Raw genomic sequence first — 72,089 nt, 5'->3', positions numbered from 1 at the left:
ATGTGTTCATGAGACATGCTAAATTATATACAAAGAGGATAAAAGTAAAGGATATTGAATTAGCTCAAATATACCTACAAATGAGGCATAATTGTCACGGCCATGGCGCAGAATGCGCCCTCATCTTTGCGCTCTGCTTGCCGCGCCTCGGGACGCGCCGCGTCACGCCCACATGCCGGCAAGGCTGTGGGCGATCAGCAATCAGCGCACCTGGACCTGATGAGAGGGAGCTGTATAAAGGACCAGTGGACCCAAGGATCCAGCCGGGAACTTAGTTTCTGAATGGTGTACTGTAAGCCGAAGCCTTATGCTCTCTCTTTCTGTTTCTCTTTGTGTTTTCCCTCCGTGTCTGACGTCCTTGTTTGTTCTCCCGCAGTGCCTGGCCGATTCTCCCCGTTGTGATCTCTTGTCGTTCCGAGTTTGTGATTTGGACTGCCTTCCTCGATCCTCGACCCCTACTCGGACACGGACTACACTGCCTTGCTCCTACCCTCGACCCCCTTGCCTGTTCACGGACTGTCCTACTGCTTTTTCCCTCCTCTCGCTCTCCTCAACATCACGGTAATACACGACAATCAATTGCACACATAGCCTTACACCACGCACTCTTGTATTTTGGTCACACACTCCATTCTATTGTTTAGTAGTATTGTTTGTTATTATTATATATATTTATTAACTATATATATATACAGTATATAAAATAAATCATTGAGCATACTGCCCCCTGGTGTCTTTGCCGTCATCTCCACTCTGTAAACCATAACAATAATGATGCAATATGTGCATACAGCTAGCCTAAATATCATGTTAGCATTGATTAGCTTGCAGTAATGCAGTGACCAAATATGCCCGATTAGCACTACAACAAGTCAACAACATCAACAAAGTTCACCTTTGTGCATTCACGCACAGCATAAAAAGTTTGGTGGACAAAATGAGACAAAGGAGTGGAAGATTTTAGATGTAAACAAACTGTTGCGTTTGTTTGTATTTTTCATCCATCTTTTTCCATTTTCAATCCTTTTTAAAAAATGCTACTGGGAGCCACTCGGGCGGCACTAAAGAGCCGCATGCGACTCGAGAGCCGCGGGTTGCTGACCACCGACTTAACCCATACCTGTCCATATTTGCATATTACGATATGGGAAATTTCCTGGGAAAATTATCAAAAAGAAGAGATTTTCATTTCCATCACAACTCACCGTTAAATAAATAAAAAAATATAACATTAAAAAACACCACATGTGTTACACTGGATTTTAAACTTTGCCCCTTGCCCACAAGACATTGTCTTTAACCATATGTGGCATCGGCTCTGACGGTCAACTCCTCTAATTATCTAGTTTAATATAAGGTTTAAATTATTTAAAAAAAAACGATTATGGGCTCCTTTACAGCGCTTATACAGTAGAACCTCAATTTATGAATTCCTCTATTTGCGAGCTTTTCAATTTACAAACTTTTAGATTGAGGTAAATATGCCTCCGTGTGCCAACCATGTCTCTGTGTACCAACGCTTCATTCATTCATTCATGTTGTGTACCGCCTGCAGGCAAAAAGCAGGGCACAGTATTGTTTGGGAGGCGTAGCACTCTACGCCACTTGCTGCGGAGTACACTGTTAGTCACAATTCCCGCTCCAGCGTGTGTGCCTTTTCTGGGTTTTTTCACCTTTTGACAAGTTATGTCCATTTTGTAAACTCAATTTGAGTCCTAAAAAGACAACAGACCAGTGTGAAAAAACAGAGGCAATCACTGTGGAATTAAACAACAACAACAAAAAAAGACTATTTGAGAGGAGTATATAAATGGCACTTACAAGTATGGAAAAAAACAACAAATGGCGCTCACAGGTATGGAAGAATGGATAAAGCAGGCTTCGTACCAAAGCAAGTTTTATGATAAGACCGGAAAAACTGTCACGGCACAAGTGCGTGCCGCTGCGGATTCCTCAGTGCGCTCCGCTGAGCGCATCTCTGAGCACGCCTCTCCTGCGGCCGTCTACAATCTACAATCAACACACCTGACGCTGATGAGAGCTCCCCTGCCTTCTTAAGCCAGCGTGTCCTGCGTTCCAGTGCCAGAACGTATAGCTACTTGTCTCCGTACAGTAAGCCCTACACATCTCTAGCTCTCCTTGCCTATGTACTTCCTTGCTCTCTGTGTTTCCCCTCCTCTGTGCTCATTGTGTCCTGTCCTGTGTTGTCACTAGAGATGTCCGATAATGGCTTTTTTGCCGATATTCCTATATTGTCCAACTCTTAATTACTGATTCCGATATCAACCGATACCGATATATACAGTCGTGAAATTAACACATTATTATGCCTAATTTTGTTGTGATGCCCCGCTGGATGCATTAAACAATGTTTTTGAGGTGGGGGGGCTGGGTCGAGGTGGGCGGGGTTGAAGGGTCGGGGGGTGTATATCGTAGCGTCCCGGAAGAGTTAGTGCTGCAAGGGGTTATGGATATTTTTTCTGTTGTGTTTATGTTGTGTTACGGTGCGGATGTTCTCCCGAAATGTGTTTGTCATTCTTGTTTGGTGTGGGTTCACAGTGTGGCGCATATTTGTAACAGTGTTAAAGTTGTGTATACGGCCAACCTCAGACCTGTTGATCAAGTATGCTTTGCATTCACTTATGTGTGTGTAAAAGCCGCATATATTATGTGACTGGGCCGGCACGCTGTTTGTATGGAGAAAAAGCGGACGTGACGACAGGTTGCTCAAGACGCTATAGGCGGTGCCTTTAAGGCACGTCCCCAATAATGTTGTCTGGGTGGAAATCGGGAGAATGGTTGCCCCGGGAGATTTTTGGGAGGGGCACTGAAATTCGGGAGTCTCCCGGGAAAATCGGGAGGATGAAACCGATACAGATAATTTCCGATATTACATTTTAAAGCATTTATCGGCCAATAATATCGGCAGGCCGATATTATCGGACATTTCTAGTTGTCACCCTGCATTTCGTCTTCGTTCCCTGGATTCAAGCTGTGTGTCTCGTCTCCCCGGATTCCCTCTGGTCTTCTTGCTGCCTCCCTGGATCTCGACCTCTCGCCCGGACACGGACTCTGACGCCTCGCTCCTGCCCTTAACCTATTGCTTGCCCACGGACCTCCGAGCCTGCCTTGCCCCTTCTGGACTTCCGCACCTCTCACAACACGCACCTTCAACATTGTACGGTAAAACTCACCAGCTAGACGCACCACATAGTCAAACCATACACGTTTGGATTTATTACACACGTCATTTATTTATATTAATAAATACGCCTCAGGCTAAAGGACGTCCCTGCCTCAGTGCCGTCTTCTTCTCCACCGCACGTAACAAAAACATGCCAAAGCAGACTTATTTCACAGCGGAGGAGAAGAACTTCCTCTCATTTAGCAGCACTTCTTTCAAGCAATCTTTCAATCTGTTCCTTACTTGTCAGCTCCTACTTTTGCAAATGTTAATGTAAGTGGATTTTGCTTTTTTAAATGATTATTGTTGTCACAATATGGTTGTTAAAGTTAAGGATGAGTGTGGTTTCTGATCGTTTGTGAGGACACCAAAGGGACTTCTGTGTGTGTGTGCGCATGTTAGCAGAGCAGTGTATACAGAGGACAACAGCTTGCTGCTGTTGTTGTTCCGGCTTGTTGATAAAGAGAAATCTGATCTATCACCCCCTTGTTATGTTTATTTTATATACAGTACTGTAAAGCATGTTATGTTGTGTTCAAAATGTACAGGCCTTCACTTAAATATGGACTTTGGTTGAGGCTGAAACCCATTATTCATATTTACATTGTTCATTATGGAGACATTTGCTTCACAATACGAACTTTTCGATTTACGAACCCTGTCCTAAAACCAATCACGTTTGTAAATCAAGGTTTCACAATAGCTTTTTTTCAAGCTGGATCATATCATTTCTCCCTAGATGTTACAGAAAGTATGAGGAACTGTGAGCTTCTTATGGAAGTTTTATTGTAGCAAAATAAGTGTGTGTCTCAACATGTGCATCTGTATTCCAATTCACTTGTCTTTGTACTGTGTGTGTAATCAGAGTTGTGTTTGCATGTGTGTGTGTGTGTGTGTGTGTGTGTGTGTGTGTGTGTGTGTAATCAGAACTGTGTGTGCATGTTTTAAGTTGTCTGTCTGTATCCGGATTTGTGTGGAGCAGGAAACTTAGATTGGCTGTCTTTTTACGCGTGACTTGTTGCTATGTTTTTGCTGTGAGAGAGTTTTGTGTGCGTAATCCCATTTGTGTGTGCATGTAATGCAATCTGTGTGTGCGTACGAAGAGTTGTGTGTGGGTAAAAAAAAATATGTTGGTCTGTAATCAGATTTGTGTGAAGCAGGAACCCTCATTGGCAGTCTTTTTGTTTCCTTTTTTTTTGGTTTTTGTCCTGTCCAGCCACTCAGACAAATCATATTGTTGATGTAGATGCTTGTTGTCCCGAACCCAATAATGTGGTACTGGTATCAAAATGTATATCGATACTTTTCAAAACTATTCAAAATAAAGGGAACTCCAAAAAACATCAATATTGGACTTATTTTGACATACATTAAACATGTTTCTTATTGCACTTAAAGGCCTACTGAAACCCACTCGTACCGACCACACAGTCTGATAGTTTATACATCAATGATGAAATCTTAACATTGCAACACATGCCAATACGGCCGGGTTAGCTTACTAAAGTGCAATTTTAAATTTTGCGCGAAATATCCTGCTGAAAACGTCTCGGTATGATGACGTCAGCACCTGACGTCACGGATTGTAGAGGACATTTCGGGACAGCATGGTGGCCAGCTATTAAGTCGTCTGTTTTCATCGCAAAATTCCACAGTATTCTGGACATCTGTGTTGGTGAATCTTTTGCAATTTGTTCAATGAACAATGGAGACAGCAAAGAAGAAAGCTGCAATACACCGCTGTAAGCGGTGTATTGCGGCAGGTGTTGTGCCGGATAACGCACCCCCGCCGTAGAATGCACCCCCTGACTGTTGTGCCGGATAACACAGCCGGTGTTTCATTGTTTACATTCCCGAAAGATGACAGTCAAGCTTTACCATTGGCCTGTGGAGAACTGGGACAACAGAGACTCTTACCAGGAGGACTTTGAGTTGGATACGCAGACGCGGTACCATGAGTACGCATGCAGCTGCGGCTTCCAAACATTTGATCGCTTGCCCGTACGTGCGTGCCGCTATGTGCATGTCACGTACGTAACTTTGGGGACTTTGGGGAAATATATGTGCTGTATGAACTTTGGGGAGGTGAACGGTTCTTTGGGCTGTGGGATTGAGTGTGTTGTGCAGGTGTTGAGTTGTATTGGCGTGTTATATGGACGGGAGGAGGGAGGTGTTTGTTATGCGGGATTCATTTGTGGCATATTAAATATAAGCCTGGTTGTGTTTTGGATAATAGAGTATATATATGTCTTGTGTTTATTTACTGTTTTAGTCATTCCCAGCTGAATATCAGGTCCCACCCGCCTCTCACAGCATCTTCCCTATCTGAATCGCTCCCACTGCCCTCTAGTCCTTCACTCTCACTTTCCTCATCCACGAATATTTCATCCTCGCTCAAATTAATGGGGAAATCGTCGCTTTCTCTGTCCGAATCGCTCTCGCTGCTGGTGGCCATGATTGTAAACAATGTGCGGATGTGAGGAGCTCCACAACCTGTGACGTCACGCTACTCGTCTGCTACTTCCGGTACAGGCAAGACTTTTTTATCAGCGACCAAAAGTTGCAAACTTTATCGTCGATGTTCTCTACTAAATCCTTTCAGCAAAAATATGGCAATATCGCGAAATGATCAAGTGTGACACATAGAATGGACCTGCTATCCCCGTTTAAATAAGAAAATCGCATTTCAGTAGGCCTTCACAGAACAATTTTAGAAGGTTAAGGCATTAAACACAATGGCCTTTTCTTGTTGCAATCAAAAAACAAATTTACAATTTTCCATATTACGTATAGTCTGCCATAATCAAGGATTAGGTTAGAATACAGTCATGCAGTCATGCCCTTGTATGACTGCAAAGATTTATGATGGCGGCAGTGGAACAAATTAATTCATTTTACATGATCTCCTATGAGAACATTTGTTTTGAAATTAGCTTGGAAGTCAACCAAAATTACGGTATGGAATTGTACACACTTTATTTCTGAGTATGACACTGAGTAAAGAAACGTTCATATTCGTCATAATTATAAGATGATGATTTACAAAAGCACAAAGGAAGTACTTAAAGTGAGAAATGTACTGTAAATATCCCCAAGAATCTCAGATAAGTCAAAATACACAGTTTGATGACATGAAGGGTTATTTAAAAGCTGTTTAAGTAGAACTTAGACTTAGACTTCCTTTTATTGTCATTCAAATTTGAACTTTACAGTACAGATAAGAACGAAATGTTGTTGCATTAGCTCGTTGGAGTGCACAACGTAGAACAAGATGTGATAGCCAGTTCTTACCTGCAGAGTATGGCTCCTGCTTCCCCCCTGGCATGAACTCCTTCCTCTCGTATTTGGCGCGAATCCATTGCTCCCGCAGGAGCCTGCAGGACAGAGCCAATTAGCTTCTATAACGCTTTATCGTAGTACGTTTTTTTGACTTGGATGTCGGGACTGCCAGTGGAGCTGGCCAAACCCCCTCGGCGAGGCCGCCCTCCAGGCTCAGCCTCTGGCCCTGCCACTGAGATTGTTCCAGGACAAAAGATGCCCCTGCAGTGAAGCTCTGCGTTTCGGCCAACAGATCAATCCAATTGCGCATAGACTGTTACATTTATAGATTTATCTGGGGGTCTGTTTTGCTCTGTTAATTTTGGTGAAGCTCTGTTAATCTTGGTGAATTCTAGGGGGGGCTGTGTGGTGATCACAATAGGTATATAAATTTGAAAGCTATTAACCAAAAGGGTTTTTTTTCGGTTCCGGGTTAGAGTAGACATGGACGCCAATGGTTGGGTTGTTGATATGTTCCTGTTCCAACTGTCAAAGTGAAAAGTAAAGAATTGATGCACTTTATCTTCGACTCCTGCCTTATCAATCGTATAGCTCCATAACAGCACCATATTGAACAACTAGAAAATTCCCACGGAAATGTTGATGGGCCTGCTATCTGTGCCCTGGACCTCTGGCCGGGGGTCGCCGGAAGCCGCCGTACTTATAAGATGGTACCGAGTGTCTGAATGTGTGAGTTGTAGGTGTAACTGTACAAAATGAGCCACAGAGTTAGCCTAAAACAGTAGCATGTTTACATAAAAATGCTAACACGTAGCATGGGTGCTAACGATTGCATGATAATAGTCAGCATGTTTCATATAATAGTAATATGACTCTAAGGCAGTGGTTCTTAACCTTGTTGGAGGTACCGAACCCCACCAGTTTCATATGTGCATTCACCGAACCCTTCTTTAGTGAAGAATAAAAATGGTTTTTTTCAAATTCAAGACAAAGTTATATGTTTTTTTACTGGTGCACAAAATGAACCGTGCATGAGCATCACCTTGTTCAAAGAACAAAACCAACACATTGCCTGAACTCACAACAAACTACACACCTGCAAATCAGATGGAAATTAGAGGGAACATTGTTTGGGAGTATCCATAATATGCCGATAGGGAGAAGTTTTTATTTTCACGATGAGTTGGGTGTGTCTTGACCTCTGCGGCAGAGGCTCCACCGAAACCCCTGAGGCCGACTCACCGAACCCCTAGGGTTCGATCGAACCCAGGTTAAGAACCACTGCTCTAAGGTGTATGGCGGGGGGTATAGAAAAAAAAGTGTAAAATGAGATTAAAAAGTTAGCAAGTCGAATTTAGCTTGCTAGCATGATATTGTTTGCATGCTAACAGGTAACAAATGTCACATTCCAAAGTTATATGACTCTGGTGTAAACAATTGCAAAACTAGCTCAAAAACTTGACACGCTAATGTTAGCATTTTAGCAAGCTAATGTTAGCATTTTAACAGTTAGCTTGTCACGTACCAAGTTATATGACTCTAAGGAGTATGGCTGGGGAATTAGAGTACAAAGTGTAAAGTTAGCAAAAAAAAAGTTAGCACTTTAATGTTAGCATGCTAAAGTTATCACGCTAACAGTTAACAAGTGTCACATACCAAGTTATATGACTGTCGGGTAAACGGTAACAAAATTAGTTCAAAAAGCTAGCACGTTAATGTTAGCATGTTGGAGAAATGTGTTGGAACTATAATAAGATGAAGAATAAAGTTTGAAGTGTGAGAAATAATATGTGCTGCTTGCATTACAGCAGGCCCATAATTAAAATTAGGGATGTTACGCTGAGGGATTTATGCTTCCAATACCAATACTAATCATTCATGAATGAGATCGGCCGATACCAATATCGTTCACATGTTTCCACAGTAAATGTGTCTATTTATTTATGGTGAGTACTATTGACAGTTTAACAACATCATCATTCCACACCATTTTTAAACTACCATAGTGCCTAATTATCTTGTATTATATACAATTTCTTGACCAAAACAAACTAAATGGTACACAATAAACAAAAGTAAAACTGACTATATACTCATTTAAATAAGATAGATCTAGCTCTCAAAGTCCTTTAGTGTCCAGTATATGATTTTCTAAGTTTGAAAACATTACCAAAAACAACACAAAAAAGGTTTTGGAAAATAAAAATATCGACCTAATCACTCCAGTATCTTCCCTTGGTATCGACACCACCAGTTCATACATCGATCCGCCCTCCTCTTTTGTGATTTGTACCGACTGTGGTAATGCTGACACACCAACAGTTGTTATTATATTATCCTCCCTTTAGAATCTTATTAATCTACTTTCTGTCACGGCCCGGGCGCACCCCAGTGCGCATTCATCATCGCACCTCCAAGAGCGCGCCAGTCCAGCTGCAGCAAGCGGCTGCATTCAATCGCCAATCAGCAATCTACACACCTGTCGCTGATGAGCTCTCCTGCCTTCTTAAGCCAGTGCAACCTGCTATCTTGGGCCAGAACATAGCGACCTGTTCCTGTGCAATAAGCCAAAATTCTCCAAGCTATATGCAAAACAATAACAGTGCAATACTTTCTCATAACATGGTCACTACTGCCTAGTTTCTCTTGTTATATTCCTATTTTACTGTTATATTTGTATTCTCATTGTTGCTTTTTATTTTTATTCTTATTGTAATATTTTTCTATTTTGTTTCCATTTATACCCCCATTATTTACTTTTTACTTTTTAAATTCGATCTCAACTCTGTACACCGCTGCTGGAATTTTAATTTTCCTGAGGGAACTCTCCTGAAGGAATCAATAAAGTACTATCTATCTATCTATATGCATACTCTTTCTCTGTGTTTCTCCCCCTCCGTGTTGATTGATCTCGTGTCCCCCTTGTCGTCTTGCAGCAGCATTCCTTCGATCCCGCGTTACGAGATGTGTGTCTCTTCTCCCTGTGTTCCCCTCTGGTTCTCTGGCTGCCCATTTTGAATTTGAATTTTCCTGAGGGAACTCTCCTGAAGGAATCAATAAAGTACTATCTATCTATCTATATGCATACTCTCTCTCTGTGTTTCTCCCCCTCCATGTTGATTGGTCTCGTGTCCCCCTTGTCGTCTTGCAGCAGCATTACTCCGTTCCCGCGTTACGAGATGTGTGTCTCGTCTCCCTGTGTTCCCCTCTGGTTCTCTGGCTGCCCCTTTTGGATCTCGACCTCCCGCCTGGACACAAACTTTGACGCCTGTACTGCCTGCTCACGGACCTCCGATTGATTGATTGATTGAGACTTTTATTAGTAGGTTGCACAGTACAATACATATTCCGTACAATTGACCACTAAATGGTAACAATAAGTTTTTCAACTTGTTTAAGTCGGGGTCCACGTAAATCAATTCATGGTAACAATTCATGGAGCCTTGCCTCTCTTGGACTTCCGCCTCTCGCTCAACACTAGTGGCCACACACTACAATTAATGTCCACACATAGTCGCACACCACACATATTCTGGATTAGTCACACTCCATTCCCCTGTTTATATACAGCGTTTAATAATAAATATAGAGCTAAACGACATCCCTGCTGTCTGTGCCGTCCTCTTCTCCTGTACACGCGTAACACTTTCATGTTAATAACTGCAGCTGGGATAGGTTCCCACACCCCCCGCGACCTCGAGAGGGACAAGCGGTAGAAATGGATGGATGGATGAATGGAACTGCTATAATGTGGTTCCATTTACACTTCTTAAAGTTTACTAAGCGCCTATCTCTTGGTGTTGTTTCATGCTTGCTCCTGGCTCGCTCTCTGTGTGTAATATGTTTATCCTCACCCTCCAGTGATAATGTTACTAAAGATACTAAGAAATGCCGTTTATTTGCCTTAATGGAAGTGTATGGAGACACATACTTGGCTGCTAGCCGCTTGTCAACCGGGGAACTAAAACTAAATACAGAATCAGCCATAGGGGATGTTTTTGTGTTGTGATCCACAATAAAAGGCATTCATCAGCAATGCAGATTGTAGCAAGTTGCATTGCTAAGCCTCATGTTTATGATTTTATTATACTAATTACTGTATAAGCGATGGGTCACTTACGCACAATCTTTGTAAGTGGGCTGGTAGTAGAAAGCGGGCACTGTGTGCTCATATTTGGTCTTGGCGGCGTCGTTTCCCACAGAGTCCATGAACTGAAAAGGGAAGGAAGAGCTGCATGATGCTTGCAAGCGATACACTATCTTGGTATATTCTTGCTTGTGCATAAACACACACAATATGACACACACACACACGCATGCACGCAGAATGGTGTTTTTGCACACAATGTAACGAGCGAACCTCCAGTTGAGAGCTCGTCCATGGATCCAGCAGGAGAGATTTCACTTTACTCATCTGTGCAATGTTTCTATGAAGGCCTGAGCAGCTGTGGCACACAAACACACCCAAAGTATATGACGCCCACTCTGGATCTGCAACACACACACACACACACACACACACACACACACATGTTGTGACTTTTGAAAAAGGACAGTTCGTTTGTAAGCATGACTCAGTTTCTGAAGTATTGCATGAATGAGAGGAATATAATCATGTTTGAGTGATTTTTTTTTTCAGTTTAGATATGTTTTCAGCAACATTAAACTTGAAAACTTATTACAAAAAGAGTATCAGAATAAATCAAAGGTGAGCATTATTATATTTGTAAAAACAGACTTTTAGAATGTGTACAATGCAATTACATTGTTCTGGTGTACCTAATAAAGTGGCCTGTTTATGTACATATAATCATGTTTGAGTGTTTTGGTTTTTTTTACAGTTTAGTTATGTTTTCCAGCAACATTAAACTTGAAAAATCATTACAAAAAGAGTATCAGAGTAAATCAAAAGTGAGCATTATTATATTTGTGAAAACAGTCTTTTAGAATGGATGCAATGCAATTACATTGTTCAAGTGTACCTAATAAAGTGGACTGTTTATGTACATATAACCATGTTTGAGTGATTTTTTTGTTAAATTTAGTTATGTTTTCAGCAAAATTAAACTTGAAAACGTATTACAAAGAGAGTATCAAAGTAAATCAAAAGTGAGCATTATTATATTTGTAAAAACAGACTTTTAGAATGTGTGCAATGCAATTACATTGTTCAGGTGTACCTAATAAAGTGGCCTGTTTATGTACATATAATCATGTTTGAGGGATTTTTTGTTTAACAGTTTAGTTATGTTGTGCAGCAACATTAAACTTGAAAATTCATTACAAAAAGAGTATGAGAGTAAATCGAACCCTAGCATTATTATATTTGTAGAAACAGACTTTTAGAATGTGTGCAATGCAATTACATTGTTCAGGTGTACCTAATAAAGTGGCCTGTTTATGTACATATAATCATGTTTGAGTGATTTTTTTTTAACAGTTTAGTTATGTTGTGCAGCGACATTAAACTTGATAACTCATAACAAAAAGAGTATGAGAGTAAATCAAAAGTGAGCATTATTATATTTGTAAAAACAGACTTTTAGAATGTATGCAATGCAATTACATTGTTCAGGTGTACCTAATAAAGTGGCCTGTGTATCATGTTTGAGTGATTTTTTTGTTCAATTTAGGTATGTTTTCAGCAAAATTAAACTTGAAAACGTATTACTTAGAGTATCAGAGAAGTGAGATAGTATGCAATGCAATTACATTGTTCAGGTGTACCTAATAAAGCGGTCTGTTTATGTACATATAATCATGTTTGAGTGATTTTTTTTTACAGTTTAGTTATGTTTTACAGCAACATTAAACTTAAAAACTTTTTACAAAAAGAGTATGAGAGTAAATCAAAAGTGAGCATTATTATATTTGTAAAAACAGACTTTTAGAATGTATGCAATGCAATTACATTGTTCAGGTGTACCTAATAAAGTGGCCTGTTTATGTACATATAATCATGTTTGAGTGATTTTTTTTTAACAGTTTAGTTATGTTGTGCAGCAACATTAAACTTGATAACTCATAACAAAAAGAGTATGAGAGTAAATCAAAAGTGAGCATTATTATATTTGTAAAAACATACTTGTAGAATGTATGCAATGCAATTACATTGTTCAGGTGTACCTAATAAAGTGGTCTGTTTATGTACATAGAAGCATGTTTGAGTGATTTTTTTTTAACAGTTTAGTTATGTTTTCCAGCAACATTAAACTTCAAAATTCATTACAAAAAGAGTATGAGAGTAAATCAAAAGTGAACATTTTTATATCTGTAAAAACAGACTTTTAGAATGTTTGCAATGCAATTACATTGTTCAGGTGTACCTAATAAAATGGCCTGTTTATGTACATATAATCATGTTTGAGTGGGGGGTTACAGTTTAGTTATGTTTTCCAGCAACATAAAACTTGAAAACGTATTACAAAAAGAGTATCAGAGTAAATCAAAAGTGAGCATTATTATATTTCTAAAAACAGATTTTTAGAATGTGTGCAATGCAATTACATTGTTCAGGTGTACCTAATAAAGTGGCCTGTTTATGTACACACGTAGTAAATAACAATTTAAAAACCTAAACAATATTTATTCGTGAGTAGCAACAATGACACCCAAGGAATATAAAGAAGGGTGTATGACAAATATAATAAAATATTTAATAATGTCACAAATATCAACCTAATAGTCTACCTGGAGCCCCGCAGTCGGCGCACTTTCCATTTCCGGGTTTGTCCACCAGCGCTTTTACTCTTTTTCTGTTGTTTTCTGCTTCGGTAAACATCGTCAAGACGCTGGGGAAAAGAGTCTCAAACTCCCGTGCACCGAAAAATGTGTGGGCGAGGACACTGCATGGAGGGAAGGACATGCACAACAACTGTCTTGTCAGAAGTTGGTGGATGGAGGGATAAATAGATGGCGGGAGGAGAAAAGCGTTTGCAGCGGCTTTGGGGAGAGGGCGACCCCTAGTGGACAGAGTCATACATTGTCTCTACACTGGACAGTTTGAATGACTTTTTCCATACTGCATCAACTTTAGCACAGCAGATAACCAAACATATTGTGCATTTTTGATTAAAGCATGAAACTTCTAGCATAGCTAGTAAACAACTTAATGTTTAGTTTCGGATGTGGAGGGAAGTAAAATTTGATACCAATTTCCAATACCAAATTCAAATGGTAAATGGGTTAACTTTTTTTAGTGCTTTTCTACCTTCAAGGTACTCAAAGCGCTTTGACACTATTTCCACATTCACCCATTCACACACACATTCACACACTGATGGCTGGAGCTGCCATGCAAGGCCCTAACCACGACCCATCAGGAGCAAGGGTGAGGTGTCTTGCTCAAGGACACAACGGACGTGACGAGGTTAGTAGAAGGTGGGGATTGAACCAGGAACCCTCAGGTTGCTGGCATGGTCACTCTCCTAACTCCGCCACGCCGTCCCCAATTCCCCAAAATTCAAGCCCATCTGGTCTAATTTTCAAACATGTATAATTTTGGAACCAAATAGTGTAGAAACAACATTGTAAAAGGTGTTATTTCTAATTAGTTAGCAGATGCCCATTCATTTGGTGATACTTTTGGTATCGTTTATTGCCAGAACTCTCGATTATACAGCAATACAGCAAACAATGGTTGTATTCATCATAGGGTTCTTCTTGAGCCACTCTTTGTCTGGACCCTCACCGAGGACCTGTTTGCCTTGGGAGACCCTAGGGCAGGGGTCGGCAACCCGCGGCTCTAGCTCTTTAGCGCCGCCCTAGTGGCTCTCTGGAGCTTTTTAAAAAATGTATGAAAAATGGAAAAAGATGAGGGGAAAAAAATCTATTTTTTGTTTTAATATGGTTTCTGTAGGAGGACAAACATGACACAAGCCTCCCTAATTGTTACAAAGCACACTGTTTATATTAAACATGCTTCACTGATTCGAGTATTTGGCGAGCGCCGTTTTGTCCTACTAATTTTGGCGGTCCTTGAACTCACCGTAGTTTGTTTACATGTATAACTTTCTCCGACTTTATAGGACGTGTTTTATGCCACTTCTTTTTCTGTCTCATTTTGTCCACCAAACTTTCCACAGAGGTGAGTTTTGTTGATGTTATTGACTTGTGTGGAGTGCTAATCAGACATATTTGGTCACTGCATGACTGCAAGCTAATCGATGCTAACATGCTATTTAGGCTAGCTATATGTACATATTGCATCATTATGCCTCATTTGTAGCTATATTTGAGCTCATTTAGTTTCCTTTAAGTCCTCTTAATTCAATTTATATCTCATGACACACTATCTGTATGTAATATGGCTTTTAATTTTTTGCGGCTCCAGACAGATTTGTTTTTGTATTTTTGGTCCAATATGGCTCTTTCAACATTTTGGGTTGCCGACCCCTGCCCTAGGGCATAAAGCCCCTGACAACATAGCTCCTAGGATCATTGAGACACGCAAACTCCTCCACCACGATAAGGTGGTAGCTCAAGGAGGAGTTTTTATATACAAGTACATATACATACATACACTCATGCACGTAAACATGTTTCATCAAACAGAAATTAACGTTGTTACCCTAGGGCAGGGGTCTGCAACCCGCGGCTCCGGAGCCGCATGCGGCTCTTTGATCACTCTGATGCGGCTCAGCTGCATACTTGCCGACCCTCCCGATTTTTCCGGGAGACTTTCGGATTTCAGTGCCTCTCCCGGACGACAATTTTGAGGGCGTGCCCTGATGGCACGGCCTTTAGCATCCTCTACAACCTGTCGTCGCGTCTGCTTTTTCACCATACTATCTGCGTGCCGGCCCATTCACATAATATCTACGGCTTTTCACACACACAAGTGAATGCCATGCATACTTGGTCAACAGCCATACAGGTCACACTGAGGGTGGCCGTATAAACAACTTTAACACTGTTACAAATATGCGCCACACTGTGAACCCACACCAAACAAGAATGACAAACACATTTCGGGAGAACATCCGCACCGTAACACAACATAAACACAACAGAACAAATACCCAGAACCCCTTGCAGCACTAACTCTTCCGGGCTACATTATACACCCCCGCTACCACCAAATCTCACCCCCCTCCCCCTCCCCCAACCCCGCCCACCTCAACCGACACACGAAATGTGTTTGTCATTCTTGTTTGGTGTGGGTTCACAGTGTGGCGCATATTTGTAACAGTGTTAAAGTTGTTTATACGGCCACCCTCAGTGTGACCTGTATGGCTGTTGACCAAGTATGCATTGCAGTCACTCATGTGTGTTTGCAGAAGCCTCGTATGACATGTAACCGGGCTGGCACGCTGTTGGTACAAGTTGTAGAGGGCACTAAAGGCAGTGCCATTACGGCACGCCCTTATTATTGTTGTTTGGGTGAAAATCAGCAGGCATTCAAGAGAATAGTTGCCACGAAATTCGGGAGTCTCCCGGGCAAAATCGGGAGGGTTGGCAAGTATGACGCTGTCAAGCGCCATTCATATAAAACTTGCGGGCCGCACTAACATTACATTTTCATATTAAGGTGCGGGTGTGTGTGAGACCCCTGGTTTATACATAGCACAAAGCAAAAATAATGTTTGTATGCAGTGTTTATTCCATTTTAAATTTCAAAAGAGTTTTGTGGCTCCCATTGTTTTCTTTAATTTGTGAAACGGGTCAAAATGGCTCTTTGAGTGGTAAAGGTTGCCGACCCCTGCCCCAGGGTAAACTGGATAACACATGGCACACTGACAAAGCTTAACCTATTGTTACTATAACAATCTACAAGGTTAATATAGTGAAGTGAAGTGAATTACATTTATATAGCGCTTCTTCTCAAGTGACTCAAAGCGCTTTACATAGTGAAACCCAATATCTAAGTTATATTTAAACCAGTGTGGGTGGCACTGGGAGCAGGTGGGTAAAGTGTCTTGCCCAAGGACACAACGGCAGTGACTAGGATGGCGGAAGCGGGGATCGAACCTGCAACCCTCAAGTTGCTGGCACGGCCGCTCTACCAACCGAGCTATACCGTCCCCAATGTAGGTTGCTTCTCTTTCTTCCATTTTTCTGCTTTCTTTTGTATCTGCAGTTATCATTACGTTTATGTATTGTTGCATTTGAACAACTGTATTGTTGATAATAGAGGTAAATTATTGGTATTGTTCATTATCAATATTGCTATTTCTATTGGTATTTGTAATGCTACATTTGTAGTGTAATAATGCTCATTGTCATTTCTGTATTATTATTTATTTCGCTAACTGCTTCTTTGCTATCACTTTTACCATCATATTTGTACATATCCTATTTGCTGATGTTGTTCTATTGTTGTTATTGTTGTGTTTGCTGTTGTTGTTGTTGTCTCTCTGTCTTATCCCCTTCTTGTCTCCCAGGTTAGGTTAGGTTAGGTTAGACTAGGTTAGGTTAGGTTAGGTTAGGTTAGGTTAGGTTAGGTTAGGTTAGGTTGCTATCAGCATATTGCAGTCATCATTTCAAACATCAGTATTCAAGGACAACTTTAAAACAAATGTGTATATCAGTGGTGGGGGTTAAACTATGGAATTCTCTTTACAACATTGGCGTTGTTAGGCCTATTTTAGAGGGGCTCAAGCCCCCCTAAAATATTCTTAATCCCCCCTAAATAATTTGGTGTTTTTTTGTTGTTTTTTTTCAAAATAAATGCCGACATGTTCATTATAAAGTGGCCCAAATATGAGTTTAAATAAATAATCATATAACCTGTTATTATTCACTCAGTTTCCCCTCACTTCGTAGCGTAAGGTAGAGAGCCCCTTTCGTGCGTCGGTATCCAATCCATTCCACTTGTTCATATAGAAAATGCCCACATCACTCAAATTCCAGCCCGCATTTTCTCTGCGACCTTGCTTGCGGTCCTGCAGGTGTACGAAGCACATTATCTTCCTTTACAATGAGTGGAAGCTGCACAAAACCTTGTGTGTGCAATTGTAAATCATTTATTTTTTAAGTTTTGTGTTTCTTGTAGAATCTATATAAAGTAATATACATAAGCCTATACGTTAAAATGATGAAAAAAACATCATTAAATATATTTGTTTTATTGTATTGTTACATTAATAGCTGTTTTATTAATACAGGATGGCTTGTTAAACATTTAAAAGGATTTTCAGAGGGAGGAAAAACCAAGACATTTAATATAAAATGTAAAATTAATAAATACATAAAAAGAAAAAGAAAATATATGGTTAAAAGCCATCGTCCCGGTGAGCATTTCATTTCGTCCCGTGCATTTTTTAAAAATGATAATAATAACAATGAATAATGTCTAGGTCTTTGTTGGCCGTTTGTGAAGTTTTGTGCTCGTGCGTAACATTCGCTCGCATCCTGTGCATCTCCTGGGGGCAAAGCCCCCCCTGTCCTTAAAAGCTAGTGACGCCCCTGCTTTACAATGAGATAAAATATTGTAAAAATATATTCCAATTGAAAAAAATATATAAAGACAGAACAATAAGATCATATGGACAGCCATAAGTGTTTACATTTTGCTTTATTTTTACTTATTTTTTGCCTGGTTTTGTATTTGTTTTGTATCATCCCGTGAGGTGTATATTACTATTTTTTTGTTCGGTTTGTACTTCATGAAGTTTTGCACTTGTTGTGTTTTTTTGTATGTTTTTTTGTTTGTTTTCGTTATATTTGGATGTAATTGTTGGCTTATATGATATCATTAAGTAAGACTCCGTATTATGTTGAAGGGGGCAGGAAAATATACGAATTTTCTTCATCCTGCTCCTTCTCAGGTATTGGTGTGTATATGTATAATTGAATAATTGTGGTATAATTGTCTATCGATCAAAGATGCACATCAATGAAGGAGATAAATAAAAATGAATGAATGAATGAATGAATCATACAAGTTTATCATCTGAGAAATAGACATTGTAACAGTGTAGGTCTCACTTCATAGGATATGTACAGCGAGCAGTGAACATAGTGAGCTCAGAAAGCATAAGAACAAGTATATACATTTGGTTATTTACAATCCGGGGAGGTGGGATATGGTGGGGGCAGGGGGTTAGGCTAGGGTTGTAGTTGCCTGGAGGTGTTCTTCTAGTGCGGTTTTGAAGGAGGATAGAGATGCACTTTTTTTTTACACCTGTTTGGAGTGCATTCCATATTGATGTGGCATAGAAGGAGAATGAGTTAAGATAGACTTAGACTTAGACTTCCTTTTTATTGTCATTCAAATTTGAACTTTACAGCACAGATAAGAACGAAATTTTGTTACATAAGCTCATGGTAGTGCAGGATAAAAAAGCAATAAGGTGCATGTATAAATAAATAAATATATATAAATATTATATAAATATATATATAAAATAAATAAATATATATAAATATATATAAATAAATAAATAGATTAGTGTATAGATAAATATATTGCACTTTTTCACATGCGTCCACATTTATGGATGTATGTTATATTGTCTTTTTTATTCCAGCGAGTTAATCCATTTTGGGGGGAGTTGAGGGGATAATTTAATTATGATGCGTTCAAGAGTCTTACGGCCTGAGGGAAGAAGCTGTTACAGAACCTGGAGGTTCTGCTTCGGAGGCTGCGGAACCTCTTCCTAGAGTCCAGCAGCGAAAACAGTCCTTGGTGGGGGTGGGAGGAGTCTTTGCAGATTTTCTGAGCCCTGGTCAGGCAGCGGCTTTTTGCGATCTCCTGGATAGGAGGAAGAGGAGTCCTGATGATCTTTTCCGCCGTCCTCACCACTCTCTGGAGAGACTTCCAGTCTGAGGCATTGCAGATGATCTTTGTTAGATCGGAATCTGGGTTTGACGTGGTTTGTGGAGCTCCCCCTGGTGTTGTGGTTATGGCAGTCAGGAAGTAGTTTGACATGTACTTCGGTATCAGGGAGGCGTAGCGAATTTTATGGACTAGGCTCAGTGCAAGATGTTTTACTCGGTCCTCCACCCTGAGCCAGCCCACTTTGGAGAAGTGGGTAGGAGTGAGGTGGGATCTGGGTTGGAGGTCTAGAAGTAACCTGACTAGCTTGTTCTGGGATGTTTGGAGTCTTGATTTGAGGGTTTTAGAGGTGCTAGGGTACCAGGAGGTGCATGCGTAATCGGAAAAAAGGGTTGAATGAGAGTTCCCACTAGAATCTTCATGGTGCTTTTGTTGACCAGAAAGGAAATTCTGTAGGTTGACCTTTTTGATTACCTTGGTTGCCATTTTAGCACAGGAAAGGTTAGCCTCTAGTATGGAACCTAGGTAGGTGACCTCATCTTTCCTGGTGATAACAATGTCACCCACTTTAATAGTGAAGTCACTGACTTTCTTAAGGTTAATTTGTGACCCACAGCGACAGTGGATCAGTTCATGGCACGATTTGAATGCTTCAGGGAGAGTGGTCCAAAGCGGCTGCCACCCAGTTTTTTCCTTTGTCCAGCCCCAGTCAGATGGCTCAGGCATCTCTGGATCGAGAACCAATGCCAGGTTCCAGCAGATGGCCTGGTAGCAAGTCCGCTTGATGTGCCGCTTGAGTGCTGCCTGGGTTGGAGGAACGTTCTCTAGAGTTCTAGATTTCTGTGTGAAGAGATTTTGTCTGAGTTTAAGTTAAATTTAAGTAAAGCGGCTAAATAGTGGTTGCTAGGTAACGGTCGCTATGCTTTGTCAGTGGCTAGCATTGCAGTTTGATTTTAATGCTTGTATGGATAATTATGGGATATTTTCGTTTGTCATGCATAGTTTGCAACTCAGGTTATGTTGGTTGTTGTAATAATGCTTATAGCCAATACAACCTTACATTCATATGCATATTAAGCATATTTAGAAATTGTATTGCTTATTCCTCGAATATAGAATAAAATAGAATATAAATTCTATTCTATTCTATATAGAGATATTCTCGTTTTTCTTCTTTAATGAAGGTAATTGCATGACAACAGCTTTGAAAATGTCTATGTCTGTGTGTGAGTCTGTCTATATCTGTGTGTGTGGTCTGAAAATAAAGAAAGTAAATAAAATATTTGACAAACATAGGCTATGTATATATATTTTTTTCCGTTTGTCATGCATTGTTTGCAACTCAGGTTATGTTTGTTGTTGTAATAATGCTTATAGCCAATACAACCTTACATTCATATGCATATTAAAGGCTTACCGAAACCCACTACTACCGACCACCCAGTCTGATAGTTTATATATCAATGATGAAATCTTAACACTGCAACACATGCCAATACGGCCGGGTTAACTTACTAAAGTGCAATTTTAAATTTTGCGCGAAATATCCTGCTGAAAACGTCTCGGTATGATGACGTCAGCGCGTGACGTCACGGATTGTAGAGGACATTTTGGGACAGCATGGTGGCCAGCTATTAAGTCGTCTGTTTTCATCGCAAAATTCCACAGTATTCTGGACATCTGTGTTGGTGAATCTTTTGCAATTTGTTCAATGAACAATGGAGACAGCAAAGAAGAAAGCTGTAGGTGGGAAGCGGTGTATTGCGGCCAACTGCAGCAACACAAACACAGCCGGTGTTTCATTGTTTACATTCTCGAAAGATGACAGTCAAGCTTTACCATTGGCCTGTGGAGAACTGGGACAACAGAGACTCTTACCAGGAGGACTTTGAGTTGGATACGCAGACACGGTACCGTGAGTACGCATGCAGCTGCGGCTTCCAAACATTTGATCGCTTGCCCGTACGTGCGTGCCGCTATGTGCATGTCACATACGTAACTTTGGGGACTTTGGGGAAATATATGTGCTGTACGAACTTTGGGGAGATGAACGGTACTTTGGGCTGTGAGATTGAGTGTGTTGTGCAGGTGTTTGAGTTGTATTGGCGGGTTATATGGACAGGAGGGGGGAGGTGTTTGTTATGCGGGATTCATTTGTGGCATATTAAATATAAGCCTGGTTGTGTTGTGGATAATAGAGTATATGTCTTGTGTTTATTTACTGTTTTAGTCATTCCCAGCTGAATATCAGGTCCCACCCGCCTCTCACAGCATCTTCCGTATCTGAATCGCTCCCACTGCCCTCTAGTCCTTCACTCTCACTTTCGCTTTCTCGGTCCGAATCGCTCTCGCTGCTGGTGGCCATGATTATAAACAATGTGCAGATGTGAGGAGCTCCACAACCTGTGACGTCACGCTACTCGTCTGCTACTTCCGGTACAGGCAAGGCTTTTTTATCAGCGACCAAAAGTTTCGAACTTTATCGTCGATGTTCTCTACTAAATCCTTTCAGCAAAAATATGGCAATATCGCGAAATGATCCAGTATGACACATAGAATGGACCTGCTATCTCCGTTTAAATAAGAAAATCGCATTTCAGTAGGCCTTTAAGCATATTTATAAATCGTATTGCCTAATCCTCTAATATAGAATAGAATAGAATGAATATTCTATTCTATTCTTTGTTGTTGTAATAATGCTTATAGCCAATACAACCTTACATTCATATGCATATTAATCATATTTAGAAATTGTATTGCTTATTCCTCTAGTATAAAATAGAATATATTTTATATTATATTCTATTTTATTCTATTCAAACTATGCATGACAAACGAAAATATAAATATATAGCCTATTTTTGTAATGTATTTTATTTACTTTCTGTATTTTCAGACCACACACACAGATATAGACAGACTCACACACAGGCATAGACATTTTCAAAGCTGTTGTCATGCAATGACATTCATTAAAGAAGAACAAACGAGAATATCTCTATATAGAATAGAATATAATTGATATTCTATTCTATTCTATTCTATATTAGAGGAATAAGCAATCCGATTTCTAAATATGCTTAATATGCAATGCAATATAGAATAGAATAGAATTTATATTCTATTCTATATTAGAGGAATAAGCAATACGATTTCTAAATATGCTTAATATGCATATGAATGTAAGGTTGTATTGGCTATATGCATTATTACAACAACAAACATAACCTGAGTTGCAAACTATGCATGACAAACGAAAAAAAAAATATATAGCCTATGTTTGTAACATATGGGGGTTGGGGGCGGGGGCGTGGTTAAGAGGGGAGGAGTATAGTTACAGCTAGAATTCACCAAGTCAGTTATTTCATATATATATATATATATATATATATATATATGAAATACTTGACTTTCAGTGAATTCTAGCTATATATATATTTATTTTATTTTATTATATATATATATATATATAGTATAGCAGTTGTGCACTGCACTCTCTAAAAGCCGTAGATGTTATTGTCACATATGCATGTACAGTAGATAGCAGTATTGTCCTGTTTAAGAGTGCCACAACATTGCTGTTTCCGGCAGACGAACTGCTTTACGGTAGACGAAAACGTGACTGCTGTTGTTCTGTGTTGTTACCGCGCTGGGAGGACGTTAATGAAACTGTCTAACAATAAATCCACATAAGAAACCAAGAACTCGCCCTCTGTCATTTTACAGTTATAACGTGATTGGGCAGGCACGCTGTTTATATTATGGGAAAGCGGACGTGAGAACAGGCTGGCCGCTGTCGACACGTCACTCAGGTCCGCATGGAGCTGGAGGGAGCGTGGCCTCCAGCTCCGCCTGAATTTCGGGAGAGAATTTGTCCCGGGAGGTTTTCGGGAGAGGCGCTGAATTTCGGGAGTCTCCCGGAAAATCCGGGAGGGTTGGCAAGTATGCAGACCACACACACAGACATAGACATTTTCAAAGCTGTCGTCAATAAAGAAGAAAAAACAAGAATATCTCGATAAAAATTATTTTGACTGAGCTGCCAGTTTTTGACTTTAAAATCTACGGTGGTTGTTTTTAACGGTGTATTACTGTAAATGGAAAGACGGTACATTTGTTTTTACGGTACAAAACCTGGCAGCTAAGTTGCCAGAATAAAAAAAGAACATGTACTGTTCCATTCACAATATAATGTTATAAAAACCAATGTAAATTTAACACAAAAATCCTGGCAACTAAGCAGCCAGCTCCCCCCCCCACACACACACACGCTAAATAACACAATTTGCCACAGTGACACTATTAGGTGTCCATTTCCAAATGTTAACTGCTTATTTTTTTGTAAATGTTTACCTTGACTTTGACCTAAGTGCATTTTCTTAAATTCTGGTGGTCTCAAAAGTATCACCAAATGAATGGGCATCCCCAATTTAGTAGAAAATGTCACATTACATGTTTTTTTTCACTAATAAGGTTCCAAATGTAAGCACGTTTGAACATTAGACCTGCATGGTGGACTGGCGGCCAGCTTGAATTTGACTTCTCCATGGTCCTCAGAGGTCAAATCTGACTTTCCTCCACATCTGAAAATAATCATTATAGTATATACTAACTATGCGAGAAGTTTCATGCTTTTATCAAAAAGTGCACAATGTACTACCTGGAATAACTATACAAATATGAAAATAATCAGTAAACACATTTTTAATATTTGAATTGATTTTAGTTTAGTTAAATTTTAACAATTAGCCTGGCAGGTGACTTAATTCATTCATTTCAATATAGAAAAATAACTGTACACTAAATAAACTATATTGCCAAAAGTATTTGGCCACCCATCCAAAATGATCAGAATCAGGTGTCCTAATCACCTGGCCACAGGTGTATAAAATCAAGCACTTATATGGAGACTGTTTCTACAAACATTTGTGAAAGGATGTTTAGTTCATTTGCAGTGGAACATCCAAGTTTTAACACAGTTACCGTTATAAAAACCTATATTAACAATGTTGGCAGTAACATGGTCAAATACTTCCATAAAATATAAACATAGCTTAACTGTAAAATAAAAATAAAATAAATTCAAACTACTCACCCTTTAAAGACAGACTCATTTTCATGCTTGTCTTTAGTTCCAGTGCTGTCGTATTAGCCCAAATATACTATTTTTATGAATGAATTCAAATTAATAATGATTTTAAAAATGGGAATGTTTAATTTATTTTATATTTAGAAATAAATTAATTCTGATTTTTTTTTAATTTAAATTATAATTTAAATAACTTTCATTTCCTATTTTCTTCTGGTAGGGAAACTGTGTAATATTATTGTTCTGCATTTATGTGTATAGTGTTAATTATACTATAAAAAACAATATTAATTATATTTCCCTACTCTTATATTATTATAATCATTCTATCATTCCATTTTTATTTTAGTCACAGTTTTTCTATGTGCTGTTTATGTAAATGTATTTATTCAGTGTGAATTGTAAATACACTATAATGCCAAAAGTATTTGGCCACCCATCCAAATGATGAGAATCAGGTGTTCTAATCACTTGGCCCGGGGACAGGTGTATAAAATCAAGCACTTAGGCATGGAGACTGTTTCTACAAACATTTGTGAAAGAATGGGCCGCTCTCAGGAGCAGGGGCGCCGCTAGGGATTTTGGGCCCCACGAAAAGAATCTTTACAGGGCCCCCAACACAGTGTCATTATTTTTTCTGTATTATAATTTCATCGTCATTAGGGGCCTCTCTGAGCCCCCCTCCATCATGGGCCCCTAGAATCCGTCTCCTTTACCCCCCCTTTTCGGCGCCCCTGCTCAGGAGCTCAGTGATTTCCAGCGTGGAACTGTCATAGGATGCCACCTGTGCAACAAATCCAGTCGGGAAATTTCCTCGCTCCTAAATATTCCAAGGTCGGCTTTATTATAAGAAAATGGAAGAGTTTGGGAACAACAGCAACTCAGCCACAAAGTGGTTGGCCATGTAAACTGACAGAGAGGGGTCAGCGGATGCTGAAGCGCATAGTGCAAAGAGGCCGCCGACTTTCTGCACAGTCAGTTGCTACAGAGCTCCAAACTTCATGTGACCTTCCAATTAGCCCACGTACAGTACGCAGAGAGCTTCATGGAATGGGTTTCCGTGGCCGAGCAGCTGCATCTAAGCCATACATCACCAAGTCCAATGCAAAGCGTGGGATGCAGTGGTGTAAAGCACGTCACCACTGGAGTCTAGAGCAGTGGAGACGCCTTCTCTGGAGTGATGAATCGCGCTTTTCCATCTGGCAATCCGATGGACGAGTCTGGGTTTGGAGGTTGCCAGGAGAACTGTACATTTCGGATTGCATTGTGCCGAGTGTGAAATTTGGTGGGGGAGGAATTATGGTGTGGGGTTGTTTTTCAGGAGTTGGGCTTGGCCCCTTCGTTCCAGTGAAATGAACTTTTAATGCTCCAGGATACCAAAACATTTTGGACAATTCCATGCTCCCAACCTTGTGGGAACAGTTTGGAGTGGGCACCTTCCTCTTCCAACATGACTGTGCACCAATGCACAAAGGAAAGTCCATAAAGACATGGATGACAGAGTCTGGTGTGGATGAACTTGACTGGCTTGCACAGAGTCCTGACCTGAACCCGATAGAACACCTTTGGGATGAATTAGAACGGAGACTGAGAGCCAGGCCTTCTCGACCAACATCAGTGTGTGACCTCACCAATGCGCTTTTGGAAGAATGGTCGAAAATTCCTATTAACACGCTCCACAACCTTGTGGACCGCCTTCCCAGAAGAGTTGAAGTTGTAATAGCTGCAAAAGGTGGACCGACATCATATTGAACCCTATGAGTTAGGAATGGGAAAGCACTTGGGGCGGTATAGCTCGGTTGGTATAGCGGCCGTGCCAGCAACTTGAGGGTTGCAGGTTCGATCCCCGCTTCTGCCATCCTAGTCACTGCCGTTGTGTCCTTGGGCAAGACACTTTACCCACCTGCTCCCAGTGCCACCCACACTGGTTTAAATGTAACTTAGATATTGGGTTTCACTATGTAAAGCGCTTTGAGTCACTTGAGAAAAAGTGCTATATAAATATAATTCACTTCAAGTTCATATGTGAGTCAAGGCAGGTGGCCAAATACTTTTGGCGATATGGTGTATTTTTGATAGTTTCAAAAATATGACTAATTTCAGAAAAAAATTCTGTATGAAGAGAGTTTTTTTAGTGTGTGATGATAACCATAGAATCAGAAATTACACTTAAAGGGGCTGTTTGCAACATTTACACAGATTTCTAGACGAAAGGGTGCCTAGAGTATTTTAAACAGTATACCGTGCCTTCTTGCAGCTTCTAGGACGTAACGACGTAACTTACGAATAATAGCGATTTGAATAGTCAGTGTTAGCTGACAATATGACTGCAATTTTTTATTTTCTTCTCTTGGACTGCTTATGTATGTGAGCACGCCCTCCGTGCGCGTACGGTACATGTTGACGAGACAGGGCGAAATTACCACACAAACTTAGTAATTGTGAAAAATGTACACCGTTTTAACACAAATGTGTTGTGTTAAACCACTAATGGTAACGCAAAGGTGGTCTTGTGTTTTTGCTTTGGAAAATGTAACTGTGAGGAAGTTGCAAACAACCGATTCAACACCTTGGAAAAGGTCTGGGTGTTCACTATATGCGCAATACGAACAGTTTTAAATGTACAATATTTTAGTTTGTAGCTGAAGTTGGAATGTTAAACTAAACTAAATTGTATTTTGCTAAAATTTTAAAATAATTTTTATTAAATTTCATATTAAATTGAATTTCTGCCAAATGTTTATGTAGTGTGCACTTCCATCCATCCATTCATTATTAAAGTATATATTCAGCCGCGAATCATAGTCTTCCCAACGCGTCCTGGGTCTTCCCCGTGGCCTCCTACAAGTCGGACGTGCCCTAAACACCTCCCCAGGGAAGCTTCCGGGTGGCATCCTGACCAGATGGACTGAACCACCTCATCTGGCTCCTCTCGATGTGGAGGAGCCTTGAGCTTCTCCCCCAATCTCTAAGGGAGAGTCGCGCCACCCGACGGAGGAAACTCATTTCGGGCGTTTGTACCCGTGATCTTGTCCTTTCGGACATAACCCAAAGCTCATGACCATAGGTGAGAATAGGAACGGAGATTGACTGGTAAATTGAGAGCTTTGCCTTCCGGCTCAGCTCCTTCTTCACCACAACGAATCGATACGGAGTCTGCATTACTGAAGACGACGCACCGACTCTTCCCTCACTCGTGAACAAGACTCCGAGGTACGTACTTGAACTCTTCCACTTGGCAAGATCTCTTCCCCAACCCGGAGATGGCACGCCACCCTTTAATGCGCGAGAACAATGGATACGGACTTGAAGGTGCCGATTCTCATAGCAGTCGCTACACACTCGACTGCGAACCGATCCAGTGAAAGCTGAAGATCCAAACCGGATCCCCTCAACGCCCTGACTGCGCCTAGAAATCGGTGACAAAGTGTGCGCTTATGCAATGTTATTGAATTATGTTTCTGAAAAGCACTATAAATTCAACATGTTCCTCCTTTAAGCTATTAAGGATGTACCGGTACTCTCACTCGGCCATCCTTATAAGTTAAGTTAAAGTTAAAGTACCAATGATTGTCACACACACACTAGGTGTGGCGAAATTATTCTCTGCATTTGATCCATCACCCTTGATCACCCCCTGGGAGGTGAGGGGAGCAGTGGCCGCGCCCGGGAATCATTTCTGGTGATTCAACCCCCAATTCCAACCCTTGATGCTGAGTGCCAAGCAGGGAGATAATGGGTCCCATTTTTATAGTCTTTGGTATGACTCGGCCGGGGTTTGAACTCACAACCTACCGATCTCAGGGCAGACACTCTAACCACTGGGCCACTGAGTAGGTGCATGGGCCCACTTGATTCTGAGATGCTATATCTTTGTTTAAAATGTTTAAACTGTGCTAATATGCTTTTCAGGTAATATACACAAATTATGGAGAAAATATTACAAACTGTATACCGTATTTTTCGAACTATAAGTCGCAGTTTTTTTTCATAGTTTGGCCGGGGTGCGACTTATACTCAGGAGCGACTTATGTGTGATATTAACATATTACCGTAAAATATCAATTAATATTTAGCTCTTTCACGTAAGAGACTAGACGTATAAGATTTCATGGGATTTAGCGATTAGGAGTGACAGATTGTTTGGTAAACGTATAGCATGTTCTATATGTTATAGTTATTTGAATGACTCTTACCATAATATGTTACGTTAACATACCAGGCACGTTCTCAGTTGGTTATTTATGCCTCATATAACGTACACTTATTCAGCCTGTTGTTCACTATTCTCTATTTATTTTAAATTGCCTTTCAAATGTTTATTCTTGGTGTTGGCTTTTATCAAATAAATTTCCCCCCAAAAAATGCGACTTATACTCCAGTGCGACTTATATATGTTTTTTTCCCTTCTTTATTATGCATTTTCGGGCGGTGCGACTTATACTCCGGAGCGACTTATACTCCGAAAAATACGGTACATTTTTCCCCAATGACAAAGTCAAAAAGTAATTCCAAACTAATATACGTTTTATTTTTCAAACTGTCTAAAAGTCAATACAAGCTAAAAAGGGTTTACACTTTGAGCAGGATCAAAACTTACAAGAATGTGGTCATGAAAAAAAAAGAAGAAAAAAAAGACTTCCGACATGCAGGAAGATGTTGAGTTGGAACTTTTCCATGTAGTACGTTATTTATGAAATAATAAAAAAAAAAATGAAAGTCTGCAGTTTATCTGGAGGAGTTGGAGCTGGAGCGAGAGCGGTGACGCCTGCGACCAGGAGATCTGGAGCGAGAGCGGCGGCGTACCGGTGAACGCCTCCTCGGAGAGCGGGACCTGGAGGAACATTTTGAAAAAACATATACAGTAAAAATACAGCAAGTACATATACTTTTTTTTTTTTTTTTTTTTTTTTAAATCACAACAAAATTACAAAATGTTATCGACCTTCTTCTCATGCGTGGTGGGCTGCGACGCCACATGGGAGGTGGAGGAGGCATCCTGCGAGGGGGAGACAGCCTCCGAGGAGGGCGGATTCTTTGAGGCAGTACAGCGGATGCTGTGATTTCCTGTCCGTCGATCTGACCTAGGAATATATATAGAAATACAGGATATGGACAAATGTATTTGGCCACATTATCACTGCACTTCCTAAAGGAAGAAACAAACCTTTTAAATCCTTATTTACCTAGTGAACAGCATGTTTATTCAACACGACTAAAACTAACTTGTATCGTATTTTTTGGGCACTGTAAAGTGTGAATACACTGCAACACAATCTCCTACCTCCATCCATGTACTTGAGGGCCTTCTGAGCCTCGTCGTGGCTCTCAAACTCCACATAAGCAAAGCCTTTGGTCAAGTGGGGGCACATCCTGTCTACAGGCATTTCAACAGACTTGATTTTCCCATAAGTGGCAAAGATTTCCTGAATGTGATCCTGCATAGAATTAAGCAAACATGGTTGGACCTAATGATCAACACAACAAGGTGTGTCTTTAAAACGGGTGTAACGCGGACCTTGGTGACGTTCCTGGTCAGTCGTCCTAAGTGAACCTTCGTGGGCTTTGGACTTGGGGTTCTTTTCCTCCGCTCCTTCTCATCTCCTCTCCCTTTCTGTGTTTTTGATCTACACAGCACACAAAACTGTGACTCTTACGACGAACACAAGTCTGAAAAATTCCCAGAGTATTGTGAAAGAAGAGACGACTTACGCTGAACGTGAGCGGCGGCGGTTGTCATGGCGCCTGCGACTGGGACTTGGAGACCCGGAGGAGCTGGAGGAGGATGAGGAGCGAGAGCGTGAAGAACCAGAGCTGCTGGATCCGGAAGAACTGGACCCACTGGATGAGCCCGAGCTGGAACCAGAGCTGCTGCTAGAAGAGGAGCTAGATCTGGACCTGGTCAAGAACAAGGCAGACACGTTAGACAAAAACTAAAAAGGTGCATTAACTAAAAGCTTTACTAAAATGAGAAGTTTTCAAATGTTTCTTAAAAAGTTTCAACACAGTCAAGATCACGGAGGGACTGGTGCAAATTGTTCTAGAGTTTGGGAGCTATATCCTGGAATGCCAGGTCTCCACTGGTTTTAAAACTAGTTTTTGGTATCTTTAAAAGACCGGAAGCTGCGCCCTGAAGAGTTCGGGCATAGCAAGTCAGTGATGTACTGAAGGGCCCCACCATGCAACGCACGGAATGTCAGGACTAAAATCTTAAACTCAATGCGGAATTTACCGTATTTTTCGGACTATAAGTCACAGTTTTTTTCATAGTTAAAGTTAAAGTTAAAGTACCAATGATTGTCACACACACACTAGGTGTGGCGAGATTATTCTCTGCATTTGACCCATCACCCTTGATCACCCCCTGGGAGGTGAGGGGAACAGTGGCAGCAGCGGTGGCCGCGCCCGGGAATCATTTTGGTGATTTAACCCCCAATTCCAACCCTTGATGCTGAGTGCCAAGCAGGGAGGTAATGGGTCCCATTTTTTTTATAGTCTTTGGTATGACTCGGCCGGGGATTGAACTCACAACCTACCGATCTCAGGGCGGACACTCTAACCACTAGGCCACTGAGTAGGCTGGTCGGGGGTGCGACTTATACTCAGGAGCGACTTCTGTGTGAAATTATTAACACATTACCGTAAAATATCAAATAATAATATTTAGCTCATTCACGTAAGAGACTAGACGTATAAGATTTCATGGGATTTAGCGATTAGGAGTGACAGATTGTTTGGTAAACGTATAGCATGTTCTATATGTTATAGTTATTTGAATGACTCTTACCATAATATGTTACGTTAACATACCAGGCACGTTCTCAGTTGGTTATTTATGCCTCATATAACGTACACTTATTCAGCCTGTTGTTCACTATTTTAAATTGCCTTTCAAATGTCTATTCTTGGTGTTGGGTTTTATCAAATAAATTTCCCCCAAAAATGCGACTTATACTCCAGTGCGACTTATATATGTTTTTTTCCTTCTTTATTATGCATTTTCGACCGGCGCGACTTATATTCCGGAGCGACTTATACTCCGAAAAATACGGTAGCTGGAAGCCAATGAAGACTGGATAAAACGGGGGTGATATGGGCTGTTCTGGGTGCACCGGTCAAAAGTCTGGCAGCCGCATTTTGTACAGTCTGAAGTAGGGATGTCCCGATCCGATATTTGGATCGGATCGGCTGCCGATATTTGCCAAAAATTGCGCATCGGCAAGGCATGGGAAAATGCCGATCCAGATCCAGTTTTTTAAAAAAACTCCGGTCCGTGTTTTCCAACGCACCGATTTAAATAATACATTCCATTTTTCTGCTGCTCCCTAATTTCCGTTCCGCATTTTCCAGCACACCTTCAACACATCCACAGGTCTGTGAATTCTCACGCAGTTGCTTTTAGCTGCTGGCAGTACACGACAGGCCCTTCTCACTCTTTCCTGTGTCTCCCTCTCACAGACAGCAAGTGCACCTTCTTACACACGTCACATACTGTCACGTCATACGTCACATACTGTCACGACATACGTCACATACGTATACGTCCTCCCCGAGCAGAGAGGTAGCAGCATGGCTAACGTTAGCTGTGATGCTAGCGCAGCCGTGCGAGCAACGCTCCCTCTAAGGTGTGCGCCTGTGCAATTGTGCACTGTTTAAGCGTCCTCTGCGCATAGCAAATCTATGCCACGCACAAAATCAAATAAAAAAATAAGCGGGTGTTACCATTTAGTGGTCAATTGTACGGAATATGTACTTCACTGTGCAACCTACTAATAAAAGTCTCAATCAATCAATCAAAACACATAGAATCATCATACTGCTGTGATTATATGCATCAAGTGTTCATTCAAGGCTAAGGCAAAATATTGAGATATATATTGTGTATCGCAATATGGCCTTAAAATATCGCAATATTAAAAAAAGGCCATATCGCCCAGCCCTAGTTCAATGATGCCATTTCTGTTTGTCATGTATAATTTTGTCTATTTTGTGTTTATCCTTGAATAAACAGGTCAGCTTCTTGTTACCAACCATTGTGTATTATTCAAACTCCCCTAATTCAGCTGGCTAGTTGTTATCAAGAGTACTAAAACCTTTTTCAACATGATTCTGACAACTAAGTAGGTTAAATAACTTTAAACTTTAATACATGCTCGGATAGGCCAGTATCGGTATCGGTCAGTATCGGTATCGGATCGGAAATGCAAAAACAATATCGGTATCGGATCGGAAGTGTAAAAACCTGGATCGGGACATCCCTAGTCTGAAGTCTATTTAGCGTTAACTTGTTGCAAACAGTGAAAAGAGAACTGCAATAGTCAATGCGAGACGAAATGAACCAAGAGATCCAATTTCGACAACAAATTTCTCACTTTAGAAATATTTCTGAGGTGATAAAAACAGTTTTTGGTCAGGTGACGACAGTGACCCTCCAAAGACATGGACTGATCAAACACAACCCCAAGGTTTCTGAAGCTGCTTTTAACAGATGCACCCAGAGCACCAAGGAAGTTCTTGATCAGGTGGATCTTTTTATCGGGAGCAATTATCAGAGTTTCGGTTTTGTTTGAGTAAAACAATGCGTGTTGGTCGAGTCAGGTTGCCTTCATGGTTTAACGTAATGGCTGGCCACGGGGTTCTAGCCTATGGCTTCCAGGGCAAAGATGGGGGAAGTGACGTCTTGAGTACGATATTGTATTCATACAACCGTACAGTACAATGCAAAGATGCACTTGCTCAAATATCAGGAGTAAAGTTCCATGACATGATAACAAACCTGCTGCTACTGCTTCCAGTGGACGCACTGCGGCGCTTCTTGGTTTTGTCCCGTGCCCGGTCCTTTTCTCCGTCCTTGTTCGCAGTTTTCTCTTTGGTTCGGTCTTTCGTTTTCTCCTCTTCCTTCCGCTTAGTGGGTGACGGAGCCCTACAAAACAGAAAACATTAAATTAATTAAAAATTATATTAATGTTTTGCACCGGTTAAATAGCAAAATAGTGCTCTGCATTATTATTTTCACAATTATAGAGGCATTCACTGTGGTGGGTGAACTTGCAGTAGTAGAATTTGCAGTGCATCATACTGAGCGCTGTTTCTAATAATTTGACTCTGAAAACCTACGACATCAGAATATTACGAATACATAAGTATGATGCTGAACCGCTATTTGGCTACTACATTTAATTACAAATATATCACTAAATTGCATACTTATTGATATGTGACAGTATCAGATGATTATTGATCCTCATATTAGTAATTGATCCTCACATTAGTAATATTGATGTATTACAGTATCAGATGATTATTGCTCCTCATATTAGTAATATTGATACATGACAGTATCAGATGATTATTGATCCTCATATTAGTAATATTGATATATGACAATATCAGATGATTATTGATCCTCATATTAGTAATATTGAGATATGACAGAATCAAATGATTATTGATCCTCCTATTAGTAATATTGAGATATGAAAGTTTTAGATGATTATTGATCCTCATAGTACCGGTAGTAATATTGATATATGTCAGTATCAGAGGATTATTCATCCTCATATTAGTAATATTGAGACATGACAGTATCAGATGATTATTGATCCTCATAGTACTAATATTGATATATTACAGAATCAGATGATTATTGATCCTCATATTAGTAATATTGAGATATGGAAGTATCAGATGATTATTGATCCTCATATGTAATATTGAGATATGACAGTATCAGATGACTATAGATCCTTTATTAGTAATATTGAGATATGACAGTATCAGATGATTATTGATCCTCATATTAGTAATATTGAGATATGACAGTATCAGATGATTATTGATCCTCATATTAGTAATATTGCGATATGACAGTATCAGATGATTTTTGATCCTCATATTAGTAATATTGAGAGATGACAGTATCAGATGATTATTGATCCTCATATTAGTAATATTGAGATATGACAGTATCCGATGATTGATCCTCATATTAGTAATATTGAGATATTACAGTATCAGATGATTATTGATCCTCATTAGTAATATTGAGATATGACAGAATCAGATGATTATTGATCCTCCTATTAGTAATATTGAGATATGAAAGTTTTAGATGATTATTGATCCTCATAGTAGTAATATTGATATATGTCAGTATCAGAGGATTATTCATCCTCATATTAGTAATATTGAGATATGACAGTATTAGATGATTATTGATCCTCATAGTAGTAATATTGATATATTACAGTATCAGATGATTATTGATCCTCAGATTAGTAATATTGATATAAGACAGTATCAGACGATTATTGATCGTCATATTAGTAATATTGAGATATGACAGTATCAGATGATTATTGATCCTCATTAGTAATATTGAGATATGACAGTATCAGATCCTCATATTAGTAATATTGAGATATGATAGTATCAGATGATTATTAAACATCATATTAGTAATATTGCAATATGACCGTATCAGATGATTATTGATCCTCATATTAGCAATATTGAGATATGACATTATCAAATGATTGATCCTCATAAGTAATATTGAGATATGACAGTATCTGATGATTATTGATCCTCATATTAGTAATATTGATATATGACAGTGTCAGATGATTATTGATCCTCATATTAATAATATTGATATATGACAGTATCAAATGATTGATCCTCATATAAGTAATATTGAGATATGACAGTATCTGATGATTATTGATCCTCATATTAGTAATATTGATATATGACAGTGTCAGATGATTATTGATCCTCATATTAGTAATATTGATATATGACAGTGGCAGATGATTATTGATCCTCATATTAGTAATATTGCGATACGGACAGTGTCAGATGATTATTGATCCCCATATTAGTAATACTGAGATATGACAGAATCAGATGATTATTTATCCTCATATTAGTAAAATGTATATATTGATATTGATAGGAGAAATTTAACCTAAGAGGAAAATCAAATTTAAAACATTTGTATGCTGGTACAACATAGCATATGAGTATGTGGAATTACATTATGGAACGGATTAACCAAAGCACCAATATGATTCAGTTTAAGAGACTGTTCAAACTACAAGTGTTCACAAAGTACACAGAACAATAATTACGAACATCTTGAACCCTTTTTTTCTATCTTTTGAGAAAGATTATTTATGTATTTAATATTTGTTTACTTAATTTGGTATAATATTAATGTATTATTTATTTATTCACTGTTCTGTTACAGAGAACAAGGAAATTGGATAAAATTGCGATGGAATGAAAAAGGGGTAGGATTAAATAAGATCTGCTTCTTCCTACTCCTTTTCGGACGTGCTGTAATTAGTAGTAGATTGCGCAAGTGATCGCTCAATGCACATGCTAGCGGGTAGCTTAGCCGGACAGACTACGATCAATATAGTTCCAGAAATTAGATGCAATATAACTTCGTAAAGAAAAAAAACAAGGCATTTATGGGTATGAGCGAATCAACAAAACACTAGTTAAGTTAAAAACAAAAAAAAACATCCATGAGTCGAAAAAACCCGCCGCCGCCATTGATTTTCATTCAGACAGGCGGAAACCACGGTGCTCTATTTCAGCCGCTAAATACTCAGCCTATTAATTGCGCACCACTTTCTATTACATGCTGCTTTGTTTACTATATTAAAACACACGAAATACAGCCTTTCTATTAGTTTAACATGCGGAATAAAAGCGTAATCTTACATCTTTGTTTACAGGCGGATAGTCTCTGGAGGCGATGGCCTAGAAAAGAGTCGCTTGCTGAATACGTAGAGGGAACCGGATATGACGCATTTAGCCAGGCGCCGCCGACAACTCATTTGTTTATTTTAAATTTTTAAATTTTTAATTCCATCCATCCATTTCCTACCGCTTGTCTTATTTTTTTGAATTTTTATATTTATATATATTTTTTGAATTTTATGAACCTGTATTTATAGACTGCAACATTTGCAACAAATCGAGAAATAATAATAATCAAAATAATAAAACAGTACAAAAACAGTACAAATCAGCGCCAGGGGGTTGTAAACTCAATAAAGTAACTAAAATAGAATGCAAAAAAAATATACATATATATGTATATATATATATATATATATATATACATATATATATATATATATAAATAATATATATATATATATATATATATATATATATATATATATATATATATATATATATATATATATATATATATATATATATATATATAACAAAGTGCAAAGCCATAGTACAGTAAATAATTTAAATTTGGAACACGTGTTCCAAATTTAAATTATTATTGATATGCAAAATGTTGTGAAAACGATGATGCTGTACAGCATCATCGTTTTCACAACATTTTTTAGATAGTGTTTTTAGAGTTGTAATTATTTTTTAAAGGCACAAAAACTAAACTAGGTCGGGTATTGAGAAACGTACATTTATGAATATAGAACTTAGCCAATAGTATAACATTTGTTTACTTATGTGATCCATGAAATGAAACTGTGGCGCGTTCTTCCAGCGGGACGCCAAATGATGTAAAAGAAGCGTATTTTGAAGTCTCACTCTTCTTTCTTTGTTTCACTAGGTGAGCACTTGACTTTATTGAATGGTTTTTTTTAGGGATGTCCGATGATGGCTTTTTGCCGATATCCGATATTCCGATATTGTCCAACTCTTTAATTACAGATACCGATAACAACCGATGCCGATATCAACCGATACCGATATATACAGTCGTGGAATTAACACATTATTATGCCTAATTTGGACTACCAGGTATGGTGAAGATAAGATCCTGTTTAAAAAAAATAAAAAAAATAAAAAATAAGATAAATAAATTAAAAACATTTTCTTGAATAAAAAAGAAAGTAAAACAATATAAAAACAGTTACATAGAAACTAGTAATTAATGAAAATGAGTAAAATTAACTGTTAAAGGTTAGTACTATTAGTGGTCCAGCAGCACGCACAATCATGTGTGCTTACGGACTGTATCCCTTTGCCGACTGTATTGATATATTTATTTTTATTTATTTTTTATTTAGCCTTTATTTAACCAGGTAAAAATCCCATTGAGATCAAGGATCTCTTTTCCAAGGGAGACCTGGCCAACAGGGCAGCAGCAAGGTTTACGATATATATTGATATATAATGTAGGAACCAGAATGTTAATAACAGAAAGAAACAACCCTTTTGTGTGAATGGGGGAGGTTTTTTTTTTTTGCGTTGGTGCACTAATTGTAAGTGTATCTTGTGTTTTTTATGTTGATTTAATAAAAAAATAAAAAAAATAAACTGATACCGATAAAAAAAACAAAAACGATACCGATAATTTCCAATATTACATTTTAAAGCATTTATCGGCATTCGGACATCTCTATTTTTTTAATTGTATTTTTTTATTGAACAACAAACATACATTTATAATTCACACAAAAAGCCAAGGCACTTTCAACATCAAGAAAAAACAAACAAAACAAACACAGATAGAGTAATAATACAAAAAAATATGAAAACAATACATAAAAAAGACAAAAAGGGCTTTAAATGTTTTAACACGGATATCAATTTAAGGGCGTGTGTACTTTTAATCATTTTCCAAGATTGAATTGATGATTGTAACCCATTAAGCCAATTGAAAAATGTAGGCCTTACTTTCATAAAACGACATTTATTGAATGTTAAATTAGCCTCGAGAAGAGTTGCTTGCTGATGACGTAAACAAAACCGGATATGACGTGTTAGCCGGGCGCCGCTTACAACTCATTTGTTTATTTATGTGCTCCATAAAAATTAAACTGTAGCGCATTCTTCCTCCGGGACGCCAAATGATGTGAAAGAAGCATATTTTGAAGTCTCACTCCTCTTTTTTTGTTTCACGAGGTGAGCACTTGATTTTACTAAAGGTTAATTTCGCGTTTTGTGTCGTACAGCTGTCGTTTGGTAGGTTTTACGATAAGCAAGGTATTCACCAATGGATACTAATACCGATTTGTTGTTATGAGATTCTTGGTGTATTGTTGTGGATATGTGTTTATCGTGTTGCCATTACTTCAATCCAATCCAATTCACTTTATTTATATAGCAACAAAACATTTTTTCCAAAGTGCTGCACAAAAATATTAAAAACAAGATTCAAATACTATCCTTAGCTCCACCAATGAATGAATGAAAACAAAATAAATAAATATAAAACCAACATAAAAACAATATAAAATTCCATCCCATCCATTTTTCTACCGCTTGTCCCTTTCTGTGTCGCGGGGGATGCTGGAGCCTAGGTCAGCTGCATTCAAAAATGAATATGATTAAAAACGATTTTAAAGGGTAAAACCAATTAAATCAATAAATAGAAATAAAACAATTAAAATACAGAGGACCACACAACTCACGTAGTGTCAAAAGCCAGAGAATAAAAGTGGGTCTTAAGACGAGACTTAAAACACTGCACTGTGGGAGCAGTTTCAACATGGAGGGGCAGAGTGTTCCAGAGCTTAAGGCCGACCACAGCGAAGGCCCTGTCTCCCCTGGCTTTAAATCTCGTCTTGGGCACCACGAGCTGGAACTGGCTCTCGGACCTCAGAGCATGCGCAGGAGTGTCAATTTGGACGAGGTCCGAGATATAATGAGGTGCCAGTCCATGCAAAGCTTTAAAACCAAACAGCAACCTTTTAAATCAATCAATCAATCAATCAATCATTCAATAAATGTTTACTTATATAGCCCTAAATCACAAGTGTCTCAAAGGGCTGCACAAGCCACAACAACATCCTCGGCTCAGATCCCACATCAGGACAAGAAAAAACTCAACCCAATGGGATACAATGAGAAACCTTGGAGGAGGGATCCCTCAAGCGGTACTGCATCAAAAACCGACATCAGTATGTAAAGGATATCACCTCATAGGGGTGGCATGGCGTTGTAGGTAGAGCAACCGTGCCAGAAACCTGAGGGTTGCAAGTTCGCTCCCCACCTCTTACCATCCAAAAAATCGCTGCCGTTCTGTCCTTGGGCAGGACACTTCACCCTTTGCCCCCGGTGCCACTCACACCGGTGAACTGAATGATGAATGATAGGTGGTGGTCGGAGGGGCCGTTGGCGCAAATTGCAGCCACGCTTCCGTCAGTCTACCCCAGGGCAGCTGTGGCTATGAAAGTAGCTTACCACCACCAGGTGTGAATGATTGATATGTTCTACATGTAAAGCGACTTTTGGTACTTAGAAAAGCGCTATATAAATCCCAGCTATTATTATAGCCTCAGGAACACTTCAGAAAACTACTGTCAGTGTCACGGCCAAGGCGCATTCCAATGCGCCCACATCTGTTCGTCCTGACGAGCACACCTCGGGACACGCCCCCCCCCCCCATACATGTCAACGAGATTTTGTTTGAGCTTTGTCCAGCGGCATAGAAACTGCATTAAAGTGAAGGTTGACCATAGTTTACAGTTTGGCATTGTCAGGAAGATGGCGAATAGAGGGGTGTGGGGGTGGGAACAGTAGATGTCTGATGGGTGTTACGTTGATGTTGCAGCAATGCAATGTCCAGAGCACAATTATTGGGGTGGTGAAGAGTGAGGTATTAAAATGGTCCGGGGCAGCAAAGGGGCAGGCTGTTCATTTAGCAGTCTCACAGCCTGGGGATACAGACTGTGAGACATTCTGGTGGTCCTGGCGCGAATCGATCTATACCTCCTTCCAGAGGGTAGCAGGTTGAAGAGGCCATGTGCTGGGTGGTATCTGTCCTTCAGGATGTTGTGTACTCGCTTTAGTCAGCGAGTTGTGTACATGGCACTCATCTCTGGGAGTATCGTCCTTGTAATTTTCCCTGCCGCTTTAACCACTCCCTGGAGGGCCTGTTGGTTCGCTTTAGTGCAGCTAGCAAACCACACTAAAAAGCCGAAAGTGAGGACACTGCTGATGGCACAGTTGTAAAAGTTTACCATTGATTTCTGCGGAATGTTTGCGCATTTTAGTTTCCTCAAAAAAAAAAATCTAGCTTAATATTGTGAGAGTCCAGTCTATAGTGGGGCCAGCAGGAGGTCATCTTGAGCGGAGACAGGTCAGCAGCGCTGAGACGTCCCCAACTGATGCACAGATGAGTGGTCCACCCTGGGTCCCGACTTTGGACAGCTAGCGCATTATCAATTCTAAAAAGAATAAGGAGCAAGTGCAAGGTCTCAAGAATTGGTGTTATATGCTTGCGTTTCCTGGCCCCTGTTAAAAGTCGTGCTGCTGCGTTCTGGACTAACTGCAACCGGGAGAGAGTTTTTTGGCTAATGCCAGAATAAAATGCATTGCAGTAGTCCAGGCGACTTGAAATAAAAGCATGCACGACTTGTTCAAAAAGGTTAAAAGATAAAAAAAACGGTTTTACTTGACATTGTTTTGTTTTCTTAAGTTGCCTTGACGGAAACACCATGGGTCGGCTGGATGATGCTGCCAAACGCAAAGTGGTGGAACTGAGGAAGGCCGGTCTTAGTTTCCGCAAGATTAAGGCAGTGCTGGAGTTGGAAAACATCAAGGTGTCTGCACAGGCCATCTACCTCTTCCTAAGGGAGTTCCAGGGCAGGCGACCAGGCAGGGTCAGACCTTTGATGATTGGTAGCAACACATCGCCAGCAGATATACAGAGTCTACCTGGAGGTCTGCAAGAGAGCTGGAGCAACATACGGCTCCAAAACCTGCTGCGGGATGTGTCTCATCATGTCGGCTTGACTGCTGCAAACAGGTTTGCTAAAAAGGCATCCACTGACCCGGAGACCAATGCAAAAGCATCTGGGTCTGGGGAAAGCAGCGGAGACAGCAGGCCGGTGCAGCAGCAGCAGCAGCAGCGTATGGAAGATGGGGAAGAGAATGACATCCAAATTGTGAGCGTCACCTCTCTTGCACAGAACAGTCAACGAAGAGCCGACACGATTGCGACAACATCTTCATCCGGAACATCGTCTTTGGCCTTCACCAGGCGGCGAGTCACTCCTTCTCCGGCCACCAGTTCCATGTTGGCAGCCCGTAAGCGGCTTTTGGATAAAGCACTGACACACAAGATGAAGGTCGGGTTGTGAGCTTTCTTGTTTGTCATTTCTCACTTCTTTAAATTGGTCATAGAGTGTATATAACTTGTTTCTTTTAAACATTTTCAAACCAGGTGGCAACATTGTTGAGGAGAGATCATGCAAACGTCACAAGTTCAGATTTAACTGCAATGACGCAACCACAACAGGCATCAGCATCCTCACATTATGATCTGACTACAGAAAAGGTGAGGAGAAAACTCTTACAAATTAAATATTCTACCAAATTGTTTTAGGGGCCACATTTCCAGAAAGCTAAGGACCAGAGGGCCGGACTTCTCCCTTAACTATTAGTCTTGTTTTGTATATTCTGTAGAACCAACATCCTTTACAGGAGACATTAGATTTTTAAGGACCTTCTGCAAAAAGGCTTGTCAGAGTTCATGACAGCACTCTTTTGTTTTTAAGAATCTGCTGCAAAAATGTGAATCAATCAATCAATCAGTCAATGTTTACTTATATAGCCCTAAATCACGAGTGTCTCAAAGGGCTGCACAAGCCACAACGACATCCTCGGCTCAGATCCCACATCAGGGCAAGAAAAAATTCAACCCAATGGGATGAGAATGAGAAACCTTGGAGGGGACCGCAGATGTGGGGACCCCCCCTGGGCGACTGGTGCAATGGACGTCGATGGATCTATGGATCTAGCATAATATTGTGAGAGTCCAGTCCATCGTGGGGCCAGCAGGAGATCATCTTGAGTGGAGACAGGTCAGCAACGCAGAGACGTAACCAACTGATGCACAGATGAGTGGTCCACCATGGGTCCCGACTTTGAACAGCTTGCGCCTCATCTGTGGTCGAATCTGTGCCCCCCCTCTCCACGAAGATGAGGGGTGCAGAGCAGAAAAGAAACGCCAGATCAACTAGTCTAAAAGGGGGGTCTATTTAAAGGCTAGAGTATACAAATGAGTTTTAAGATGGGACTTAAATGCTTCTACTGAGGTAGCATCTCTAACTGTTACCGGGAGGGCATTCCAGAGTACTGGAGCCCGAATAGAAAACGCTCTCTAGCCCGCAGGCTTTGTTGGGGCTCTGGGAATCACTAATAAGCCGGAGTTCTTTGAACGCAAATTTCTTGCCAGGACATATGGTACAATACAATCAGCAAGATAGGATGGAGCTAGACCGTGTAGTATTTTATACGTAAGTAGTAAAACCTTAAAGTCACATCTTAAGTGCACAGGAAGCCAGTGCAGGTGAGCCAGTATAGGCCTAATATGATCAAACTTTCTTGTTCTTGTCAAAAGTCTAGCAGCCGCATTTTGTACCAACTGTAATCTTTTAATGCTAGACATAGGGAGACCCGAAAATAATACGTTACAGTAATCGAGACGAGACGTAACGAACGCATGAATAATGATCTCAGCGTCGCTAGTGGACAAAATGGAACACATTTTTGCGATATTAACAAATGACTACTGACTGCTTCTGAAGTAAACAAGCGACAGCAATACCTTAGGTACATGTATCACATTTAAAAAAGGAATGTGTAACTGACAAAAAGGAGGGGACTTAAATCAGAGATCCCAGATGCGCTCTATTTAGCGGAATTCTGCTATTTTTCTAGCCAAAGTGCTACTTTTTTTCGATGACTGTATAAAACCACTTTAAGTAAGTAAGCACATTTTATTTATAAAGCGCTTTTCACAGATAAAATCACAAAGCGCTGTACAAAACATAGGTGAGTAAAACAACAATTCAATTTAAAACAATAGGGGCAACATCATAAAAAGGATACACAGTGAATTAAAAATGATAGTTAAAAGGTGCATTAACTAAAAGCTATACTAAAAAGAGAAGTTTTCATATGTTTCTTAAAAGTTTCAACACAAGATTACGGAGGGACTGGTGCAAATTGTTCCAGAGTCTGGGAACTGTAGCCTGGAATGCCAGGTCCCCACGGGTTTTAAAACAAGTTTTTGGGATCTCTAGAAGACCCTGGCCTGAAGACCGGAGGCTGCGCCCTGAAGAGTAGCGGCATAGCAAGTCAGGAGACTGAGGAGCCCCACCATGAAACGCACGGAATGTCAGGACTAAAATCTTAAACTCAATGCGGAATTTAACTGGAAGCCAATGAAGACTGGATAAAACGGAGGTGACATGGGCTGTTCTGGGTGCACTGGTCAAAAGTATGGCAGCCACATTTTGTACAGTCTGAAGTCTCTTTAGCGTTGACTTGTTGAAAAGAGAATTGCAATAGGCGTGAATGATAATTTCGAGATCCAATTTTGACAACAAATTTCTCACTTTAGAAATATTTCTGAGGTGATAAAAACAGTTTTTGGTCAGTTGACGACAGTGACCCTCCAAAGACATTGACCGATCAAACACAACCCCAAGGTTTCTGAGGCTGCTTTTAACAGATGCACCCAGAGCACCAAGGGAGTTCTTGATCAGGGGGATCTTTTTATCGGGAGCAATTATCAAAGTTTCCGTTTTGTTTGAATAAAACAATGCGTGTTGATCAAGTCAGGTTGCCTTCATGGTTTAACGGCTGGCCACGGGGTTCTAGCCTATGGCTTCCTGGGGCAAAGATGGGGGAAGTGACGTCTTGTTGTGGGGTGAGAGTTTGTGCGAGTCTTGCCGGGAAAGGAGAGATGCATACATTGAGCTCGTTGTACGAGAGTGTGGCTTTTGTCAAATAAAAGAAGACAAACTGGGGTTTTTGTCTGAAACATTACAGTATGTTTTGGTCAGCGTCAGGAACGTTAGGAAGTGAAATACTGTGCAAGAAGAAACATAAATGTCAGAGACTTTGCTGCGTTTTTGCTAGCAAACGTGTCCTTAACATCTTCCCACGTTTAGGTACTTGTGTGTTTAACTTGTTAATATCATAGTGTCGGATCAGTACATATTGTGTAGTGATTTTGTTTTGAAATAACACATACAGTACAGGCGAAAAGTTTGGACACACCTTCTCATTTCAATGCGTTTTCTTTATTTTCATGACTATTTACATTGTAGATTGTCACTGAAAGCATCAATACTATGACACCTGTGAAGTGAAAACCCTTTCAGGTGACTACCTCTTGAAGCTCATCGAGAGAATGCCAAGAGTATGCAAAACAGTAATCAGAGCAAAGAGTGGCTATTTTGAAAAAAACAACAAAAAAAACGAGAATATAAAACATGTTTTCAGTTATCTCACCATTTTTTGTTAAGTACATAGCTCCACATGTGTTCTTTCATAGTATTGATGCCTTCAGTGACAATCTACAATGTCATGAAAATAAAGAAAACCCATTGAATGAGAAGGTGTGTTGTCTTTGTTGGAGGTGGCGAAAAAATTATTATTGTAATTGGTCGTGGTTAGAAAAAGAAGTCGACGGATGACTCTGGGCCAGTTTGGTGTCATTCCCGGGCCGGATTTGGCCCCCGGGCAGCCGGTTAAATAGCTTTGCTGAACAAGTTGAAAAATTTAACCATGCTAATAGTTTAATGGAACATGATTTGGTATTTTGGGCCATGAACTTGTCATGATCCGTGGTCCGGATCATGGTAAATGAGTTATACCTGTGTAGCGCTTTTCTACCTTCAAGGTACTCAAAGCGCTTTGACACTATTTCCACATTCACCCATTCACACACACATTCACACATTGATGGCGGGAGCTGCCATGCAAGGCCCTAACCATGACCCATCAGGAGCAAGGGTGAAGTGTCTTGCTCAAGGACACAATGGATGTGACAAGGTTGGTTGAATGTGGGGATTGAACCAGGAACCGTCAGTTTGCTGGCACAGCCACTCTCCCAACTGCGCCGCGCCGTCATGTTTTGTGTTTTCCGTTTGTTTTGGACTCCCTTAGTTCCCGTTGTTGTGCACCCTTGAGTTTGTTTAGTCACCATGGTTACTTATGATTTTCACCTGCCTCAGTTGTTCGGGACACTCACCTGTTGGTAATCAGAGACACTATATAAGCCTGCCTTTGCCGGTCACTTGTCCTGGCCTCTTTGTTTGCTCCATGCAACTGTTACATTTTGATATTCCTGGTTCTTGCTTCTGTGTTTCCTGTGCTAAGTTTTGCCTTAGCTTCCGCGTGCAATAGGCACACATCCTTTTTGCTTGTTGATTTATGATAAATAAATCATCTCCTACCTCACACTGTCGTCCAGAGTTGTCTGTTCTGCATTCCTGGGAGAACGACCCCGCATAAAGATGCGACCATGCCGTGACGGAACTGTTTCCTCCATAAATATGTACTGTAGATTAAACATGATGTGGTATGCTGCTTTGAATCATTAGCTCAAGGTTTTAACTTTATATTTTATTCTCATGTCACAGACTGGACTGGAGGATGGTGGAGGAAACACAGCCAGGCGCTTTGTCGCACAGAGACCAGGTCTGCCCCTTCGTTCCGTGCACACTCTGCCACGTGCTGGAATCCGTCTTCCTAACCGCCCGCCAGCTCCTTTAACTTCCGTCCGCTTGCCGGCTTCCGGAGATCCAGGGCCATCTTGTAACGAGGGTAGCCAGCCGCAACAGGTAATCCAAGACCTGAGGGGTGGTCTACAGGATCAGATCCAGACTCTAGGCAGTGAGGTGCGCAGCCTGGGCCTGGCGGTGAAGATGCTGGTAGAGCAGCAGAGCCGCCTGGAGAGGGAGCAAGCGCAGCAGACGCACATCCAAAAGCAGATACTCAGCACCTTGCAGACCCTCGCCTCCAAAGTGGGACCTTGCAGCAACGTTCAGCCGCCGCAAAACAAAACACCTTCTCCTTCCTCCTTGCCCGCCACCTCTTCATCCGCTGCCTTTAACCAAGATACCTTTAACTTCAGCCAAGTCACATTCAGCCAGTGCAGCCAAACCCAGGCAGCCTTCGACTCTTTAGAGAGTTTAGAACCTGTCGAGGCCTTTAAGCTACCGGTCTTGAGCCCCGCCGGTATGAACGGATTCCCTCCGTGTAGCAGCAGTGAGAGCCTCTCACTCACTCACACCCCGCCTCAAACTCAATCGTACATGGCCGCATACCCTCAGCAAAACTGCCTCATGCCCCCTTACGCTCAGTCTTACGTGCCCACGTACGACAGGTCACATACGTACAGAGAGGCGGGAAGCAGCTGCTCCAGGAGGACTAATCAGGACTGCAGTGTGTCCATGCAGGATGAACACCTCAATATTATTAAAGTGGAGGGACCCTAAATTGATGTTAGCTATTTTTTTAGAAGATATTTATTTTCTAGGTATAGTGGAACCTCTGAAGTTGAACACGTTACTGTCTAGTTCCAAATCGCCCGAGTGCAGCTGGGATAGGCTCCAGCCCTGTTTTCGGAGAAAAATATTTTAAAGTTTGCGAATTTGCCCAACCTTCGAGCCTGTTGTGTTTGTGAGGGACAGGATGACAAGCTGTGACTTGCTTGGAGATGTCACCCCTGCTGGTGTGCATTTATAGATAGCTAGACTCCGAATATAAAACACATAGGTTTCAGACTTTTTTATCTTATATTTGGGTCTATACGGTACATTGCGGAACCCTGGTCAACCTCCAATTTTATTTGATCATAAAAACTTTATTTGCTGTACAGGCAATGTTTTAAATAATGCAAAATGACTCATGCATTGATTAGGACAACATAAAAACATGTGTTCTTACTATAACACATTCATAGGGATGTAACGGTATCAAAATCCCACGGTACGATATTATCACGATATTAAGGTATAATATTAAAGTTAAAGTACCACACTAGGTGTGGTGAAATTACTCTCTGCATTTGACCCATGCCCTTGTTCCACCCCCAGGGAGGTGAGGGAAGCAGTGAGCAGCAGCGGTGGCCGCGCTCGGGAATCATTTTGGTGATTTCACCCCCAATTCCAACCCTTGATGCTGTGTGCCAAGCGGGGAGGTAATGGGTCCCATTTTTTATAGTCTTTGGTATGACTCGGACGGGGTTTGAACTCACGACCTACCGATCTCAGGGCGGACACTCTTACCACAAGGCCACTAAGCAGGTAAATTATTGTGGTATATGTTTAAAAAAAAATACTTAAAATGCCATAGTGTGCAAAATGAAGTGGCAGAAATGTTTAGAATAAACACACTTACTGCAATTGAACACACACATAATGCTAAAAATATTTTTAAGTACAAATAATTGTGCAAGTACAACCACTATTTCAAGCAAATATTGAAAAAAACCTCACAGTTGCATGTCTTTAAAGTGACAATGTAAATAAGCATCCGGTGTAAAACAATGCTCACTTAAGTGTCTTTCAACTTTTACTTTCTGAGAACCAGTGTCCTCTAGAGTGGATATGTTTATATCCATCCATCCATTTTCTACCGCTTGTCCCTTTCGGGGTCTCGGAGGGTGCTGGAGCCTATCTCAGCTGCATTGGGGCGGAAGGCGGGATACACCCTGGACAAGTCGCCACCTCATCGCAGGGCCAACACAGATAGACAGACAACATTCACACACTAGGGTCAATTTAGTGTTACCAATCAACCTATCCACATGTGCATGTTTTGGGAGATGGTAGGAAGCCGGAGTACCCGGAAGGAACCCACGCATTCACATCAGTTTGGAAAATGCTGTTTTGCAGAAAGGTTAACTAATAATTTAACTTGTAATAATACAAATACCTCACAAACTGATGTTTAGCTTCACTGGCTTCTGGGTGGCGACTTGTCCATGGTGTATGCTGCCTTCCGCATGATTGCAGCTGGATGGGCTCCAGCCCCCCCTGTGGCGATCGAGAGAGACAAGTGTTGGAAAATAAATGCATTCATTAAGGATTCATTAAGTAGCTTTTCAGTTTACTCCTATTTCCGGCGGTGTACAGTTTTGTGGGTGATTTCCATGTGGCGTGACCGACTGGCTCTCTGTCAACTTAGAAACACTCCAGACGAAAGTGGCGTGCTTTTGCTTTGCAAAATGCAGACTTTACCTTAACCAAAGAGGTCATGTTTTCACCAGTGTTTATTTGTGTGTTTGTTTGCGACATAACTCAGTTATGGATAAATGTTGATGAATTTTTCAGGAAATGCCCCAAAAAACCAAACACATTTAATTTCCTTGTCGCCCCGTGCTGTGCAGAGGATTCTGGGAGATGTATTTTATTTTCACACCCGGCCAATGCTAAAGCGGCAGAAAAAAACTACACACCAAATCTTTGTTTTGATGCCGTCACACGACATTATTGTGAAGACTTTGAAACCGCAATACCGTTACACTCCTACACATTTTACATGTTTGCTAATTTGCCCAACCTTTGAGCCTGCTGTGTTTGTGTGTGAGTGACAGGAAGACAAGCTCTGACTTGCCAGGAAATACTTCTTCTCGCACCACCTGCTGGCTTGCCTACTGTATAAATACATAGATTCTAAGTATAAGAACACATATTTTATCTTATCTTTTATTTGGGTCAATACGGTAAATTCCGAAACCCTGGTCAAGCTCCGATTTATTCTTATTTATAAAAATTGTATTACTTAACAGGCATTTTTTAAATTCTATTTTTTATTCATGTAATTGGGACAACTTAAAAACAATTTACCGTATTTTTCGGACTATAAGTCGCAGTTTTTTCTAATAGTTTGGCCGGGGGTGCGACTTATACTTAGGAGCGACTTATGTGTGAAATTATTAACACATTACCGTAAAATATCAAATAATATTATTTAGCTCATTCACGTAAGAGACTAGACTTATAAGATTTCATGGGATTTAGCGATTAGGAGTGACAGATTGTTTGGTAAACGTATAGCATGTTCTATATGTTATAGTTATTTGAATGACTCTTACCATAATATGTTACGTTAACATACCAGGCACGTTCTCAGTTGGTTATTTATGCCTCATATAACGTACACTTATTCAGCCTGTTGTTCACTATCATTTATTTATTTCAAATTGCTTTTCAAATGTCTATTCTTGGTGTTGGGTTTTATCAAATACATTTCCCCAAAAAATGCGACTTATACTCCAGTGCGACTTGTATATGTTTTTTTCCTTCTTTATTATGCATTTTCGGCTGGTGCGATTTATACTCCGAAAAATACGGTAGTTTCTCACTTCTCATCCTAAAAAACTTAAACAGGTGGTTGTCACTTCACATTAAAACATAACACAGCTTTCTTTCTGGTGAGCACTTTCTTACTATTCAACTATTGTTATCATCAAGACCAGGGGTGTCAAACGTACAGTTCGCGGGCCGGATCGGGCCCGCAAACAGGTTTTATCCGGCCCGCGGGATAAGTTTGCTAGTTATAAAAATAAGCCAACATTTTTGAATTAAAGAAATGGCTGTTCTAAATGTGTCCACTAGATGTCGCGATAACAATTATTTGTATCTTTGTAGAACATGCTACATATGTAAAAAAAAAACAAAAAAAAAACATGATGTTAGTGCACCAGTCGAGGAAAATGAGCAAACTGCATAAATAACATCCTGTAATTTGATTTTGATATACCGTATTTTTCGGAGTATAAGTCGCACCGGAGTATAAGTCGCACCTGCCGAAAATGCATAATAAAGAAGGAAAAAAACATATATAAGTCGCACTGGAGCCCGGCCAAACTATGAAAAAAAACTGCGACTTATAGTCCGAAAAATACGGTAATTGTTTTATTTTGATAGATTAAAAATTAACACCAATGAGTTGACTGATGAATATTCTCACATATTGTATTCAGAAAGTATAAATAACGACAAATAAAGATAGAATACTATCAACCGCAACATATAAGTGTAAAAAAAAAACAACAACATTATGTTTTGTACATTTTCAGAATATGCTTGTTCTATTTTTAAACAAAGAAAACAATCTGAAGTTGTCTTTATTTTTAAGTTATCGTGCCGTGATTTTACCAGTCCGGTCCACTTGGGAGTAGATTTTTTATCAATGTGGCCCCCGATCCAAAATGAGTTTGACACCCCTGATCAAGACAGTCATGTTGTACTAAGCAGCCATGACATTGTTACTACTTCCCAATTCAGTAAAGTACTAGCAAGGGCAGAACTCAATATTTACATAGTGTATATTTCTAGTAACTGCGTCATTCGAGGTTCCAGGCAGGCAATATGGGAAGAGGAAAATAAACACACGTGTGCAGTGTTAAAGTTGCTGTGCCTTCACGCTGTATTCTGCACTATTATACTCCACAGTCTCGGTCCGTTATCTTGCGGCCCCTAGTCTCCTGTTACATAAAATGTGTCTTCATCCAGTCAAGAGAAGTGAATAGAGGATACAAGACGCCATCCTGCATCATTGTTATTATATCACCCTCCAAATGATGCATTCAATGTGTTTTTTGCTGTTTCCATCAGTGATTTTTTTTTTTAACTTTTTTTTCTGAAGTGCCCCTAACCCCTAATTAACTCAAAAGTTGTACGACTAACTGGGTGTTCAACTTCAGGTTCCACTGCACTGTACTGTAGCTTAGCCAACAGAGTGATGAATGGAAAATAGTAATAGAGTGAATGCTATATCGGTGTAATTGTATTTAAGCTCTTTGTGAGGGGGAAAAAAAATATTGTAGCTTCTTTTTTGAGTTGTTTTTATACAGTAGCTACACACCATAGAAAGCCAAATAAACCGTTTGAATTAAAGCACGAGTGAGAAACATTACTGTCATAATTTGACCTGCAGCTGTTTTAAGAGACCAGTCAAACAACATATATGACGATAATCTTTACAGTGAGTGCACATGTTTTGTGACACAATGGAACACAAATACCAATGTCTTCATTCCAGCCTCAGCTCTGTCTCCATTTCTTGAAGACAACCCGAAAAACCAGAAACATGCTATCCTATGGTATTGTCTGATATCATGTGACCACCGACAACACAAAAGCTGCAACAGCGTCCGTATGTCAGTGTTAGTTGACAGCCAACATGGTTGTTTTGCAGTCAGCCGCCATGAAGATCTTGTTTTTCTCACTGTGTAGCGGCTTCCTTCTACACGTCCAGACTAAAGACACAGACCGCCGTGAGTAATTCTTCTTGTTTGTACTGGAGATTGCCTTTTGTTGATTGTATTTTCTTCTGCAGATGCCATCTGTGAAAGTTGCCTAATTGTAGCAAAAGGTATGTTTAATAACCTCCCTTTTTTTTTTTTTTACTATAACGTGGATTTCAATGATCTGTTCCAGGGTCAAGCTGTCAATGTTTTAATAACATTCTGTCATAAAGAAGAATTATGATAGGTTGAACACAGTTGAGCTCTTTCTAAAGAGACTAAATAAGGATTACTGTGTGTGCCTGTCTGGGTGGCGAGTCTCGTCACAATGACACAAACCAGAGATGATTTTCCTGTGTGGGCACTGTTCTTTTAATAATGGCCATAGTGCAGGGAAACTCAACTAAATTCATACTTGCCAACCCTCCCGGATTTTCCGGGAGACTCCCGAAATTCAGCGCCTCTCCCGAAAACCTCCCGGGACACATTTTCTCCCGAAAATCTCCCGAAATTCAGGAGGACCTGGAGGCCACGCCCCCTCCAGCTCCATGCGGACCTGGAGGGTCCGCATGGAGCAATGTTGTTGTAATATATTGAGTTGGAGACAATAAACAGGCGAGGGGATGAAGTACGTCTCTTTACTGTAGACTTCAGAACAGACTCACACACTTGACGTCAGGTGCGCAACACCACGTAAATCGTTGGCCAACCAAAAAGTAACCCCAGTACGCTATAGCCAACATTCACCAGGAGATGGCAACAGACAAACATAGATCACTCTATTACATTCCAGTCTCTCCATGTTTTCTCGCCATGGTAACATGTGATCCTCATGCACTGTGCGCTGTCTCTGTCCCTCTTGATATATATACATATATATATATATTTATATATATATATATATATATATATATATATATATATATATATATATATATACATATATATATATATATTTATAAGAAAATACTTCACTTTCAGTGAATTCTAGCTATATATATATATATATATATATATATATATATATATATTTTATCATGTATATATATATATATATATATATATATATATTTTACTATATAAATATATATATATATATACAGTATATATATGTATATATATATATATATATGTGTGTGTATATATATATATATATATATATATATATATATATATATATATATATATATACACTGTATGTACATATAAAATACTTGACTTGGTGAATTCTAACTGTAAATATACTCCTCCCCTCTTAGCCACGCCCCAAACCACGCCCCCGCCCCACCCCGACCACGCCCCCACCCCCCACCCCCCACCCCCCGAAATCGGAGGTCTCAAGGTTGGCAAGTATGACTAAATTGTGTTGCGGGCTACATTTCCAGAAAGCTTCCCCCTTCACTATAATTGTTATTTTGTATATTCTGGAGAACCAGTGTCCTCTACAGTAGACATTTAATTTTGGTCTATTTATTTTGACCGAGTTACAGTACTGCTCTACTGTTTTTAAGGACCCTCTACAAAAATGTGAGTCTCTTACAGTTTTGTTTTTTTCCACGAAATTGGGCCACAAGAAGAAAAGCCCAAATCAAGGGTCCCAAAAGTTAGGCCCGGGGACTAAATTTGGCCCGCCAAAGGGTGGAATTATATACATTTAGGTTATTTGTGTTTTATACTTCAAATCAAGAGCAGGGGTGTCAAACTCATTTTAGCTCAGGGGCCGCATGGAGGAAAATCCGTGGACACGCGGGCCGCACTTTTATACGGTTGGTAGAATGGCTATGACAGCAACTTGAGGGTTCCAAGTTCGATCCCCGCTTCTGCCAACCTAGTCACTGCGGTTGTGTCCTTGGGCAAGACACTTTACCCACCTGCTCCCAGTGCCACCCACACTGGTTTAAAAATGTAACTTAGTTGTTGGGTTTCACTATGTAAAGTGCTTTGAGTCACTAGAGAAAAGCGCTATATAAATCGAATTCACTTCACTATTAAAATCATGGCATTAAAACTAAAAAATAAAGACAACTTCAGATTGTTTTCTTTGTCTTACTTTGGCCGAAAATAGGACAAACACATTCTGAAAATATTACAATAAAAATATAGAACAAAATGTGAGTCTCTTACAGTTTTGGGCCACAAGAAGAAAAAGACCTAATCAAGGGTCCCAAAAGTAATGCCCTGGGGCCAAATTTGGCCCGTTGCGTCATTTTCTTTAGCCCGCCAACTGGTGGAATTATATACATTTAGGTTATTTGTGTTTTGTACTTAAAATCAAACTAATTTGAGCTCAGGGGCCGCGTGGAGGAAAATCCGTGGACACGCGGGCCGCACTTTTATACGGTTGGTAGAATGGCTATGACAGCAACTTGAGGGTTCCAAGTTCGATCCCCGCTTCTGCCAACCTAGTCACTGCGGTTGTGTCCTTGGGCAAGACACTTTACCCACCTGCTCCCAGTGCCACCCACACTGGTTTAAAAATGTAACTTCGTTGTTGGGTTTCACTATGTAAAGTGCTTTGAGTCACTAGAGAAAAGCGCTATATAAATCGAATTCACTTCACTATTAAAATCATGGCATTAAAACTAAAAAATAAAGACAACTTCAGATTGTTTTCTTTGTCTTACTTTGGCCGAAAATAGGACAAACACATTCTGAAAATATTACAATAAAAATATAGAACAAAATGTGAGTCTCTAACAGTTTTGGGCCACAAGAAGAAAAAGACCTAATCAAGGGTCCCAAAAGTAATGCCCTGGGGCCAAATTTGGCCCGTTGCGTCATTTTCTTTAGCCCGCCAACTGGTGGAATTATATACATTTAGGTTATTTGTGTTTTGTACTTAAAATCAAACTAATTTGAGCTCAGGGGCCGCATGGAGGAAAATCTGTACACACGCGGGCCGCACTATTAAAATCATGGCATTAAAACTAAAAAATAAGGACAATTTCAGATTGTTTTCTTTGTCTTACTTTGGCCAAAAACACATTCTGAAAATATTACAATAAAAATATAGGATAAGATAGGACTTTATTGTCATTGCACGAGTACAACGGAACTATGTCTAGAACAAAATGTGAGTGTCTTACAGTTTTGGGCCACAAGAAGAGAAGCCCAAATCAAGGGTCCCAAAAGTATTGCCCGGTGGCCAAATTTGGCCCATTGAGTCATTTTGTTCGGCCCGCCAAAGGGTGGAATTATATACATTTAAGTTATTTGTGTTTTATACTTAAAATCAAACTCATTTTAGGTCAGGGGCTGCATGGAGGAAAAGCTGTGCACATGCGGGCCAGTCTATTAAAATCATGGCATTAAAACTAAAAAATAAAGACAACTTCTAATTGTTTTCTTTGTCTTACTTTAGCCGAAAATAGGACAAACACATTCTAAAAATATTACAATAAAAATATGGAAAAAAATGTGGGTCTCTTACAGTTTTGGGCCACAAGAAGAAAAGTCCCAAAAGTATTGCCCGGGGACAAAATGTGGCCCAGTTATATGGTTGAAATCAATAAGGATGCCAAAAAACATAAAAAATAGATGTGAAGCTTTAAGATGTAAAGAGCATTTTCTTGAACAAAAAAGAAACTGAAATAAAGTAAAAACAGTTACAAAGAAACTTGTAATTACCGGTAATGAAAATGAGTCAAATTAACTGTTAAAAGTTAGTACTATTAGTGGACCAGCAGCACACACAATCCTGTGTGCTTCACAGACCTGTATCCCTTGCAGACTGCATTGATATATATTGTAGGAACCAGAATATTAATAACAGAAGGAAACAACCCTTTTGTGTGAATGAGTGAGAATGAGTGTAAATGGGGGTGGAGGGAGGGTTTTTGGGTTGGTGCACTAACTGTAAGTGTATGTTGTGTTTTTTAATGTTGATTTAATAATAAAAAAAAAAAACGAAAAATACCAGAGGACTTAAAGGGATGCCTTGAAGAATGCCTCAGTTATGTAAATCACAAGTTTGGACGCCAGTGTTCTATGTTTGCTAGTGAGGTTAAAATTAGAGATGTCCGATAATATCGGCCTGCCGATATTATCTGCTGATAAATGCTTAAAATGTAATATCGGAAATTATCGGTATCGGTTTCAAAAAGTAAAATTAATGACTTTTTAAAACGCCGCTGTAAGGAGCGGTACATATCCGGTAAAACACGGACGTAGGGAGCAGTACAGAGCAATTGCGTTCTCCATTCAGCAGCCCCTCCGCTCTCCCCTCTCCCACACACAACACAGGAGTTGACGACTGCAGCATGAAAGGTTTACTGGCGACGCTTGATGACCTCATCAAACCGCCGCGAGCGCATAACAACAACAAGAGAGTGTTGTTGCCGGTGCTGTAGCCGTGGCTAACAAGCAAGCTCGCTCGGTGACTGACTAATGACACTATGTCTATGGTTTGGGATTATTTTAAAGTGTCTCTGACGGATAAAAAACTGGCAATTTGCAATGACTGCAAAACAAAACGTTGGTTATGCGAGGAGTAACCAAGACGTCTTCCTTTAATACGAGCAATTAGATCTCCCACCTCTTCAAGAATCATAAGGAGATGCACGATGCATACAAGCGGAAAATGGATGTGAGCCCAGTTTATAATTCCCTGTTATACAGTATGCCAGGCAGTCTTGCACTAAATGAGGACTATGTTATTGTTTACTTTATTACTCTAGTATACTCTGGACTGAAGCTGTGTGCCTTCATTGTTTTTGTAGCTGTTGTTTTGAGGCATGTTTAAAAAAAATAATGCACTTTGTGAAAGTCAAAGTATAGTATTTCCCATAGTTGTAGTGGTTATCAGGATTATCTCAGGGAGAGCATGTCCCAAATTCCAAGCTGCTGTTTTGAGACATGTTAAAAAAAAAAAGCACTTTGTGACTTCAATAATAAATATGGCTGTGCCATGTTGGCACTTTTTTCCATAACTTGAGTTGAAGTTGTTCTCTTATTTTGGAAGACCTTGTTACATTGTTTAATGCATCCAGCGGGACATCACAACAAATTTAGGCATAAGAATGTGTTAATTCCACGACTGTATATATCGGTATCGGTTGATATCGGAATCGGTAATTAAGAGTTGGACAATATCGGATATCGGCAAAAAAGCCATTATCGGACATCTCTAGTTAAAATGTCAATACTCTAAACCTACTCAGAAACCCTAACCTACTTAGTGGCCTTGCGGTTAGAGTGGCCGCCCTGAGATCGGTAGGTTGTGAGTTCAAACCTCGGCCGAGTAATACCAAAGACTATACAAATAGTACCCATTATCTCCCTGCTTGGCACTCAGCATCAAGGTTTGGAATTGGGGGTTAAATCACCAAAAATGATTCCCGGGCACGGCCACCGCTGCTGCTCACTGCTCCCCTCACCTCCCAGGGGGTGAACAAGGGGATGGGTCAAATGCAGAGGACAAATTTCACCACACCTAGTGTGTGTGACAATCATTTTTAGGAATTTGCTGCAAAAAAGAATCGTCTCCCACGTTTTGACCTGTTAGGTGTCATTTCCGGGCCACCAGTTGAATAGCCCCTGCTGTACTGAGTAGCCAGGACACTTTTTTTTTTAATGTCACAGTTTCAAAGTCTATGGTAATCCTTCTAGAGTTTGAGAAAGCCATGGAAGAGCCTCAAGGTAAAAGCAAAGGGCCCCTCATTGATGACCTCATCAGTATGGGCGAGGTGTGCAACAGACTGCAGTCATACAAGCATTTCACCAAAGAAAAACTGACCTCCTCCTGCATGCAACTCATCGGTAAGTCTCAGCAGAGTCCTAATTCATTCATTCATACATTGTTTTTTTTTTTTTTATTATTAAAATTGTTGCATCGGAAATTCAGATTCCCACTACGAGGAGTTCCACACAGCTTTGATGAGTCATGAACCACAGCGGCTAGACGTGGTCCTGTGCTATGAAAAGTCTACTGCATGTGTAGGAGTCAAACGACACTCCTTTGAGGTAAGGTATAGATAGATAGATAGATAGATAGATAGATAGATAGATAGATAGATAGATAGATTGTACTTTATTGATTCTTTCAGGAGAGTTCCCTCAGGAAAATTGAAATTCCAGCAGCAGTGTACAAAATTGAGATCGAATTTGAAAAGTAAAATGTAAATAATGGGAGTATAAATGGAAACAAAATAGAAAAATATTACAACAGAATAAAAATAAAAAGCAACAAAAAGTATAACCACCAAGTTGGACACATTGTTCTGTTGGTTGACTTCCAATGTCCATCAATTAGAAATAGTATTTCCAATAGGAAATAATGTAAAGTTTTGGTAACACTTTAGTATGGGGAACATATTCTAAGTAACAAAGACTTAATTTAGAGTTATTTGGACACTAGGGGAACATATTGTAAGTAACAAAGACTTAATTTAGAGTTATTTGGTTCGGGTTGGTCAAGACTTGGTCCTTGGGTTTTGTTTTTCTGGAAGGCAACGGAAAGTTGGCTCGGGCGAGACGGGAATGTGAGTACATAATTCTTTATTACTATCAAAAAAGTACAAACGAAAAGCGCGCACAGTGGCGGAGAACAAACTATGAAACCAAAAAGACTATAGCACAAAGGCAATTAACTAAGAACACGGTACAAAACACTTACTGTGGCATGGGACTGTGAACATGGCTTGAGAGGATAAATAGTGTGCAGAGCATAAATGCGGATGTCGCCAGGCTGACCAACAGAAAAAGGAAAGCTTAAATAACACAGACATAATTAACGAAAACAGGTGCGTGACTCAAAACGTGGAACAGGTGCGTGACGTGACAGGTGAAAACTAATGGGTTGCTATGGAAACAAAAGGGAGTGAACAACCAGAAACTAAAGAGTCCAATAACTAAACAAAACAAAACATGACAAACAAAAACATGATCAACACAGACATGACAGGGTTCGGGTTAGAGGGTTAGGGTTAGGGTTGTATAATAAGGCCATGCAGAATAAGGCATTAATAAGTAGTTAATAATGACTAATTAAGAGCCAATATGTTACTAATTTGCATGTTAATAAGCAATGGTGAATATGTTCACCAAAAGTGTTACCAAAGTTGTTGTTTTTTACAAGTCATACACGTTATTAAATCTTTTTACTGTACAGTACAATACAACTAAAATAAAGTAAATTAACTCATTCTTTTGAAGAGACAAGACAGACACATGAATCTTTCAGTTAAGTGCTATTTGTGTTAGCATCTGCTCGGTGCAGTCTATTTGTGTATCTAATTCATATTTAATGAACGGTATTACTCATGTGCACTGAGCAGCCAAACTCCTTCCCCTTGTAACAATAGTTTCAATTACAGCTCTATGGTTATCGTCATACTCACAAAAAAACCTCCAAATGGTACAACTTTTGGGATGTGTTGAACTTTGAACTTTTAACTGTACTTTTGTATCAATGCATAGTATGAAATCTCATGGACATTTAACACCAAACAGTGCAGTTTTGAGTGTTTCCAATGGGGAATTATGCAGGACACTGCATAAAACAAATTATCAATACACATCCACCTCAAATGGATACAGAAATATATACTCATTGTTGTCCTTTGAGGTATGAGGTCCTTCATACCGACAGCCATCAGACTGTATAATGCATATATTGCTTTTTGACTGCACTTAAATGTAGAATATATGTAAAATATATTTATATTATTCACATGTTAATAATGCTGTATAGTATTTATTGTCTATTGTGAGCAAACTGTGGTGCTGAATTTCCCCCGGGGATCAATAAAGTACTTTTTGTTTTATTTTATTCTATTCTATTTGTTCACACTGTGTTATTTCGAAAATTATCTTTTTATTATTATTACAGGATTCCACAGGCAAGTTTACAGACAGCCACATTGACACTCTACTGCGGGACAACAAGGAAAACGTGCGCATTGCTCAACCTGTACATCCTGGCTCAACTGTCACTGCAAAAGACGAGTTGTGAAAAGAGAGTTACTCTAGTGCAGGGGTGTCAAAAGTACGGCCCGCGGGTCTGATACAGGTTTTATCCGGCCCGCGGGATGAGTTTGCTAAGTATAAAAATGAGCCAAAATTTTGGAATGAAAGAAACTGCTGTTCTAAATGTGTCCACTAGATGTCACAATAGCAATTCTTTGTATCTTTGTAGATGATGCTACATATGTTAAAAAAAATAACCACATGATGTTTGTGCACCAGTCGAGGACAATGATCAAACTACATAAATAACATCCTGTAATTTGATTTTGATATTATTTTTTTTATCTTGATAGATTGAAAATTAACACCAATGAGTTGACTGATGAACATTATCACATAATTCATTGAGAAAGTATAAATAACGACAAATAAAGATAGAATACTATTAACCGCAACATGTAAGTGTAAAAAACCCCAACAACATTATGATTTGTGCATTTTCAGAATGTGCTTGTTGTATTTTTAAACAAAGAAAACAATCTGAAGTTGTCTTTTTTTTAAGTTATCGTACCGTGATTTTACTTCCCACTTGGAAGTAGATTTTTTCTCCATGTGGCCCCCGATCTAAAATGAATTTGACACCCCTGCTCTATTTCAGGACCAGTTTTGATCATTAAAATCTTAAAAATGTTCATAGTCTGTGTAGCTTTATTTCTGTAAGATAGTTTTGTCGGAAAAATAAAAAAAAGTGATCAAGATTGTTGTCGCTTATATGCGAAAATACTATTTTATTTGTCAGGGGCTATTGCGGAATATTATCAGAAATATCATTGATGACCTTAATAAATTATATTTGAATATTTTTTTGGTGTTGTGATTATTGCAGTCATGTTTGGTTATTGTTTTTATTATATTATAGCAAACGTAACGAGGTCAAGATAGCTTCAGTCCCTTATCACAGAATGTACTGAGTTTGAGTTTGAGTTTATTTGGAACATGCATGCATACAACACGATACATCACAAGTTCCAGTTTCTCTATTCAACATGTTCGAAAAGGAGTAGGAAGAAGCAGAGCTTATTTAATCCTACCCCTTTTTCTTTTACATAGCAGTTGCTAAAACTTTTGTTCACTTCCTGTTCTCAATTTATTCACAATATATATATATATACATATATATATATATATATATATATATATATATTAGTGAATAAATATATATATATATATATATATATATATATATATATAGTATAGTATAGCTCGGTTGGTCGAGTGGCCGTGCCAGCAACTTGAGGGTTCCAGGTTCGATTCCCGCTTCCGCCATCGTCGTCACTGCCGTTGTGTCCTTGGGCAAGACACTTTACCCACCTGCTCCCAGTGCCACCCACACTGGATTAAATGTAACTTGGATGTTGGGTTTCACTATGTAAAAGCGCTTTTGAGTCACTAGAGAAAAGCGCTATATAAATATATAATTCACTTCACATGTTCCAATACTTTTTGCTCTAATGGAAAATGGGTAGGTTCAAACAAAAGGTGCCTTCTAAACTGTGTATCAAATCCAGATGTAAATACCTGGAAATAAAAGCTGACATTTTGATCTCTTTTCCCATATTCATCTTTTGATGTCAAACCCAAATGTTTTCAGTCTACAACAAAAAATAAACGAATTGGACTCACTGTTCCAATACTTTTGTAGGGCACTGTATTTACTCTAGGTCAGACCTGGGCAAATTAAGGCCACATGCGGCCCGTTAAGCTTTTCAATCTGGCCCGACCGGACATTCCCAAATATTTTTTTTATATCTTTAAGATGGAAAGTGTAGCTGCCATTATGATGTGCAGTGATGTTTTCTAATGACCGTAAGTCTTGAACTATACAAAATATTTCTCTGGTTGGAATCTGCTTTTGCATGATATTTTAGTGACTAGTGTAATATTATTTTGATACTTTTCGGTACTTTTCTAAATAAAAGGGACCAGAAAAAATTGCATTATTGGCTTTATTTTAACAAAAAAATCTTAGGGTACGGCGAACCGGTACTTTTCAGAGGCGGTATGGTACCGAATATGATTCATTAGTATCGCGGTACTATACTAATACCCGTATACCGTACAACCCTACTAGTTACTATGGTAATCTATGTTAAAGCAGGTCAGACGAGGCACCAAGCAGTGTGGGTGTGGCTTGATTGTAAAATATGTCGATTGAGCGAAGGAGGTGACGTTCATATCAGAATCAGAATCAGAATCGTTTTATTGCCATTGTTTGAGAACGGGTTCACAAACTAGGAATTTTTATTGGTGCAATCGTGCAACATAAAACACATATAACACAGATTTGGTAATAACAAGAGCTGTTACTGAGCTATCAGATCTTGTTATAGACTTAGAAGGAATTCTAGGGAGCTACTGTTAGGAGTTATTGTTCATGTGTCTGATGGCGGAGGGGAAAAAACTGTTCAGGGGGCGGGAGGCGTGGGTCTGGATGGACTGTAGTCTCCTGCCTGAGGGTAGAGGGGAGAATAGTGTGTGTCCAGGGTTAGAAGAGTCAGCTATGATCCGACCCACACGCCTCCTGGTCCTGGAGGGATGGGAACTTGCAGCCAATCACCTTCTCAGCAGCACGTACGATACGCTGCAGGCGATGCTTATCCTGGACTGTGGCGCCGGGTAACCACACGGTGGTAGAGGAGGTCAGGATGGACTCGATGATGGCTGAGTGAAACTGCACCAGCATCTCGGTCGGCACCTTAAGTTTCCTCAGCTGCCGCAGGAAGTATATCCTCTGCTGGGCCTTCTTGATGAAGGAGCTGATGGTCGACTCCCACTTGAGGTCTTGGGTGATGGTGGTGCCCAAAAAACGGAAGGAGTCCACAATGGAGACGGGGGTGGGAGAGTCAATCAGGGTGAGGGGGGATGGTGGGGCTGTGACTTTCCTGAAGTCCATGATCATCTCCACTGTTTTCTGGGCGTTCAGCTCCAGCTTGTTGTGGCTGCACCAGGACGCCAGCCGGTCCACCTCTCTCCTGTAGGCGGACTCATCGCCATCCGAGATGAACCCGATGAGGGTAGTGTCATCCGCAAACTTGAGCAGTTTTACGGACTGGTGACTGGAGGTGCAGCAGTTTGTGTACAGGGAGAAGAGCCAGGGGGAGAGTACACAGCCCTGAGGAGTTCCAGTGTTCGTGGTTCGACTGTCCGAGACAATCTTCCCCAGCCGCACGTGTCAATATTCAGGGTTTTATCGTTCATAGAAAAATTTAAAATGCCATTCCTTTTTTAAGGCAGTCTGTCATAACATTTTTAGCATTCAATCAGACTTTATTGTGAGGGTTTGTATTAGTTTTCCTAAAAAATAGATATACCAGCCCCCCAGACACAGTTTTATTCTCTAAATTTGGTCCCCGAGTCAAAATAATTGCCCAGGCCTGCTCTAGGTGTAATAAACCAGGTAGCAAAAGAGCACGTCCCATTTCCCTCCATCCGCCCCCTTAGCTCTTCTTATGTATGATTTAAACGTATTTTTTTTACCATTAGTATTCTGTATTTATTATCTAATATATATTAATGCTGGAACATACGTATCTAGACCGGATGTCGGGAATGATCTCTTATAGTAAGGAAACAAAAGTGGTGTGTAAAGCATATTGGAACGCAGCCCGCTTGCTGTTGCTAGGAGGCGCTGTTGTAGCCCGGAAGAGGGGACGTCGACGGTGATGGACAAGCCGGGAAGACGACGAGAAACGCGAGCTTTTTTGTCACTCCCGACGCCTTATCGTGAACCAACATACCACGGGAGTGTTTTGCCACTGAAGAAAAGCAACCAACGACAGGAAAAACGTCGCCTTTTCTCCATTTAGGTAGGAAACTCGGGTGGGGTGCAAGGAGGAAGGGAAGGGAAGGGAAGGGTGGATCAGCTGTCTCATCATGTGTGCACATCTGTACTATAACATCTTCAAATAGCTATACTAAGACATTTAGTTATATTTATATATTTTTACAGTCATCTAAATGTGAATACGCATGAATGTGGGGCACTGGGGCTCCACCTTGACTGTTTGACCCAGTATTAAGGATGATATTGACCTTGATCCCTATTCATTTTCATTTAAAAACAATTATTTAGAAAAGCTAAATATATGCATGAGAGACATAAGTCAGCCATGAGTCAGGGCAAGGAATGGCAGGAATGTGATGAGTGTGATAAAATGACTAAAAAGCAGACAAACCCCTCCTTTGTTACACTGCCCCTACTATCCTAACTCATGTTAGCAAGCCCTTTAACACACCATGCTCTCCATTCAATCCAACAGATGCATGCATAGCGTGTGGACTTGTGTGCGTCAAAAGATGGACCGCTACGAGGACTTCTGTCTGCAAAGCATGTCCATGCTGCAGGAGGAGGGGGAATTCAAGAAGACATGTGAGCCGCTCACCAGGACGTACTCTGTCATCCTCTTCCATGGGAAAGCTGTTTTGTCACCTCTGGTAAGGTTAAAAAAAAACTTTACATTGAGTAAACAACCTCAAAGTGCTACAGTGTATTAAACAAATAAAAATAAAAAGAGAATAAAAAAGAAATAAAAACAAAAACTAGAACAGCCAAATAGCTAGAACTAGTATACATATATCTAAAAAAAAAAGGGTTTTAAGCCTTTTTTAAAAGCATCCACAGTCTGTGGTGCCCTCAGGTGGTCAGGGAGAGCGTTCCACAGACTGGGAGCGGCGGAGCAGAAAGCCCTGTCTCCCATTGTTCGTAGCTTTGTCCTCGGAGGTTGGAGGAGGTTAGCCTGTCCGGAGCGGAGGTGTCGAGTGGAGGATTTGGGGGTGAGTTATTTGAGGTAGAGGGGGGCATTTCCATGGAGGCACTGGTGGGTTAGTAGGGAGACTTTGTATTCAATCCTGAGTGGAACAGGAAGCCAGTGAAGGGATTTGAGAATTGGTGTGATATGGTCATATTTCCGCACTCTCATCAGGATCCTAGCAGCACTATTCTGTATGTATTGCCCCAGGACCTACTCTGTCATCCTCTTCCATGGGAAAGCTGTTTTGTCACCTCTGGTAAGATGAAAAAAAAAAAAAAATAATAATAGATTTTATTTGTAAAAAGCACTTTACATTGAGTAAACAACCTCAAAGTGCTACAGTGTATTAAACAAATAAAAATAAAAAGATAATATACAGAAATAAAAATAAAAACTAGAACAGCCAAATAGCTAGAACTAGTATACATATATCTAAAAAAAAGGGGTTTTAAGCCTTTTTTAAAAACATCCACAGTCTGTGGTGCCCTCAGGTGGTCAGGGAGAGCGATCCACAGATTGGGAGCAGCGGAGCAGAAAGCCCGGTCTCCAATTGTTCGTAGCTTTGTCCTTGGAGTTTGGAGGAGGTTAGCCTGTCCGGAGCGGAGGTGTCGAGTGGAGGATTTGGGGGTGAGTTATTTGAGGTAGAGGGGGGCATTTCCATGGAGGCACTGGTGGGTTAGTAGGGAGAATTTGTATTCAATCCTGAGTGGAACAGGAAGCCAGTGAAGGGATTTGAGAATTGGTGTGATATGGTCATATTTCCGCACTCTCATCAGGATCCTAGCAGCACTATTCTGTATGTATTGCAGCTTCTGGATGTTCTTGCTGGGGATCCCGACAAGAAGTGCGTTGCAGTAGTCTAGTCTGGAGGAGACAAAGGCGTGGACGAGCCTCTCGGCATCACAGAGAGTGAGTGAGGGGCGGAGTTTAGCAATGTTCTTGAGGTGGTAGAAGGAGGTCTTGCACAGTTGTTTTATTTGAGCCTCAAAGGTCAAGTGAGGGTCCATTCTAACACCCAGATTAGTGACTGAAGATGAGAGGTGAATGTCGTGGCCGGAGAAGGTGATGCTGGTGATGTTGTATGACTGAGTCTGATGTGGGGTGCCGACTAGAATGGCTTCGGTTTTGGAGCTGTTCAGTTGAAGAAAATTGTGTTTCATCCACGCCTTTATCTCCTCCAGGCAGTTGGTAAGTGTGGATGATGGCAGGGCTGCAGAGGGTGTTGGGTTTGTTTTTAGGTAGAGTTGAGTGTCATCGGCATAGCAGTGGAATGATTTTCCGTGCTGGCTGATGACACGACCAAGGGGTAGCATGTAGAGTGTGAAAAGGGTGGGGCCGAGGACTGATCCTTGAGGGACACCACAGGTGACAGAGAGTGTGTCCGACTGCCTCTCCCAGAGAGACGAACTCTGTTCTATCGGTGAGGTAGGACGTGAACCAGTTTAGGGCAGTATCAGAGAGTCCAATGGTGGAGTGTAGGCGCTGTAGGAGGATGTGGTGATCAACAGTGTCAAATGCTGCAGTGAGGTCAAGGAGGATGAGAAGGGCTTCATATTTAGTCTTCAGTGCAGTTGCTTTCAAATGAAATTGACATATTGGACAACGGCTAAACGTTTTTTTGAGACTGACATGTGGCTTCTGAAGCCTCGTAATCAGATCAGTGGCTGGCAGCAAAATAGAGGAACTGATGATAACGAACATCAAGTCTGTCCTTTGTGTCACGACATCCTGTTTTGACCACAACAGAACATTTCCTGTCACTTAGAACGAGGGAAACAGTCATTCATGGGGTGGGATTGGCTGAATTTCCATGATTGACTATGACAAACTATCAAACAGTATGTTTTTATTGTGTTACTATCTCTACATCAAAAAAGGAACTTTGTCATTGTGTTCCACGACCAAGCTCATAAGGTAGGTAGGTAGGTCTATATTGTCATTGCACAAGTACAACAAAACTTTGTTTTCAGCACAAACCCGTTCAAGATTAGACAAACAAACAGTGTACAGGGTTACAGAACAGGAACGCTGATGGGTCGCCACAAGGCGCCCCGTAAAAGATGGGAAAAAGGTAAACGCTGGGGGAGGATGAGTACAAAAATACAATCTAGACTGGGATTCTAAGGGGGCCCAGTCTGGAGTGGGAAAAAACCTCCATAGCAAAGCACATATACATATTACAACATCTCGAGACTGGCAACAGAGGGCAGGGGGTGGGGGCCACGTTGGCAGGCTGCAGCTCTTCAAACACTGCCCATCTGTCCATCACCCCTAAGGGATTCGCGTCAAGGGTGTTGGATGGGGTGGGGTATGTGTGTGTGGCGTATATTTTTGAGGATGCATGTGTGTGTGTAAGCCTGCCGCGTGTCTCTATTCCGCGGTCTTGATGTCATGCAGTCGCTAGTCCAAAGTCAACAACAACAACAACAGGTGTGTGTCCATAACGTAAAGCACTTGTATCTCAAATCAACCCCACCCATTAAAATAAATAAAATCAATTTAATCTGGGCTAGGAACTAGGAAATTGATGTTTATGTTCCACACATACGTAGTTAAGTAGAGACTTTCTTTATTGTCATTTAAATTTGAACTTTACAGTACAGATAAGAACGGAATTTCTTTGCATTAACTCGTTGTAGTGCAGGATAAAAGAGCAATAAGGTGCAGATATAATAGATTTACTGTACAGATAAATATATTGTACTTTTGCATATGCATTCACGTTTATGGATGTATGTTATATTGTCTTTATAGTCCAGTGAGTTAATACATTTTTTGGGGCAATTGAGGGGAGTATTATGATGCGTTCAAGAGTCTTATGGCCTGAGGGATTTGACAACAAGCAATATGTACATACGTATATGTTCCAAGGGTAATGTTTGATCGACTAGTTTGTTCGATCAGGAGTTAACATAATACATTAAAACACGGCAAACACAGCATCTGCAGCTTCTCAAGATTTCCATAGGAACATTTTTGAACTTTGGACTTGTGTGGCTGTGAAAGTGCCATTAGTGTAAAATCTAATGGTGACAAATACGGACATTTAATTATTTAATCTGTTCTCTTAAACCACTAATGGTAACATAAGCTAGCCGGTGGTGTTCTTGTAATATTTTTTGGTTTAAAAACTTTGAGCAAGTTGCACCACCAGTGTGAGTGGCACTGGGAGCAAACGTGGGTGAAGTGTTTTGTCCAAAGATACAACAGCAATGACCAGGATGGCGGAAGCTGGATTCGTACTAGGAACCCTCAGGTTTCTAGAGAATCACTCTACCGTCTGAGCCACACCGCCTCCTCTTTTCACATTAAACGTATAGAGCACGCAAAGGAAAATAGTTTTTGTTGAGAAACAGTAGTAGTGCATTAAATTTTAATTTACTTCCTTCAGACGCCATTAATTATCAATTAATTTCACATCATTGACAGGTTTATTAAAAAGCTGGTTTTCTTCAATAACGGTTTTCTTGTGGCAGTTGAATGATGAGCAGCGTCACGAGATGTGCAACTATAGAAGGATGGCTGTCCAGCTGGAAGCAGACCAGAGGAACCCGCAGAGGAACAAGCTTCCTGTCCAAGTTCAAGACATACTGACAAGTTGTAATGTGCAATCAGTAGAGCCAGCGTCAAAAGAAACACAGGATGGCAACAAACCAGCTTGCAAGGTACATTTAAAACAGAAGTTAGCATGTTTCATTAAATGTTGGTTTAGTTCTAAGGTCAATCTTGTTGTATTTGAACATCATCACCATATTCCCCAGTGACATTTGTAGACTTCAATACAGCTGCATGACTCCACAGTCAGTTCATCTATTTATAAACTGCATGATGATGGCTGTAATTTGCTCACTCAGCAGCTAAAGCTCTATAGCTCACTGATACATATATCTTGTTACTTTACTTTGGCCTCTGGTTTGTTTGCTTTGTAACCAGTCCACGGAGGAAGGGGTAAAGTAGTCTTTGTGGGTCCACAATGTAGTGACATAATTTGTTTAACATTGACGTGACTCTGGAATCCTTGGTTAAAATTCTACTTAGAGTTCAAGCGATATGATGAAGGGACTTAGGGCCTTGAGTGGAGGTGGCGGTCATTTCCTTGTACTTACTGGTTTGTTTAATGGTTGACAGAGTTTTTAGGAAGATCATCTTGATTCAGGTCTTCCTCCAGAGGGTTTGTGACACATAATTAGAAAAATAGTCTTACAGCTGCCACTGCTTTTATTGTGGGCCACAAATCCATCCGTATATTTTTGCATTTTTGACTACTAAGATTGGTACCGAAACCTGGTTCCATAACGGTGCCTACATATACAGTGGTAACCAAACCGAAAACATACGTAGCTATTGGTACGAAATAAAGGCATTCACTGAACTGCGATATTTGATATTGTGTAGCGTCCCAACAGAAGCACGCAGAGTCTGACGCTATTTTTAAACATTATTGCCGACCTTAACACCCCAACAGCAGCCCTCATAACACATAGAAAGTAGTCGCCATAAGTATCCACAACAGTAACACAACACTTTGTTATTATGCACCAACAACATTTATGGCCAGCAAGGTGCATTTATGAACCCCCAGAATTATTAGCTTGAATGTCACAAATTTCATAGAAATAAAGCGGCATTAAGTTTTTTAAATTACAATATTTTGCATGTTTTTCATTTTTGCTCCTGCACCAAAAGTACTGATTTGGTAATGTATTAGTATCAATTAAAATGCAAACAATACCAATAACAAATGTTTTCAATGGTCACAGGCAAAACCGTGCCTACCCTAGCTTTCTTAGGGCGAGGGTAGATGATTGCTGGTTGATCATTGCACATTTTCAACCCAAAACAGGTCCAACATGTACGGAACGATGAGGTTCAAAAGTCATCAGTTTCCAAATCAGCAGCAGTGAGCGATTACACCCTGATCACCGACTCACCTGGCCTTCCCAAAGACCCTGGGATTGGGACTGGTCTTCAGCCAATCAGTCCAGTTGTTCCCATTGGTCTAATTGCCAATAATAATGTGAAGGTGGATACAGAAGACAAGAGTGATGAGGAAGATATGAGTATGGACAGTCTTCTCAAGCAAACAAAAGACGAGCATGTGAGGAAGGACCAGAGTAGAGACGGGTCAAAAGGTCTCCTACCAACATCTGACGCCATCACAGAGATAAAAAGTCCAAAGAGTGGTGTTGAGTTTGGCTTTAGTTTGCACCACAGTCCTCTTGGCCCTCCACAGACCTTCATCCATCAAACTGTGTATGATCTTCCACAGTCTGCATCACCTTGCATTCCAGATCGATGTATAAGACGACCCAGTCCAGAGTCCAGCTGCAGACGTAAACCACGCCCATTCTCTACTGGGAATATACACATTTCATTCCTAGGTATGCCAGGGGAAGGATCTGAACTGTCAGGTTGGGAAGAAGCTCCCTCCCCAGATCACTGGAGTTCAGTCGGGGGTGAAAGTTTTCCTAATAGGAAGGGGAGTCGGCAATCCACTCTCTGTACTAATAGTCCAGTTTGGGAAACCCACAGCTCCATGAGCCCGTCGGGTCCCAACTTGTTTGGGCAACCGGAACATCTGTCGTCAACATTTCGCCGGCGCTCTCACACCATGGACAGTCAGCTGGGAACCAAGCAACCTGATTACATTGACCGCAGTCAAGAAAGGACACCTCGATTTATGGCAGGAGTCGTCACTGTCTGCCCTACAAGTCGACGGAACTCGGCTGCCCCCTTAAACAAGTCATACAAGATAGAGAGTCCAACGTCCTATCTGCGGCGGGTTCATGTTACTCCCGAGTTAGCTCAGGGTAAACACTGGACGCACCCTAGTGATCCTCGGGGGCCACGAGATGTTGTAACCTCACCAACGTTCCTCAGGCATGCAGCTAATGCTAACAACACAGGTGTGTCCTATTTTCATCACAAGTGACAGAATCAGGAGAGTTCTTTAAAGTACTTTCATGAATATTTCCGCACACAGAGGAGACCCAAAGGCGAGCAGAAGTTCTGGAGGACATACAAAAGCGGCTGGAAGAAGAACATGCCTTGCAGATGTCCGTGCTCCTGGCTGAGCAGGAAAAAGAGCAGCAGCGTCTTCGTCTGGTGAGCAAACAGCATGACGACCAGTTTTTGATTTTCTTCCCTTTAAATATGGTTTTGTGTATAAAAACACCATTATATTTGTTCTTGTACAAGGATCTCGAAGAAGCTGAAAGAAGACTTAGAGAGCAGGAGTCTGTGCATCCCCAGAACTCTGCTACTTGGAACGGACTTCTACCTGGGATAAGTCCAACTAATGCCTCAGCTGAAAGATCACCGGGACACAGTATAGGTAGCACATTAACAAACTCAGTGATGACATTAATTAGCATTAATAACTTGTGTGATCATGTTCATTGCGTGTGTCCCATTCCAGGTTTTCCTAGTCCCATCAGTTCTGATTTTACCCCTCCCTCTCTCCAGTCCCCTGTTTATATTCAAGGGCCGATTTGGACGGCTAGCAAACTTCACGCAAGGGAAAGTCAGGTGACTGTGTGTGTGTGTGTGTGTGTGTTCACTGTGAAGTTACAGTATTTTCTCTAACCCTTTTCATGCATCCTCACTGTTTTACTTTTGTGTGTACTGACTCCCAGGTTCTGACAACAGAACAACAGAGAGCATTGTGTCGAATTGGCGCCATTGCCCGTGGCTTCCTCATACGACGATTGCTGAAAACGCACAAGATCAAATATCTGCGTCAGACCATCATGGTGAGTACCAAAGACAACACAATATCCACAAAATAATGAGGATTTTTTTTATTTGTACATCCTGGAATCTAAAGATTCCTGTTGCCCGTTGTGTCTGCAAGCTTATGTAGACCAGAAGGGTAGCAACATCCACCAACACCACCCATGTATCCATCTTTACTGTTAAAGCTGTAAAGCCTCAATTGACTGAGCGTACTTCAAAGGACAGGTAGATCCTGTTCCAGCTTCATTAAAGGGGAACATTATCACCAGACCTATGTAAGCGTCAATATATACCTTGATGTTGCAGAAAAAAGACCATATATTTTTTTATCCGATTTCCGAACTCTAAATGGGTTAATTTTGGTGAATTAAACGCCTTTCTATTATTCGCTCTCGGAGCGATGACGTCACAACGTGACGTCACATCGGGAAGCAATCCGCCATTTTCTCAAACACATTACAAACACCGAGTCAAATCAGCTCTGTTATTTTCCGTTTTTTCGACTGTTTTCCGTACCTTGGAGACATCATGTCTCGTCGGTGTGTTGTCGGAGGGTGTAACAACACGAACAGGGACGGATTCAAGTTGCACCAGTGGCCCAAAGATGCAAAAGTGGCAAGAAATTGGACGTTTGTTCCGCACACTTTACCGACGAAAGCTATGCTACGACAGAGATGGCATAGAAGAATATCGACCCTAGCTTCCCTGGCCTGCTGACATCAACTCCAAAACTGGACAGATCAGCTTTCAGGAAAAGAGAGCGGATGAGGGTATGTCTACAGAATATATTAATTGATGAAAACTGGGCTGTCTGCACTCTCAAAGTGCATGTTGTTGCCAAATGTATTTCATATGCTGTAAACCTAGTTCATAGTTGTTAGTTTCCTTTAATGCCAAACAAACACATACCAATCGTTGGTTAGAAGGCGATCGCCGAATTCGTCCTCGCACTCTCCCGTGTCGCTGGCTATCGTGTCGTTTTCGTCGGTTTCGCTTGCATACGGTTCAAACCGATATGGCTCAATAGCTTCAGTTTCTTCTTTAATTTCGTTTTCGCTACCTGCCTCCACACTACAACCATCCGTTTCAATACATGCGTAATCTGTTGAATCGCTTAAGCCGCTGAAATCCGAGTCTGAATCCGAGCTAATGTCGCTATAGCTTGCTGTTCTATCCGCCATGTTTGTTTGTGTTGGCATCACTATGTGACGTCACAGGAAAATGGACGGGTGTATATAACGATGGTTAAAATCAGGCACTTTGAAGCTTTTTTTAGGGATATTGCGTGATGGGTAAAATTTTGAAAAAAACTTCGAAAAATAAAATAAGCCACTGGGAACTGATTTTTAATGGTTTTAACCCTTCTG

At 40.4% G+C, this 72,089-nt stretch overlaps 4 protein-coding genes across 6 annotated transcripts in view; 2 read left to right on the top strand and 2 right to left on the bottom strand.

Moving 5' to 3' along the window:
* LOC133615075 (arf-GAP with dual PH domain-containing protein 1-like) overlaps positions 1 to 13,360 on the bottom strand; it is a 22,368-nt gene extending 9,008 nt beyond the window's left edge. Inside the window, exons 1-4 of the mRNA XM_061973420.2 lie at positions 13,154 to 13,360; positions 10,824 to 10,954; positions 10,584 to 10,675; positions 6,476 to 6,558 (exon numbers count right to left, since the gene is read on the bottom strand). Coding sequence (XP_061829404.1) covers positions 6,476 to 6,558; positions 10,584 to 10,675; positions 10,824 to 10,954; positions 13,154 to 13,328 — 481 coding nt within the window. The 5' untranslated portion in view covers positions 13,329 to 13,360. The remainder of the gene's footprint in view (positions 1 to 6,475; positions 6,559 to 10,583; positions 10,676 to 10,823; positions 10,955 to 13,153) is intronic.
* Positions 13,361 to 28,779: 15,419 nt separating this feature from the next.
* Positions 28,780 to 36,091, bottom strand: rnps1 (RNA binding protein S1, serine-rich domain). The gene is made up of 7 exons (XM_061973421.1): positions 36,004 to 36,091; positions 33,047 to 33,193; positions 29,983 to 30,168; positions 29,789 to 29,897; positions 29,555 to 29,708; positions 29,216 to 29,354; positions 28,780 to 29,104 (listed from the first exon to the last, which is right to left on the bottom strand). Coding segments are annotated over exons 1-7 (843 nt in total). The 5' UTR covers positions 36,006 to 36,091; the 3' UTR covers positions 28,780 to 28,998.
* Positions 36,092 to 38,050: 1,959 nt separating this feature from the next.
* On the top strand, positions 38,051 to 50,278 carry LOC133615519 (uncharacterized). The gene is made up of 4 exons (XM_061974159.1): positions 38,051 to 38,175; positions 40,694 to 41,345; positions 41,441 to 41,554; positions 45,654 to 50,278. Exons 2-4 carry the CDS (start codon positions 40,713 to 40,715, stop codon positions 46,509 to 46,511), a joined length of 1,605 nt encoding a protein of 534 aa, XP_061830143.1. The 5' UTR covers positions 38,051 to 38,175; positions 40,694 to 40,712; the 3' UTR covers positions 46,512 to 50,278.
* Positions 50,279 to 62,899: 12,621 nt separating this feature from the next.
* LOC133615520 (uncharacterized) overlaps positions 62,900 to 72,089 on the top strand; it is a 15,189-nt gene continuing 5,999 nt past the window's right edge. Inside the window, exons 1-8 of one of the 3 annotated variants that reach the window (XM_072915674.1) lie at positions 62,900 to 63,042; positions 63,496 to 63,670; positions 67,464 to 67,652; positions 68,831 to 69,893; positions 69,971 to 70,092; positions 70,186 to 70,321; positions 70,406 to 70,515; positions 70,623 to 70,739. In XM_072915674.1, coding sequence (XP_072771775.1) covers positions 63,500 to 63,670; positions 67,464 to 67,652; positions 68,831 to 69,893; positions 69,971 to 70,092; positions 70,186 to 70,321; positions 70,406 to 70,515; positions 70,623 to 70,739 — 1,908 coding nt within the window. In that variant the 5' untranslated portion in view covers positions 62,900 to 63,042; positions 63,496 to 63,499. Of the gene's footprint in view, positions 63,043 to 63,495; positions 63,671 to 63,726; positions 64,244 to 64,682; positions 64,897 to 67,463; positions 67,653 to 68,830; positions 69,894 to 69,970; positions 70,093 to 70,185; positions 70,322 to 70,405; positions 70,516 to 70,622; positions 70,740 to 72,089 lie in introns of those variants that run through there. The other 2 variants (XM_072915673.1, XM_061974161.2) reach the window with 2 other exon arrangements.

The sequence above is a fragment of the Nerophis lumbriciformis genome, linkage group LG22 (assembly GCF_033978685.3).
Source record: "Nerophis lumbriciformis linkage group LG22, RoL_Nlum_v2.1, whole genome shotgun sequence".
NCBI classification, from domain to species: domain Eukaryota; kingdom Metazoa; phylum Chordata; class Actinopteri; order Syngnathiformes; family Syngnathidae; genus Nerophis; species Nerophis lumbriciformis.
Note: the sequence above shows the minus strand (reverse complement) of the source record. Positions and strands in the feature narration are given on the sequence as shown.

Excerpts from the sequence above, each read along its gene's own strand:
- LOC133615519 (XM_061974159.1), top strand. The coding sequence starts at position 40,713 with ATGGGTCGGCTGGATGATGCTGCCAAACGCAAAGTGGTGGAACTGAGG. Across the intron at positions 41,346-41,440 it reads CACTGACACACAAGATGAAG|GTGGCAACATTGTTGAGGAG; the intron begins GTCGGGTTGTGA and ends TTTTCAAACCAG. Across the intron at positions 41,555-45,653 it reads ATGATCTGACTACAGAAAAG|ACTGGACTGGAGGATGGTGG; the intron begins GTGAGGAGAAAA and ends CTCATGTCACAG.
- rnps1 (XM_061973421.1), bottom strand. Across the intron at positions 30,169-33,046 it reads ACTGGAAGCAGTAGCAGCAG|GTCCAGATCTAGCTCCTCTT; the intron begins GTTTGTTATCAT and ends GTTCTTGACCAG. Across the intron at positions 29,709-29,788 it reads TGACCAGGAACGTCACCAAG|GATCACATTCAGGAAATCTT; the intron begins GTCCGCGTTACA and ends AATTCTATGCAG.